The 72089-nt window shown below is 39.6% G+C and overlaps 1 protein-coding gene across 1 annotated transcript; it reads right to left on the bottom strand.

The window, feature by feature from the left end:
• Positions 1 to 24977: 24977 nt before the first annotated feature.
• On the bottom strand, positions 24978 to 57894 carry ACSL3 (acyl-CoA synthetase long chain family member 3). Its single transcript, XM_086467725.1, has 14 exons — positions 57544 to 57894; positions 51312 to 51489; positions 43998 to 44107; positions 42552 to 42690; positions 40617 to 40767; positions 39072 to 39195; positions 38721 to 38792; positions 38075 to 38214; positions 37174 to 37346; positions 35995 to 36069; positions 34831 to 35022; positions 33443 to 33557; positions 27741 to 27898; positions 24978 to 25539 (listed from the first exon to the last, which is right to left on the bottom strand). Exons 1-14 carry the CDS (start codon positions 57892 to 57894, stop codon positions 25376 to 25378), a joined length of 2142 nt encoding a protein of 713 aa, XP_086323851.1. The 3' UTR covers positions 24978 to 25375.
• Between the last annotated feature and the right edge of the window lie 14195 nt (positions 57895 to 72089).

Below are 72089 nucleotides of genomic sequence, written 5' to 3'. Positions count from 1 at the left end.
CTTTCCTAACCAGTTCAGCACTGGCCCTTTCAGGTTGTGACTCTGTTACTTTCACTGCCATCCCAATTGCTAAATCTGACCTGTTATCCTGAGAACAGCTATGTAGAATGGAAAACCTGCCAACCATTATTCCATGTTTGTCATAAAATATAGAAAAATATACATTTGAATTTTGTAGTAGACACTATCAAGTTATTTACATGCCTGCTATACATAGTTTTCCCTGAAGAGATGGGGGACGAAACAGGTTATTTTCTTTGCCTGGGACTAGTGACAAATCTTTACAAAGAGCGTACAAAACAAAGTGGTGACTTTCAATTCACACTGTGGCCCCACTTTGCCACAAGGAGCGGGGCTATGGAGAACTGGGCCCTGGCTCTCAAGTGAGTTTTGGATGGAGGGGTGCTGGTGCCACTTAATTTCAGCCATCAAAGCAGCAGCTATGGGATTTTAGTTCCCCACATTACCAGCAGAAGGGTGCAGCCTCCTCCAGAGAGCAACTCTTGAGCTCCTGAAGTTAGCAGCCCCCTTCTCCCTCTGTTTGTAGAAGCAGCCAAGAGCTACATGGTCTGCATGCTGTTTATGCATAAATAGACCAGGACCACTGAGTTAATGCACATTTTAGTATGAAGGGACATTAACAACTTCTGGGCAGAGGGATGCTTTCTGAGTGGCTGCTGTAGACTGTTGCAGCTGGCTGCTGGGCTGAGCAGGACACCTCCCAGACTGCTGGGGAGGGCAGAGTTAGGATGCAGGCTAGGTCACAGGGCCTGCAGAGTTCCCAGTCATCAGCTCAGTGGTACAGGAGGCTCTAAGACCCCTTTTCAACACGTAAACAACATCACAGGCCATGGGAAGACGGAGGCCCAGCTTGCACCTTGGGGATTTCACTTCCTTATCCTCTCCATCCCCGTTCTTCACACACAAAGCCCAATTAGTCAGGCCCCACAAGTGAATGTCACCCCTTCTGCAAAGCTTCAAGGATGTTTATGTAATAGAACACTCCACTTCCAGAAAGTAGTCAACTGGTTCTGGAGTTTCCCAAAGGTAGGTTTGGGGTTTTTTTTCCCCTGCAGTCATTTGTGAATTCTTTGCATAGGTGGGAAATTCTTTTCCAAACTCTGCCCTCACAATCCCTCTGAGGTAAAGGCAGATAGGATTAACCTCACTTCACAGCCAGGAAAAGGCAAAAGAGAGGAGTTAAGCAACTTGAAATGAAGTGAAGAATTCAAGAAGATAGAATTGTATCTATGTTTGGAACCAGCATTTTCCATTGTTGCTCTGAACGACTCCACACAGAAAAGAAAAAAAAATTACATTAGCCCAATTCCCTTCTCTGCTCCTTAAAATAGAGGATCCATCCTTTAGGATGTTGGTTTTATCTCCTTGCACATTCCCATGTGATAGCTCAGGAGCTGTCGATGTTGGAATAATGTCTACTGGGATTTCATCTGACAAAATCTGTCTGCAGCAGCAGCTTGCCAAGTCTGGATTCTTCTTCCCTCTTCCCAACAAATTACTGAGCAGGCAGCAAGAGCACATTAATTGGTAGGCTAAACCACAGCCCAGAGCAAGTCTCTGGATTTTCTAGCTAAATCTGGGGAATTTTTATTTCACATCTTTCTCAGTTCCATGTGATATTTGCTCCCCATTCAGCTCCAGAAATTTGGAATTTGAAAAATTAAAGACCATGTGTCAGTTTTTACCAATGCCCTTTTATAGAGGACTTTCACAGAATGGTGAGAAAACACCCAGCATTGTTGGGTCAATGAAAACTGGCTCAGTACAAGGAGAAACACCTTCTCTGTGCCCATGACACCCTATGAAACCAGCTCTAAAGCTGCTTGGTCCTGGGAACAAGACCACCTAAAGCCTGTCCTGCTGCCTTCTGTCATCAGTGTTACATACAGGTCCTCACTCCCCTCAACATGAGGAGCACTTTCAGACACCTCAAAGTACTGACACCCTACAGCTCCCACCAGTGAGCCAGCAGAGCAGAAGCAGACTGGTGCTCACAGGTGCAAATGGGGCCTCTTATTTGCTCCAAAGCCTCATATTCTTCATGTAGGTGAAGCTCTGTACAAAGTCACCAAGGTGAACTGCAGCACCCAATAGGAGCACAAGACCACTGGTAAGGTACATCCGTAGATTTATGCAATACCCCAAAGTTCAACTGATAGATGAACAAATCGCATAATTACACATAGTTAGTGCCGAAAACCCTTTGCAACTATGTTTACTTTGGCTAGCTGATGACAACTCTTCTCCATCTGTTAGCCCATGATTATGAAAAACAGTTTATTTTTTAAAAGACCTGGAAGGAATCCCTGAACCTTCTATAGACATGAAGAGGAGGGATGGGAAGACACTGGGGAATAACCACCTGAAAAACATATGCCACTTGCTTACTTGTGCTTTCTCAAGCTGTACCCTGTAGAAACTGTATTTTTTTATCTAAAACAAGACTGAGAAAAGTGAAAATTGGAGCCTTTTAGTTTTGTGTTTCAAAATCACTTCTGTTGCTAACTATATTGTAAAACAGTTGATCATGGCAAAAAAATCTTGCTCTATTTGAAGTAATTTATTTTTTGGAGTTAAAGTAACTAGCTATTTCTTTTTTTGAAGTTTCTTTCTTCCTTTCAGATAATTTTTTTCCCCAAAACTTCTCAGAATCTTCCCTGAAATTTCACTTACAGATCTCTTACACTTTCAGCAATTGCCTCTCACGCATTCCTCTTCACCTTCTTTGCATCAATCCCAACCTAGGCTATTAAGAATAATCCTCATGCTGTTGCTCTCATCTTCCATAGTTCCCCTTTGGAAACCATTCAGACCAATAAAGCAGAGTAATAGCCAGGCACTCCAACAACAAAAAAGGTCACAACACAGTTGCTGATGCCAGATTTTTTTTTTTCTCAAGGTCCCCATCTCCTAGAGGGCCTTTTGTGGCAGCAACATCCGTCACGACGCAAAAGTTGAGGTTTGAGGCATCCCATGGGGCAGGAATTCATCACAACATGACTTAAGGGGTAGTATAATGTGAACCCTTTCTCCAAATAAAAATTTGAGGACAGTCAGAAAACTGAACGAAGACAGAATCCATTATAAAGGCAACATGAAAAGTCCTTAGAGATTCAGATGACTTTCTGCAGGCTGCCATGGAAAATAGACGCCTAAACCTTCATTACAGGCATAATCCATGGTCTGATGCTGCATTTATCTTTCTTGTTCCACTTAGTGCGTTAATAAGACTAAAGATACAAACCACAACTGTTAAAGGGCTAGCTCCTACGGGAAGCTGACCCTGTTTGATAAGTGTATGCTAACAGTCTTATGCAAAAGAGTATCTGAGCATGTGCATTTTGGAGTAATCATCTGAAAATCTAAAAAAAATTGAAAGAAAAGAGAAATAGGAAGGACAGAGAGGTTGGGTTTCTTTCTTCCTGCATTTGGACTTTTAATGGTTGGAAATTTACCACTAGGGAGAAAAAAGAGAGAGAGTTTTGCCATCCAAATATTGACTTAGTCAGGATTTAGACCTTCTAGACACTGCAGTTGGGACAGGACAGAAAAGATGATCAATATTTTTCACTCACATATGTGATTTCAATTAAAGTAAAATTAGAGATCAAGAGCTGGGTTTGACACCACAAAGGAAGACACAATGAAAGGGATGTTTGTGCCCTTGCTTTAATCTTGCGTTTAAAGACCTGCCACACTGAGATGTATGTACTGACTTTTGGTCCCGCTGCAAAACACACGCCTCACTGAGGACCTGATCCAAAGCTCGTTGAAGTCAGAGCCCCTTAAAGGTAATGGCAGTGCCTCCCCTAAAGAGAATGTCGGATCAGTAACGGCACCTGCTCCTTTCAAGTTCTGTGCAACTCCAAGTCAATTTTCAGTGAAGCCTGTGAATGTGTCGGAAAAAAAGAGCTAGTTCAAAAGCAGCAAGCAAGTCAAACACTCATTCCTAGAGCAGGGAATGAGTAGCAGCCTGACACATGCCACGTGCCTCCTTGCTAACAAGCCTATTTACACTATGAAATCTATGAGCTTTACTATATATTCTTAAAACTTTTATGCCTCAGTTCACCCACTTATGAAATGATTCTGTGATCTAAGGTCAGGCTGGATGGGGCTCTGAGCAGCCTGATCTAGTTGAAGATGTCCCTGCTTATTGCAGGGGGGTTGGACTAGGTGACCTTTAAAGGTCCCTTCCAACCCAAACTATTCCATGATTCTGTGAATCTAATAATACCTACAAATTACATGTGCTGTGAGGGTACAGCATGGTAATGGACTTGCAGATGACTACCTGAAAAGGTTGTAACTGTTCTGTTCATAAAGGCAGCAGCATTACCACATGGCTGGGCTGGCGTCTGAGCAATTCTCACACAGCTCTATGTTCAGTGTCATTTTCCATCAGTCTTCCTTATTTTTCATACTGCAGAAATAGATGACATTTTTTTATATAATTCACATGAACAATTTCTAGAGGAAATTGTGGCAATTTTCTCAGTGTTATCCACAATATACCATGTTACCATCTGGATACCTAACGGAAATAAGGTTCTGCTTAGTTACTAAATGTGAAAAGCGTATTAAAATGTTACAGCTCTGCCTTGCTACCTTATGGTCTTCACTGGTGAAAACATGCAGATACAAGTCTAGAATATGCATGGATCAGCCTTTTCTCCAACTTCAGGGTTCAGTTTGCTTTAATTAAATTTTTATTTAATCTTCATAGCAGATCCCCATATCATGAAACTTCAGGTTTCTCAGGTGTTACCTGCACCCAGAGCAGCAAAACCTTTCTATTTTTATCAATAGTAGCAAATATAGGGTTCAGAAGCACCTCACAGCTGAGGGGGCCCTCTGCCCTAGTGCTCTCAACTCTAGCAGTGGCAAGAGATTTCCCAGAAGTCACATCTGGAGTATTGCAATTGCCCTCCAAGCACATAAAGATCTGTAAGGCAAATTGGTTTCTCATCCTGCGAGATAAAAAGCAACAGAAAACCTCAATGATATCTGTAATAACAGTTTACACTAAATTTAGCATGTACTGTAAGGCATGTGTTGTGGGAGTCCTGGAGTTTTAGGATAGGCATTTCTTTTCAACCTTTAAACTAAATTTCAGGAAGTTATGAGTGGCTGGAAACAAAGAGAGTGGAAACAGCTAACTCTCATGATGGCAATAACAAGAAATTACATTTAAAAAATAAGGATTTTTCAGTAGCTCATATGAGAATCTGGGTCCAAAGTCATCACATTATCAACTCTCTTTCCTGTAGCTGAGACATGCTACAAAGTTATTTTATCAATAAAATGAAACTTACACTTCATATTACCTTACCTTTATCCTTTGATGTGGCACAGAGGATGATTTGAAAATGCTTTTTCTTTTCCTTTTTTTTCCCCCCAAATATAATTATCTTTTGGATGCACTACCTTTAAAAACAAAACAAATTAAAAGCTTTCTTTGCTCTCAGTATCATATGCTAGATTCAGTTGCACTGTATGTGATCAACTGTGTTCAACATATCTTCTTCTATTTTGGATCTAAACCAGTTAGAAACATAGTGAATTTTGGGTGCCATTAAAAAAAAAAATAATCAAGAACCTCTAAATTTGATTAGCAGTATTTGGAAGGTCATTAACAAATCCAAACACACATTTCTATTTCTTCAGCGAAGAGACAGTGCTTACTCTTCCAACTATGGAAATCTGCCTTATGTAGAACCATTCATCCTCTCTCTGAACTGCTTCTGACTCTAATCTGCTCAGAATTAGCACTTTGATTTGCATTAGAGAAGCTTATAACATACAAATTGTAGGTGAAGAGGTATGAATGAGTCTTTAGAGGATTTTGAAAAATTTCTCTGCATGCAGGATGAAGACCTCTCCTCAGTTTTCTATATTTTTGTTAATTTTAAGATTCTGGCTGAAAAATCTGCCACCATATGCTAGTAATTGAGAAGCATAAGAAATAAAGAGGACAAAAACCACTCAAAACATTCAAGTACTTGACTTGAACCCTCACCTGACTACAGATCAGAAACCAAAGAAAGATCTTTAGGAAAGTTGAGATGCTTGCACGACGTAAGCCAGAAAGCTTAGAGTGAGATAGATAAACATCTAGCTATCCAGTTAAACATAACTGAAGATCAAATAGGATAGCATGCACTCATTCCCTCGCACTGGGAAACATTTCATTATGTTGCATTCACTTTAATTGGGACTCTGCTGCCTTCTTCACAAGGAGCAGCTACCTATTGACACTCATGCACGTTCATGCCTCTCTCCAGTTAATCTCTTTCTGCTTCTCAGTTCTGCTGGCTACATGAAGCCCATTTCAGTTCAATCATTTTGCTTTGGGCTTTTTTGAAAATAATATTTGGAAACCAAAGAGAACAGGGGAGCAGGATGCTTTCTCATTAAATGAATGGGGCAAGGTTCACCCACCCAGTGACTTCACTTGCACTGGCATGTAGGTGTAACAGTTCTCAAAGTCCACCACACTTGGAAGAATTTGAGAAGAAAAACAGACAAAAATTTAACCACAAGAAAACCACAGACTCTGAAGTCAAGGAGATGTTGTTGCTTAGTCTTACTAAACCACAGTATTGCAGTTTTGATTTTCATACAAGAGATGGTAAAGGCCCCAACATTTAGATAAGCAAGTCCTACCTCAGATACGTGCCCAGATCTCCCACTGAATCCAGCAGGATTCTAGTAAGTGTGAATACAACCGCCAACACAGAGCAAGGTACCAGTCTGGCTTCCTGCACGACTGCGTCTAGTTTTCTGCCTTGAGACTAAAGTACCTGCCAGTATAGAAGGGGTATTTTGTATTAATCTCTAACACTTCTCTTAAGGACAGGGTTGAATACAGAGTGTTCAAAAGAGATTGAAAAAAGTGAGGGAGACCATCATGACATTTAGCACAAAAGCAATTCTACCCCTTTAGGAACTTCTGACAGCATACAACAAAGAATACAACACAAGTGTCACAGCGATCTTCCATCCTCCCAAGGAGAGAAAACACATGCAGAGGTAAGTTCACTCTCCTCTCCCAGAAATAGGTGTAGAGCAGAGATGAAAGGGACAGATCGTGCTTTCTCAGTGGCACAGATCCAGCCCAGATGAAGTGAAAGCACTTGCAAGGCCTTAGAGGAACAAGCTGCATTTCTCTTCATCATTATTTTTTCCAATCCTGGAAAATCTGTTCGCAAAGTAAAAAGTAACCTATGCTGTTTCACAGCCATGTCAGCACAGCATCTGAGGTCACTGTGACCTTCAATGCATACAGGATTTTTCACTTTCACATAGATACCAGATGTTAAGCCCTCTCTCCCTCTGATGTTCAAGGCCCTTGGGTTTTTGTACAACACCAGGCACTCAGCATCACATGCATTTGTGACACTCCCTTCGAGTTTTTATTGTGAAACCTCCGCATTTATGGTAGCTGTTGCAGGAAACATCGCACTCCATTAATTTCTGCTCTCAACCCTGTTGACCTGAATCTTCACAGGATTGCAAATGTAGTTTATACTTCATCACTGCCTCTTTCTACAGCAGTCCACTTTCAAGCTGAAGCAACTAAGACAGCAAGTCAGTTTGATTTATTACATCTTGGCGTCTGTCGACTATACTCACTTTTAGAGCATAAAATACTTGAAACAGATACTTGTGGTTTTATTCCAAAAGTCTGCTTTAGAAAACAACACAAAGCACAAAATAGCAGTTTGGGGTGTAAATAGCATCAGCTGAGCAATCTCGGTGTACAGCAAAGAGGACAGAAAGTGTACAAAAGAGGCAGCAACAGCACATGCATCCTCTCTGAAGGGAGAGATTCTGCATGGCAAAGGAGGGAAAGCACAAAGCTGTGATTTCTGAAAACCAAGGCCGAACTCCCAGTCTCAAATGATAAGCCCATCTGCAGTTTGCCTTTGGTTCCTGTAAGGTCTGGAGCCTGGATACAAGAAGTTACAATGATTCCTGAAAACTAGCTGAGATCTGTTCCTGTATTTCTGTGTTACGGTGTTAGTCCACAGAGCCACAGCTGTGAGTATTCAGAGGATGAGTCCCTAAATGTGTAATGCAGAGAACGGGTTGTACGCAATGCAGGGTCACACCAGCTTTAACAGAACAGGATTTCTTTGTTCTTAACTCCTTTCTTTCAGTTAACACAAGCAGTCATAATCCAGCCTTGTGTAGACAACTGATGGAGCTCCAATGATGTAATCTTCCATTACAAGGAACCTGACTGATGTAACAGCCCCCACACCCTCCCTTACCTTCTGTATGAAAGAAATTTCAAAAGAGCTCCAAGACACCTAGGAAAGCACAAGGAGAAGCCTGGCGGCAGAAGCCCTCCTGACACTTCCCTCATCAGTGCAGTTTGCACCCTGCAGATTAGGTGCACCCCATGGGCGCACATGGCATCGAACTGAACAGACAGAAAGTGCACAGCTCTCTGGGAAACACCGCTGTGTTCTCCATGGGGTCCATGGCCATGCCATCCCATGGAACACTGTCCCTGTGCCATGTGTTGATCAGAATGAGGGGAGAGAGCATGCATTGACAGTGCAATAAGGTTGATCAAAATTAACTTCCCAAATTAATTTTTAAAAAGTGATGCCAAAGAAAAGAAACTTAGTAACACATAAATGCCTACTCTAAGCAGGGGTGGCTTACTTGCGAATGATAAAAGAAACTGGAGAGGATATATTTTGCAAGTGCAGACATTTATATCTCAGTGGGGAGACATCATCCCTTCCTGAATCTACGTTGTTAAAGCAAAGACAACCATTGGTTTGATGGAATTATGCTTTTAGAACTTAGGGGAAAACACTCTCCTCTCTTGGCTGCTCATAACATGTGAATAATTGGCCCAAAGTAAACATGTGGTCTTGTGTGATCTTTTTGCTCTTCATATGAGGCTGGTATTTCACTCGAATCTAGGAAGCGACAGAAAGTGGGGAATTCTGCACAGACACAGGAGATCCTGTGCTTTCCTAACAAGCTCTGGAAATTCAGCATGTTCAGGAACAAAAATTATTGCTGTTCTAGAGGGGAAATACAAAAAATCCCACAACATCTAGACACATAGAGTTAATTCATACTCCTTTGAGTCACATAACTAAAGAATTTTGATGTAGCCATATTCACAACATTTTCCAACTTTTTCATAAGCTTTTGAGTGTTCACATGTCAATGTAGTACTAGTCAATTCTTAAACTGAAGTGTTAAAGGAGTTTCTGAAAGGAACATAACTGCTGTATAATTTGTAAATACAGTTCATGGTGTGCAGTGGTTGCTCACACAAATCATCCACTTAGGGAAGAGAAATAGTGCTCCAGCAGATGAAAGGGCTCAGCACAGTAGGGTCGGTGCCCCCTTTGCTGTTGCACTACAGGCAAGGAATCCATTTGCTGCTTTCTTCAGCTAAGATCCTGAAGAACGACGACTGCTTAACACACTGCTACCCACTTTCAAATTAATATGGGATGCGGAAAGTTTGTGTTGGTTTTCTTGACTGTCATTTGCTCACTTGACCCCAGCGCACCCTGCCTGCACCCATCATGGTAGGGGACGCACACAAACCATCTACTTGGTGTGTTTTTCAACTGCCTGCTCCCTTATCGTACCACACAACTTCTCTTGCACATGACCCATGCATGTCTCCCATCTCTCTGCCCCTTCCTCTGCATGGTCTTGACCTCCACCCCACCAAGCCATTCAGTCCAGCCCAGCCAAAACCCAGGAGAGGTTTGCTACCTCCAGCTACCTCCATGCGATTTAGCTGGCTGCCTCTGCCCCATGGGCTCAGCTTCACGCTCTGTGTACTGCAAAGGCAAGAGGACACAGGCTACTCTCATATATCAAATCCTCCAACTGTGAACTGAAAATACAAACTGGAAGCTGCTGCTTTGAAAACTGGAACTCATGTAGTCCTTATCTACATTTCAGGGCTTATCTCCTTCTGAGTTAAATCTCCCGCCACCTTCTCCATCCGTGACTCTTGTCCCACTCCTTTGATTTCTCCCATGTTATCCCATTTTCACTATCAATGTCCTTCACAAACCAGGTTGCCAAAGCATCTTCTTGAAACCCCTCTAAAATCCACCTGCTTGCCTATAGGGGTAGGGAGGGAAGGGAGATAGGAAAGAGATTCTAAGAGTCTAAGTAACACTAAAAGAGACTGAAAAATGTGCACATATGTTACTAAGCACCATACATCCATGTAACTTGTCCTTGTCCCCTATGGCTTTTCTCAGACACTTCTGGTTATAAACATAAAATGTCATATCAAATCACATTGCTGAGTTTTTGCTGGGGCAGGACTGTGTCTGTAGCGAGATACCTCATATTGTTCTGAGCCCTGAAATAGCAATCACACCTCATACCTTTGTGAAGTGCACACAGCTGGGACAGCTCTGCAAAGCTCCAAGTGTTTTCTGATTACCTCCCTCAAGGAAAGAGCTGCCAGAATCAGTTCCTTGCTTCTCCAAAATGATAAGTCTCTTTGCTGCATCTCAGCTCAGCCCCTTGCCCTCCACTGACAGTGGTGCTGGGGCTGGTGCAAGGCGCATTCCAGGAGTGCTTCCAGCCAGAGTGCCCTGTGCTTCTAACTCTCCTCCTTTTCCCAAACATTCAGTTTAGTCAGATTTTTTTTTTTTTTTTTTTTTTTTAAATAGTTACTCATTCTCAAGTAGAGACAGAAGCATCTACTCTGGAAGGTTCCCTGCCCAAGTCCTCATCGCCTGATATATCTTACTTGGATCGGAAAATGTTCATCCAAATTAATTTGTGTTTTTAAATAACATATTTACATGGAAAAGTAGATGCAGATTTAATAGCTGTGGGTATAATAATCTCAGATTTAGGATTAACTAGCAGCATAAGACAAAAAAAAAAAAAAAAAAAAACAGTTATCTGGGATTAAGGAGTCTTGACGATTAAGCTTTATGATTTGCTGCTGAACCAACCTATACATCTAAATACGTCTTTATTTTTTCCTAAAACAAGAACTAACAAGATAAAATAAAACAAATTCCCATCAATGTTTTGGTCTATTACAAATAAAGTCTTCTTTTAAATATCAAACTGACACTTTGAACACTACTGGAGAAGATAACTAAAGACTAGGTAGCTCAAAATCACCATGAAACTGGGTGATGAACTGTGCCAGGCTGCAAGTTTGAGGCAGCAAGGGCAGAAGAATCTCATTCCAGTCTCTCGCGTGATGTGGGAGCAAACAAAACAAAATTAACCTCTTCCAGTTATGAGAAGGACAAAAAGCAGCTGCAAAATTATTCAGAACAGGGCACAGATCAGAAACCCCTGAGGATGCTACACCACTATTTTTGAATCGCAGTTTCTAGAAATTCTGCAGGAGTCAGACTTCTGTCGTTGCTGACTGTTAAGCTTGAAAAGCATGCCACTGAATCAGGAGCTCAGTAGCCAGAGAAGCAGCAGATTTAATGGTTGACACAGAGGATGATTACTGTTGGCGTTGGCAGGGCTCTACCCTGCCTCTGCTGCAGCCCATGCTGGCTCCCACAAAGGTAGGGCTGGGCTGAGGGACCTTACTGGACCCTGAAAGCTCCCAGTAGAAAGCTCACAGCCCCCATGCAGCCCAAGAAGTGCTTTCTCACAGACACTCACTACACTTGATTTTAAGGAAAGAAAGTCTCTGTTCTATTGCAGCCAGTCAACAAGCACAGGCTCAGCCTGTGAACTGCTCAATTCCGTCAGACATAGCAAAGCCTCACAGGTGTCATTTCCCACTGAAGTCACTGGGCTGGTTTGTTTTTCTTTAAGGTGAATCATATTCTGCTCTTTGGCCTTAATACCTAAATCCCTTTCTAGATAAGATTCCCACTAACTCAGCTCTGTAAGTTGCCAGCCTCATAACCTCATAGCCCATCGATGTCAATAGCAATAAGGATTGGTCACCGCTTCATAGTGACCCAAAACACCGTATTAGTTACTACAAACCTGTCCCCTTTGCAGAATTGCTGTAGCACCTCCAGGTCTCATGGTTTAATGTTTGCTAGTCTCTGGTATAACCCTGCCATCACCTCGCTCTCAAACACAACTCATCCGGACCCTCTTGTTGGTCCCCAGCCAACCACAGACTTCAATGCTTCGTACAGAGGGAAGTTGTGAACGGTCCTATCTCATCGTTGGAAAGCTCAGTGGGAGGAAGCCTAGGTCCTTGCCAAAACATTGAATTGTCCTGTAAGGTTTTTTGGTGTTCGGTTTTGTTTTTTTTTTTTTTTCCTTCTCCCTCATGACTGGTTTCAGGGTCTGATGAATCTCAAAAAGGAAAAAAAAAAAAAAAAGATGTAGACATGTAGACATTGATTCAGGTATCCAGTACTCGGACACTTCAAATAAATTGCTCAGCTCCTCTCTGTAATTTAGCTCAGGAAAGTGGACAATCTGCTAAATTAAAGATTTTAGAAGTCTTATGAGTCAAGTGAGCCTAGGCTTTGCCCCCTAATTTATTAGTACTTCCATTTCATTTCTCTTATCTTACTCAACCCTTCATTTCAGAACTGGTCAAGTTTCAACCAAGTAGATTCATTATCCCATGGAAAAACTCACGTGCCAGACTAGTGCTAGAGACTGCAGTAGTGCCCTTAAAAATAACAACTACAGCAGGAGTGAGCTGCCACATCCCTAAGGCAGGACAGCTCAGACTTCCCTGTCACCCCACCTTGCCATGGCTATGAGCCATGCTCAGAAACCAATGCTGCCAATGGAGATGAGATTGCCATGACACCGAGGCAAGTGGAAGGCTGCACTGGGCAGGTAACACACTCCCAATACTGGATGTCATCATTCTAATTAATAAGGAAATATAACGTAGCCACTTGCAGGTAGGTAATGCGGAACTTTAGTAGCGTTTCTGTTGAATTGAACTTAGGAGAGGTTTTAATCTAGCTTTAAAAACAAATGGCAAAAGTGCAAGATCTTGTTAACCAAACAAATAACAGACAAAATATATTGGATTTCTATTGTCATAACAACAAAGTGGAAACAATTAATATGCACTAAACATAAGTAAAAACCAAATGAAGATCCCTTACATCTACATTAACTACATATTACTGCCTTTCTAAAGATGAAGGGTCAAGGCTTCCCAGGAGTCAATTTCAGTGCAAGAGAAACCAAGCAAGAAGCAAACTCCTCTGCACCAGGATTTTTAATACTGGAAATTTGTCCATGACTGGGTGTGTACAGGACTCAGCCTGTGTGATCCACAGGCACCCTTAAGCAGGACCCATGTTATCACCTCCCTCCGTTTAACTAGGTACCTTGCAATGCTGAGATACTCATGCTACTCAGATGTTGCCAAGACACCATTCACACTTCTGATTCCTCATTAGCATCAGCTAATAATCTTCTGCTGGTTGGTTTTCAAAGAGCTCCAGAAGGATTCAAGGTTGCTATAAGAACAGAACAAGGCAAGAGAGAAAAGGTGCTTGCGCTTGCAGTCAAAGGAAGAAGTTCAGCCCATGGCTTTTGCATGCCTCAGATAACCAGAAAATAAAACTCCAAATCCATTACTTTAAAACTAATCATTTGGGGATTTGAGTTGTGATTTTTGAATCACAAGTTGCTTTGAGTTAGCAAGAGCAACAAAACTTAAAAACTGCAGACATGACCACAAGTTCCCCTGTCTGCACCCTCTTCTAGCTCAATTGTTACGCAAGATTTCTCTCTGCTTGCATCCACAGCTGCGTCCCTCCTGCTTTCCTGGAAGCCCTCAACACAGCCCCTATGTTTCTCAGCTGCTTTCACATGTTCAAATCATAGACATTTTGAGCAGAGGTTCAGACAAGGGCACAGAAATTGTTCCTCCTGGGCAAAGCTTCAGGGATCTGTGTTCCAGTGCTGGGGCTGGGGGAAGTCCAGCCGCAGAGGCCAGCCAGCACTGCTGCAGCATGCAGATTGGTGGGGTTGGCACGAGCGAGCTCAGAGACACTGAAAAATTCCAGCCAGCCTCACCCCATTATTTTGCCCTGACTGAAAAAGAAATGCTGTTATCTTTGACCCTACTCTCCTTCGAGGATGCAATCAAAGCACTTCTGAAATGCTGCTGCTTCTACAACAGTAAACCCCCAGTGGGGAAATCAGTCTCATAGATCTCAGAGCCTAAGCAAAAGCTAAACGCATTTAGTAATCACCATGTTTGTAGGGCTGTACATTCTAGGCTTTGCATTGCTGTAACACTCGATACATGTGTTTACCACTCAGCAAGGAAGGTGATGGTAGCAGAGAGAGATTAACACCAGGAAGCCAATGACACAATACATGTCCAACTGCCCAACCTCTGCTGTAGCAACAAGACTATCCTTACCCTCAGGTAGAGATATGTTTCAGATCTTATTTCAGCTTAAATTGGTATTAGCCTTCAAAAGAGTTAAAAAAAAAATCCTTACATCTATCAAAACAATATTGCAGACAAATGAAAGACGGACGAGAACCCCAAGCCAATACATTTGGTTCCAAGGGTGGTGTGAAGATACCTGGGCTTGAGAAGTGGAGATTTCTGATTTGCGCCCTTCATTCTGTCTCTGGGCAAGTCACTTGCTCCAGGATTGAGAGGCAGAGCATGACTGGGTCACTGCCCGAGAGGGAGATGGCCTTCAGGGAGGTCAGAAGTTCCTCCTTAGAGCAGGAAAAGTACAAAGGAGGAATTAAAAAGAGAGAAAGATTTTTTTTTACTTTGTTTTGCTATGTGAAAACAACTCAAAATATTTTCAAAATAAATAAAGTAGGACTGGGGAGATAATTCTTTACAATACTTAGAGGTATTGCTTTTTTCTAGGTCCAAAACACGAGGGAATCAGGACAGAACCACGGGTCTTTGCTTTTGTATGATCTTCTCAAATTCAGAGGAAAACAAACGTCACTGCTACTTAGCAAGTCATCTGTTGCACACAAGTGTGACTGTAACTGAGTCAATGCCAAATTACAAACATCACCACAATTTATTAGTCCTGTAAGGTTGGTGCTTTTTTCTCTAGTGGCTGAAAAGAAAAATACCGAGTCAGCTCTGGCACAAAAAACTACTCCTCAAACCCTACTGAATGGGATAATACCTGTAGGGTTTTTCTATTTACCCTGAGAAAGTAGGTCTAGAGCTCTGCAGAGGCAGGCACTGAGGACCATGATCCCTTTGCAGCAGGTCAGCAGGGTGCAGCTTCGCAGTGGCAACACAGTGCACAAATTTGGCTGGAGAGAAAAGGGAGCTGCCTGCACCCATCCACACAGCCAGGAGGAGTTTGCTTTACTTCTCTCTGCTCACCTAAACCACCAAGGATTAGGTTCCACAGACTGGGCTGCAGCAGCACAAACCATCCTTCGTCTACAGGAGAGTCACTCACTCGGCTGCCCTCCTAAGCAGACCCATGTAAGTGGGGCCTACGAAGTCTGGAGGAGAAGACCCATGTTGCTTGTACCCAAGTCTCCCCTTTCTTACAACAGGATCACATCAGTGGGACAGCCCCACTGCCTACTTCCACCAGCAGTGGCGAGAGAATCACACTCCACAGATGCAAATCTCTTTTCTCCCTTGATACATTCCCCTTGCTTTGATGGCAATTCTTAAAGCAAATTTTTCTAGAAGTGATTAAGTTGTTGCCTGTGTAGTTAGCAGCCTTTCTTGCTCAGCCATCTCCCTATGAGACTCAGAATCATCCAGAACTTGTCAAGATGTTTTACTTTTTCTGGGTGTTGATGTACACTTAATATTCAGATACATTCCTCCACTCCCAAGAGGACACTTCGTGGGATTGCAGGAAGATGGCTGATTTGAAGGGGTTAGGCACTTGGGAGTGTTTTTTATGCCAGAGGAGCACTAGCTCACCAGCCTTGCCCACTTCTGCATCACTTACAACTCATACTCCCGTATGGATTCTCCTGCACTCTCAGGCATTGCCAGTTAAAAATAACTCCCACATTCTAATTTATACAACTCCACTAGCCAGTTCCCTGAGCACTCGGTGTGGCTAACACACGTGTTTTCCTTTGCCCCCCAGAAAATATGCCCTTTGCAATGCTTGTGCCACCCAAGCTCCCTTCCCCCAGCGAGATGTCTCAGCTACAGAAGTGCTAGTTATGCTCCACATTTGGGTCTTCCTGGAGGTGCTCTGGGGACAACCGCCAAGTCCTGAGAGCTCTGTCTCAGGGGCAACTTGCCACTATCAGAGTAGTTAGTTTATAGGCATTTTAAACTAAAGTTGAACACAAAACCAACTTATTCTTATTTACTATGCCTAAGCCCCCCTCAGCCTTGAAACACAAAGTTGCTTACGATCCTAAACAGCATGTGTGTGTGAACATAATAAATAAATATGTAATTTGCAAAGATCCTATGCTAAAGTGACATTAGCAAAGAAACAGAGATCTTACCCAGAAGAAAAGCAAAAATATTGTTTGAATAGGTCAACAAGAAAAGTAGGAATCGTTGTACGCAGCAGCAGTGCTGTAGAGGTGGGTGGGACACAGCAGGGCAGCAGAGCTCCTGGCTGCAAGGGTCGGGGTGGATGGCAGGACCTGCAGCAGGGCTGCGGCATGCACTGGGGCCAGGGCACGCACCCTGCTCTGCCCCACAGCCGCCACACTCCCCTGGGCAGCGCTGCAAGGTGAAAGCAGGACTGACATCATCCTTAGAAGTAAAACAAACCAGAACAAACAAAGCAGGAGATAAACGCTGAGCCCTGTGCTGTGCATGGGAGTAGAGTGAAGCCAGCCACTGCTTTCCAGGCCCACAGCGAGCAGTTCCCTGGGCTGCCAGTCCTTGGCACGGGGACACCGCTACGTCCTGCTGCCTACTGCATGCACGCCTCCGCTCACACAGCCGAGGCCAAAATCAAGACAAAGCTGTGAAGAAAGCAGCATGAAAATTACGCCCTCAAATAACATTTTAAATATCACTTAAATTATACTTAAATCATATAAATATCTATTGCCATCCTTCGTACCTATTGTCAGACATTTTCTTACACTGCAGTTTGAAGGTATGAACACACTCAGATTGTGCCCTAAGATACTGATTTAAGACCATCACGCGGACCAGCAGAGAAAAATCAGTAGACATTTTTGCTTTGAAACTACCAACACTTCAGTTTAGTAGCCTGGGAAACAAACAAACAAACAAAATTCAGGTTAATTATCCCAATCTCAGATGGGCTGAGTTACTGATTCCCACCAGTGCTACAGGATTACCCACTCCTAGAGGAGCTGCACTGACAACGGGCTCCATGAGGCTTATTTGCTGATCTCTCCAGCATCACATGCTTGTTGAGGACCCTGACAAGTAAGGCTCCAGCCCATAGCTCCTGCACCTGCAGCCACCTCCAGAAGCGATACGCAGCCCTGTCACCAAACTCCCAGAGATAGCCTGAGGTATCAGCTCCAGAATAAAACACGCCAGCAGATGAAGAAATGGGGCAATAAAGACAATTAATGTTTCACTATACTTACAAAAAAAAAAACATTGACAGAAGTTCTGTCTACTCAGTTAATACAGAAAGTCTTTTCCTGCAGTCCACATACCCTCCCTAATTTGGAAAGATTTATAAATTGTGGGTAAAATAATAGATATGGAGAAGCTACAAGTGTTTGAGATGTATCAATCTTTAAAGCTATTTGTCTCTGAAAACTATGAGAAAAGTCTTGGCAACAAAATCAAAAAAACATAGTAAGAAAAAAAATAGGGCAAACAAGATACTAATGGGTTTCCTAAGTGGAGCTGTGATGAAAACCAAAGCTGGACTATTTAACAGTGGAAGCTGCGTGTAATTTTCTGGAGCCTCTGCTAAACGTTACCACAGCCGTGTCCTTCGCTGTATAAAGTCACTGTTTACAACTAAGGAGCCCTTACAGAACTTAATCCAAAGGCTCCTGCTGTCAGGAGGAAAAGCTCCCTTTGTCTTGCTGGGCTTTGGCACAAGTCCTGACTCAGCAGCCGGCTGCATGTGGGGACATGGATCGTGGCACTTTAGGTGGGAAAGCACCCACAGCTCCGCTCTCCCCACCAGACAGCCGGCGTCAGGGCACACAGCTGCTGTCGGCGGTGATGGAGGGCAGACGCATGGGCAAACTCTCTGAAAAGAGAGGATTAGGAGTCCATCCACTGCTGGTGTTCCCTGTGACACTGTCAATGCAGGTGGCTCTGGTTGGACCTGGAAGGCAAAGGGGATACCATAGGAAACCTGGAGGTACAGCCAGATGCAAGGAGAAAAATAAGAGCACGGAAGAGAAACAACAAAACACTTTTAAAAATATGTCTCAAAGTTGAAAAAAGCCAGGGAGCGCACTGTAGTCTCAGCCCCAAGTGGGAAAGGAACCATGAAAGGGTGTCAGCCTGTGGTCCCGAATAGACTTTCTATGGCTTTCCTGCACTGAATCAGCACACAAATCTGCGAATCACAGTGGGCTAGAAATTTCTAGCACACTAAATCAGTTCCAAGTACTACCGGAGCTTTCTTGAAAAAGTAAATAAACAAAGACAGACAGATGGAAATAATTATAATCTGAATGCTTGAAATTGTTGGCATGCAGTTTTCAGTTGTCCCAGACTGGCCTGGGCCCTCAGAATTGATCCAAAAATCAAATTTTGTTCATAAAGTTGTCTCTCAATTATCTGGAAATAATAAAACACCCCACCCTAACCTGTCAGTAACAGAAAGCATTACAGTTTTAGAGAAAAAAAACCAAACACAACACACACTGCAATAAATTGGGAAAGAGCATACATAGATTTTCAGGGGGCAGGGATTAATACATGGCATGGGGCTTTTTTCCTGCTGTTGCTCATGGCAGTGCTGCACAACCCTGAAGTCTGAAATAAAGCATCTTTTTGATGTTACATGCATAGAATACTTCATGATCAACAGCTGCGCCACTCTTTCAGGTACATGTGTTCACAGCAAACATAACCCACCTAGCCCAACAGGGAACCGGCATTTGCTTTTCCAGCAGCCGTCTCATACTGGGAACAGGCAGCAATTTGGGGATGCCTGTCCAGGACCATGCACCGACACAAGTGGGCCACTGCCCAGCTACATACAAAGGCTGCAAGGTCTTCACGTTGGGCAGACGGGCAGTTAAAGCTAAGCAGTGGTTGCCATGTAAAGTGAGAATGAAATGCTTGGTTTAAACCAATATATAATGAAATTTGGGATTTAAATCCTACAGACACTGCTCACCAAAAGTTACAGGTGTCCGTTTTCATACTTAGTAGCTTCATGTGCAAAAGCTCTCTCCCCTGGGAACATTCAGTAATTTCTCAATTTTCACTGGCACCTCAGAATGCAGGTGAAAACCACTCGACCCTTCTATCCCAAAAAAGTATTTCTCCCAGTGGCTCCCCAGGAAAAAGAAGAGGCTGGCCTTTTGTCTGTTCCCCTTGCCATGTGTAGAGAAATCCAACATATTCATATGATTTCTAGGAAAGACAGCGGTAGTTTTCCACACCATTCACCTTTCAACTGCTCTCGCCTACAGAACTTCCCCAACTGGAGGGTGGGGAGGGTGGGCAGGCTCCGGCAGCCCCCCAGCCATCGCTGAGCCATCACAGGTACAGCTGTAGCCGTGGAGCAAAGGCGTTGTTCTTCCTTTAACTTACTGCCAAGATAGAAATTGTATATACACAGAAATACTTTTTTTTTTTTTTTTTTACAAATGACTTTTTCAGCTATTTGGGTACTCCCTTTCCTGCTGTCTCCCCTAGATTTTTCTGGTGTGGACAATACCAGCAACTCAGGACTTCAATGTTTTTATTTGTAGTTTTATTGCATCTATTATTTTGGATCCTACGCCTCTCTAATGGCTTCCTTAACATGGTATTTTCTGAAAACGAAGGCTCCTAAAATGGTTACATGTTTACCCTTTCTGAAATTATTTGCTGTAATAAGTTACCTACTATAACTGTTCAGAATTTGTTTAATTCTTGTTATTTTATTAGAGCCCCCTAAAGGCATTTTAGCAGCTGTGGATGCCTAAGGGGGAGGGAGGGGGGCACAAAAGAAAAAAGCAAAACAAAACCATCAATTAAAGTGTGTCACATTATCCTAAATGTATTTGAAGTAAAAAGTTCTCATTCTTAAAAAAAACAGTAGTTTTGAAGGAAAGAAACCAACCAACTACTTTGAATATAACTAACTGAAAGACAGGAGGAAGTTGGAGCCTTCTCACAGCTGATTAAAGGAATAAAGATCAGCTTTGCAGCAGGGAAGGCCTGACATTTAGCCGGAACTATGACCCCAGGCATCTGGGGAACCTGTAAATAAACACCCAAAACAAGGAAGAAAAAGAGGCATCTGTTAAGTTGAGATGCCTCCAGGTTGGATGGTTACCAGCAATGGTTTGTGAACTTGTAATCAAACCCTTAAAATTAAGTGCTCAAGATCTCTTAAGAAGTCCAACTGCAAGCACCTAACATCTCTTTGGGATCTGACCCTTCAGCCCACAAACTTATGGAAAACTAGACACCAAACCTAGGGCCCAGTACTCCTGGATAGAAAAAGAACATCAGAATTGTACAGCTTTACATATGGTATTACCACAGCCAGTGCTCTTAAAGGGTAACTGGCAGATCATATGCACATAAAACAGACAAAGCAGGACAGTAACTTCCCTGAAGTGGAAAACCAGACTTACAGAACAACTACCACCCCTGCATTCATCTTGAAACAGTCACATTTATTTTGTGTATTTGACAAGATTTGAAATTATAGTTTCAAAGACACAAGTTGGCTAGATCCCCGCTACCATCAGGTATCACTTTTACTCCTGAACTGGCCACGCTTGCACTCAAGGGTGATTATTACCCATTCCAGATACATAAACTCACTACCAACAATATTAACATACAGAAAAATGCATCCACAATATCTGTACAGCGCAAAGAGCCAAGCAGTCAACCAGAACACTCACTACCTGCAAACCACAAGCATATGACTATTAACACAGAAAACTGTCGAGATACCAAACATGAACAACACAGGGCTGGAGCCTTTTGGAAAAGGCTGCACACCAGCAATGTGAGGCAGGGAGCAAAGTAGAAGGACATACCACCACCAAATGGGTCTCCCTGGTAAAAAAAAAAACAAACATTTGAACTATCCTAGTCCACTACCCTTCTTCAACAGCCATGTACTGAACTAACGTGATTTAAATTCACTAATTTACAACCGTAAATTATCTGGGCTCAGATAGACAAAAACGAAATTTCACTTAAAGAAACTGGATGTACAGGGCCCGATTTGTGAAATTAATTTTATTTCTGAAACATGATATCCAATTACAAATAAATAATTCATACAATACAACTCAATTAGGAGATAGACAATGTTCAGGCAGTTCATAGTAACAACCAAGATCACATTGAAAATGAGTTTACATTAAATAACCAATTACAATAATACACAACTGGTCATTCAACTAACATTTCAGCCTGCTCCAAGGTGTATGCAAGTTGAAGATTGTTCCCCTTACCAGTAAAGAAACAGACATACACAATTTTATACTGAGTCCAAAGTAGTTAATACATCACATTAATAAAAATTAAAAACGCTGCACTGCATCGCCTAAATGTAGTTTTAGGACAGAATAAAAGCTTGTGAATTTTAGCAGGACAAAGGTTATTGCAAAGGAGTCAAATGTCCCATAGCAATTTCTGTATCAACTTACAAGCTTTACAGGACATTGTTAATGTATGGTTTCCACCCTATACCCTTCTTTGCATCCTATCTATAAAACCAATAGGACGTAGGTATGCATTATGTTTTCAGTTTCACATTGGTTTTTGCTTTCATTTCAGCAAAATATTTTACTGCTAAGATACAGCTTCCCATTGAGGTATGGTCCTGCTTGTCTGTACACTGCATCAGTAAACTTGCAAGGTCTTTTCTGACATGTCATTTTTTAATTTCCTAACCTACTCCAGAAACACTATGCTCTGCAAAGAGAACACTTATGGCATCTAGATTGAATTTAACCTAAAGTCTTTAAATATTTTTAAATAATTGTAGGAATTTAAAGGAGAGTCACAGCATCCTTGGAATTTCTTGGTCAGTCATTTTTTTATAATGAAATATGTAAGTTTTCACAACAGAAAAAGTGGTTACAATTTCCAATGATTCAGAGTCCTGGGAAGCTTATATTTATAAAAGCTTTGTTAAAAATCCCACACCCCACCTTTTGGGGCCCCTCAGGTGAGGTATATATCCCTTGTTCTTAGTTTGAACTCAGAAAGACCATTTAAATGTTACGGTTCTTTCTGTTACAAAATTCCTCACATGATGGAGACCATTACTTCCAACCATGCACTTTTCCTAATTTACTCTACAGCAGGCTGCAGCCTTTGGGACATGTGCAATACAGCCCAGCAGGTACTTTTGTTCTTCTTGTCACACTGGGCATGGGAAGACACAAAACCAAACAAACAAAAAAAAAAAAAAAGGAGAGAGACCAGTGCGCTTACGCAGGGTTTCAAACTCCCCTAAAGTTGTCTTTCTGCTCCGCAACACGAGCGCACAGGGTGAGAACATGGTGGCAGCAAAAGCATCTGACAGGTGCAGCAGTCTGCAGGACTAAGAGCGCTGGAGCAAGGACGCCCTATGTCTGAACAGCAACGGTGACCTACTGCCCCAGAGGAGCCCTGGTCAAGTAACGAGAAGCATGGGCACCCATGGGACAGGTGGCCTCAATGGGACATGGAAGTACTCAGGATCTACCAGCATTAAAGCCTGTTTTTTGTTACAAATCAAAAGAAAGCACATACTCATCACAAATATTTTAAGCCGATACAAATATTTTAAAGTGTTTCTATCTCCAACGCTGAGACTAAAATTAATGAACTGTTTTATTTTCATGTTCTGTAGAAGAAATAAATGTCCACAACGAATCTGATGTCTAAAGAAGGAGGAAGGAGGAACTATATACAGACATGCATCTTAAATATAAAAAGACCTGAACTGTAAGAATCAAATGCACAGTTAGACTGCAAACCAATCTTGTGACTGGATTAGAAGAAAAATTAAAACTACTATTTTCAAACCATTTTAATAAGTTTCATTTATGCAATTTATCCAAAAGTGGATTCAAACCCTTAGCAGAATAAAATACTAACTTCAGATTTCTTCTTAATTAACCAAAAGCAGATTTATTTTCTTAAATCTGCTGCACAATGCACCAAGTGATACACATAGTACTTCAGCAATTTATTAATTTTCACTAAAAATCACAAAAATATTTGAGCAATGTACATCCTGTACTGAGGGTGAACTATTTAAGAACCTGTTGCTGGAGCACAGATACATACTTAAATATCAGTTCTGTCTAATATATGGTGTGACACTTCCCTACAGACTTCGCAATTTCCACATTCAGATTCTTCAGTCATTTTCCAACATTAGTCTTATCTCGATTTGCCAGAAGGTCTTAATTTATGATCTAGATACCTGAAGGCATTAGTCTCATAAATGCCATTCTGATTTCTTTTTTGTTGCTTATGTTTCCATTTGAATAGTTACACCATAATTCACCAAACGGTATCAGTTTTTCATAGACAGCAGCAGGGGAAATCCATAAACAGTGGGAGATATGGTAACATAACATAAAATACAGCACAAACCTTCTTATCGTTTCATCAAAACTGAAGTACAGGGAACCTACTTGAGAACACTCCTTTGAAACTGCTTTCTATGATCAACAAAAAGCGTTAGTTAAATACTACTTCAGATTAATTTTTTTTAAATGCGAATTTGTGTATCAAACACCTCCCAAAACTCCCATGTCACAAACGCTAACAGCAGGATCTCCCTCCCCCCAAAAAAGCTTCTCCCTTTCAGAATAGCTATATGCTGCCACAGTAGGGTACTATGTGAGCATCAAGACCTTGAGTTTTAGTACTATAAGTAAATGATACACACGAGCGAATGAACTCTGAATTAAAGCCATTTTAATATTTGCTCCATCACAAAGTTGACTGATGTGTGCCTTTTCACATTCTCAGGTAATGCTGATTAAAATATTCTTTCTAGAAATATTTTGAAAATAAAATCCACATCTGAAACAAATCTAAACACTCTCACTGAAGAAAAGATCCTCCATAGTTCTTCAAGCAGTATTCACATATCTGCAGTAAAACAGAAACTAAGACTCTTTCCCAAAGTAAGAAGTGGGTGTAACAAAGCAAGCAACATAAATAACTCTGGATAACAAACTCTTTGAATATCTGTTTTTAAAGAAAAAAAAAAAGCTAAACAGAAGAACACAGAATTAAAGGGAGATTTTTAATGGCACAAAGGGCAGCTAGGCACTGTGTGAGCTGAGAACATAACTGTCATTATGACTTTAAAAATCCCCCTCAGTAAGATTTGGGTTGCAGCTAGGACAGAACAGGGGTCTTGCCAGACTTTCACAAACAACAAATGAGCAAACCCACTATGAAGTCCAAACCTGATGAGGAAAGACAGAAGTTGTTACCGGCCCTCTGCTAAAAGGGCGCTGTCAAACTTCGGAAGTGTTAAGCGAAATTAACGCTGAGAGTTCTTATCCGCTCTACATAATTCAACTGCTGGATGAAATGGTCATGAGCTATTTAAAAACAGAGTTTCTGTGTTCGAGAGATTATGCTTAAGTTTAATTTCGGCTGTGTTAGCAGCATCTTTTCTATTAAACAAGCTTTAACTAACACCTGCAAGAGTACCTGCCTTTATGCAGTGCTGTGCCATGACCATCTTTTCATTTTCAGATAAAAATAAAAGTAACCATTAGGCACATATTGAAGGTGTATTACATCATGTCAAACAGGTTCTCTCTCAGATTTACACAGAAAAATAGCACAGCAGCAAGTAACCTGGTCCTCTGTTTAACAATGATCTCATTACAAGCATTTTCAATGTACATAACGTCACAACACCAATACCCTCTTATCTTTAAATAATTAGGTAAAAAAAGGCCCCCAGTATAACCATTTCTTATATAGCCAAGTCCTCTCTATATACATCCAAATTTTAAAGATACAAATAAAACATTATACAGGATTTATAAATGTTTAAAAACTTGAGGCTTCAGAATCATGGTTTCCCAAAAAGACTCGGGAAAATCCACAGACTGACAAGGTAGCAGAGAAAACTGGAAAAAAAGGAGACAGACACAAGTTTGCTGCCGTGACATTTTACTCAACTTGCCAGTCATCACGGTGATGTTATCAGAAGTAACAGTTCAAGCTGCAGATGAGGAATGGTGGTTTTGTGTGTTGATCTCAAGTGTTGAGACAAGCAATTCAAGTATTTCCTATTTGATCCAAGCTCATTGTAGCAAAGTGGTGCAGAAAAAATAATTATTTTACATTTTTTCCATACATTCGATCAATGTCCAATTGATAGTATGCCGTAAGCTCTTTGCGTTTTAGTTTGAACGCATCTGTCACTAGACCAGTCTCAGGGGTCCAAGGATCAGGGCTCAAACGAATTTTTACTGGTATTTCAAACTTCTCCAGATTAGCTGTAAAAGTAAACATTTTTTAATACAAAACATAAATGTAACCTCTTTTCTACAATTAAGCACAAAAGAAGGAACCATATTCTCACACAGAAAAGCATGTGACAAATGAAGTGCTCCTCAAACCCCACCTGGGTAGCTTTGGAAAGCCACGTGGTCACAGGTAGAAGTGATAGGATCCACCAGTAACTGTTCTCCAGTTTTCACAGAAATACTGAAATAAACCCCAGCTGTTTGGTATCTGTGCTGCTCCCTAACTTCAGAAAAGCCTCAGTGCATGGAAGTGACATCCTCAAAATATATGCTGCCATATCAGTGTTGCGTTACTCATCTTCTGGAGATGATGTCTTAAAATCCATGCTACTTAAGCTTGAAAAAAAAGGGGGGGGGGGAAAGGTATTTGTGGTTTGTTTGTTTTTATTTTTTCCTGATAGTCCTAAATTGTTCAAGGAAAGGAAATTCATATGGTAGATGTTCCCCTTTCCGAAACAGAACAGTGCTCTGCCTGTTATACCTTTAGCACAAAATACTAACATTTGCAAAAGCTTCTCCTGTGGTTTCACACTAAGAAAAGAAAATAGAGTAACTCTAAGAAAAGTAATCAAAACAGATAGGCAATATTAAAAAAAAAAATTCAGGTTAAAAAAGATCTACAAATACATAATTACCCTGTGCAACCTGTCATTTTTAGATTTTTCTGCACCTTTTACTCCCATTGACACTAAATCACTGGGTTTGAGGTTTTTTGCAATTTAGCACTAAAAAAAAAATCATATTATTACTTTAAAGGTAAAGCCTATGATACTGAAGTGAAAAACAACCCCAAATATAAAATAACATCAAAATGTGTAAGAACACATCAGGATTAAATCAAATATTGTTTCATGAATTTTAAGAACACATTTAATTCTCTTTAGAGTAGTTAGTGCTGCACAAAAAAGGAAAGTGACTGTGTACATGCTCCAAGCTCTCCATCCCAGCAGCTTTTTAGAATGACTTTGCCCATATGCTCCATGCAGTGAAGAAAAATGGACTAGTCATGGGGCAAAAAAAAAAAGTCTGCTGCAATACTGAGACTGCACTCATTGTAAGAGTGTGTGCCTCTAACAGAAGCCTCCAAATATACTAGTCATAGAGTTTAATATATTGACAAGTAATATGGAGAAGAGACAAAGATTACAAGACAAAGATTGTTGGAGTATAAAGACATGCAGGGTAGAAAAGATGAGGACAAATTGCAAAGAGGTGCAGAAGGACACTATGATACTGAGCAACTGCAAAACAGAGAGCAGAAAACAATCATCGCAGAAAAGTGTAAAAGAGCATGAATATGAAAAACAAACATCTACAATGACCATTTAAAAAACATTGTGTGGTTGTAACTGACAGCTTTCTTGAAAAAGCTCAGTGCTTACTAATGGTCAAAAGCAAAAACAAGGCAGAAATTATTATGAAAGAACAATCAAAATATCACTGTGCCACTGTTTCATTCTGCACCAGAACAGCTAAACTATGACCTATTGGCACAAAAAAGATACAGCTGAAGGGGGAAGTATAATAGACATTGAAAAAAAATCACAACTGCCATTGTGACTGTTCACTGCCTCTTTCCATATAAGAGCTCAGCAGAACCAAACTGGAACAGCGGATGGCAACCAAGAGGCATTTCTTCACATGAACTCTGCCACAAGATAGTATGGATACTGATAGAGAATATTTACATAACTTTAAAAGGTGACTAGAAGAGTTAATCGAAGCAAAGTCTACTGAAAATTAACTACAAAGACACTGCTTTCCGTTCAGGAAATCACTCAGGTGCAAGTGACTGGAAGCTAGAAGACCCTCTGTCACCATGGGCTTGACTCTGCAAAGGTATGGGGTACATGAGACTGTGACACTCAACACGTGTATCATGGATCTACAGATGACCCACATTCTTTTGGAGACACACACTCACGCATACATCTGGTCTCTCTCTCAACTTAAGTTTGCCCTGTCTTTATATTCTTTCCATGGTAAAAACCAAAAGTTACATGAACCAAAAGGACTGACCCAACTTACGTTTTGTTGATAGGTTTTTTTTGTATGAAAATTTCACTTCATATATGCTCTATGAAATAGACACAGTCAGGGAAATATTTAGGGGCTACGTTTCACAGACACTACGGTCCACAAGGTTAATATTATCTAACCCAGCTACTCACCTGCCATGGCAGCCTCAGCTAGCACCTTCAGTACCTCTTTCTCCATCTCAGGACTGTTACAGATCTCTTCCCAGGTTCCTTTAAATCCTTTCTTTCGAGCTAGTTCTGCAAGCTCCTTTTGATTTGGCACAACAAATCCAATGACATAAGAATGGAAACTGAGAAATATAATGTACTTTAGTATGAATTTTGCAAGCCTAACAAGTCTTCAAAAATACAACATTTCAAGTTGGGAAATTTGTACTTCAGACAGAGATATTGCTCTTAACAGTTGGCTTTTGTTTACCTGATAGTTTTTCTGAAACAATACACAAACTACCTTTGCCTGCTTAAAAATAAGTAGAAAGAGAAGCTACTTACCTTACAGCAACGGGATTGCTTCAAGGTGTGCTGTTCATATGCATATTCCACTGTATCTCATGCTCAAAGCTTTGGAGAAGCAGTACCCACACGATGTCAATGCGCCCTGCCTCTCCTCATGTTTTGCATCCTGGTATGAAGACTGTTGTGCGGCCTCCCTACCTCAGTTTCCTCTCAACTGCAGAATCCAGATACTGTAGAGGAGTAGAGGACTGCAGTGAAGAGGGGTTGGAGAGCAGGTTGTGGAATGAGCATATGCACAACACATCTCAAAGAACACCTGCTTCTGTAAGGGAAGTGACTTCTCTTTCTTTCAAGGGATTGTCCATACACTCAATCTACTGTTGGCAATCTTTGTCTGCTCCTGATAGGCCCAGAACATACGAAGCTGTGATCTCAAAGCTTTTGGAAAACATGGAAGCACAATTCACCCTGAAATAGGTATTCCAAGATTTTTTTAGATGGTGTAAACTTTAGGGAAAACATGAACAGAACCTCACATAGCAACTCTACACCTTCTACCAAAGCCGATCACAGAACTGGAGCACTGAAAGCGATCTCAGAAGATCATCTAATTCATTCACCTGCCTTGAAGCAAGGTCAGCTAAATCCAACAGTTGCTTGTCTAACCCATTCTTAAACATCAGGCAAATGCTAGTGCCAATGTTTGATTATTCTTAGCCCTGGTGAGCTGTTCCTGATGGCTCTTCCTAACTCTTCCCCTCTGCAGTTTACATCAGTTGTATTTTCATACAGCCAATAGTCAGATGTTCCTCTCCCTTCCACAGAAGCCATTTATTCACTCACAGACTGTTACTGGTTTGGGTTGGGTTTTTTTCCCCCTTCTCACCTTTCTAGTCTTCCTTCCTTTCTTAAGTTTCTTTAGGAATTTAAGCAGTGTGCTTTCCTTTTAAGTCATACATCACAGATCTCTGCCCAGATGTTCCCATTTTTCTCCTGGACTCTTTTCAAGAGGTCCACCTTTTCTGAAGCATTACATGTGGAAACCAGACCCTTTAATGCTCAGTAGAACAAAAAGATCATCATGCATCTTGTAGGCTATACATCTGATTATGCCATATTTTTTACCTTCTTGTAACACCATGACACTTGTTGATTCACGTCAGCTCCTACAGAACTACGAGCTGGTGGTCCTCAGCCTGTATTTTTGCAGTTTATTTAGGTGTAAGTATAATTTACATTTCCCCTCTTCCAAGCGAGTCTCCATCTAGTCAAGCTTGCTCTGAATTCTAATCCTGTCTTCCACCATACCTTTGGTCCTGTCCCACCTTAACCATTTACATATTTATTAAATCTTTTCAACTCTATCCTTCACCAGAGAGGGCATTAATGCAAAATACAGAACCTTAACCCCTGCAGGGAGATTACTTTAGCTTATCCTTTAACATCTCCAAGATAATTTAAAAATATTAACTCTAAATAGCCTTTTGGTTACTGTACATTGCAATTTTCTCCTTTGTTACTGGTATGAATTGTAATGAGCATCTGACTACTGGCAGCTGTGAAGAGTATGCGAAAGTCCCTTACAAATATAGACTTCCCCAGCATCGTCTGTCAACAAGATTTGCCTGTTGGTTGACTCAAAACCATTCTCATTTTTCTCTTACTAAGAATGTACTTACACATATACTTCATATTAGCTTGCATTTTACTTTCTGTCTGCCTCTCATGGATTCCCCTCCCCCCCCGCCCATGCTATACTCTGTACTGAACCCCTATAACTTTGTCTAGGGTCTACTCTGTAACGTGAACATACTTTGTATGAAGGCATCCAGAACACAGAGGATTCTGGCACTTTCACCCCTGGTGCCTGTAGTCTTTTGACATGCTTAAAGTTATGTCCAGCAATATCACCAGTGTCTCCAGGGATTAATGGCATATAGAAGTCATCAGTTGGCTGGGTAAGCCTCAAACTTTCAGTTCATCTAAAATTCAGCCTCTTGAGTAGAAGCATACTTTCTCTGCAAAAATGGGTTCATCCAGCTATTCTTCTTCCTGGAAAGGAGCTCACAGCTCCTAGAATGCGTAGCTTTTCATTCTGTACCACTAAGATAAATCTTCACTTGTGGTTCAAATGCTAAAGCACTGTTTGTCCCGAGAAGTATCATGAAGATTACGTCTTCTCTCTGGAGCAGCTACTTGCCTCTCCACTACTGTTCCTTACAATCATAGAACCATTAGGTTGGAACAGATCTCTGCGATCAAGTCCAACCGTTCACCTAATACCACCATGCCCACTAAATCATGTCCCAATGTGCCACACCTACACGTTTTTTGAACACCTCCAGGAATGGTGACTCCACCACTTCCCTGAGCAGCCTGTTCCAGTGTTTGACCACTCTTTTGGTAAAGAAATTTTTCCTAATGTCCAATCTAAACCTCCCCTGGTGCATCTTGAGGCCATTTCCTCTTGTCCTGTCATTTGTTACTTGGGAAGAGAGACCAACACCCATCTCACTACAACCTCCTTTCAGGTAGCTGCAGACAGCAATAAGGTCTCCCCCCTCAGCCTCCTTCTCCAGACTAAACCCCAGTTCCCTCAGCCGCTCCTCACAAGACCTGTTCTCCAGACACTTCACCACCTTCGTTGCCCTTCTCTGGACATGCTCCAGCACCTCAATGTCTGTCTTGCAGTGAGGGGCCCAAAACTGCACACAGTATTTGAGGAGCAGTCTCACCAGTGCCAAGTACAGGGGCACAATCACCTCCCTACTCCTGCTGGCCATGCTGTTTCTGATACAGGCCAGGATGCTGTTTGGCCTTCTTGCCCACCTGGGCACACGGCTGGCTCATGTTCAGCCAGCTGTCGACCAGCACCCCCAGGGCCTTTTCTGCTGGGCAGCTCTCCAGCCACTCATCCCCAAGCCTGTAGCGCTGCCTGAGGTTGTTGTGACCCAAGTGCAGGACCCAGCACTTGGCCTTGTTGAACGTTACAGCATCAGCCTCAGCCCATCGATCCAGCCTGTCCAGGTCCCTCTGCAGAGCCTTCCTACCCTTAAGCAGATCAACATTACCACCCAATTTAGTGTTCTCTGCATTCCTTGTGCAGATCTTTTGAATTTGCTAGTTTCTTCAGAGCTTCTTCAGTCTTGGAGGTCATAACAAAGAAGAAATTTTCAGAATTTGATTCTCATGACCTCTTTAGTCATCTCCTCCACACTAAATGTTGCCAAAAATGTGTCTCCTACACTGGGCATCCTCATTTCCTTCCTGTGCTTGAGATCCTATCCAAGCACATCCCTCAGACCTATGGTAAGAGACACATACAGTGGCACTATATGTCAGTATCACCATTGCTATTCTGTGAAGTCTGGTCCTTAGCAGCTCTCTTTGAGCTTCCTGCTGAGAACTCCCTTGGGTTTTTTGCATATTTGCTCCTTTCTCAGATAAGTGAACTACTCATTTTTCTGACATGATGCTTGAGACTCACTGAATACAATTTGGATGGATGAAGTACTGATAAAGCAGTAGGAGTCTCCTGTGAAGTAGCTCTCATCATGATTCCTTTCAGCAAACGTTTTATCCCTTATCTCACTGTGTATTTTGATTGAATAGTCAATTAATACAGCTTTTGAAGCAGTGATATCATACAAACATTTTCAATTCCCTACTACCATATTCAGAGCAGCTTTGCATCCAAGATCTAAGGTCAAACCACAGATTTAATCCATTTGTAAAAGTCTGCCCTCCTTGTCCTTTTGTATGTGGGAGACAGAACAGCTACAAATGAAGGATTCCTCTTGCATATAAGATCACCCAGGCAACATACAAGGAGAGATAGGATATAAGAGAGGTCATAGGCACTACTAACAAAAAAGTCTCCAAGCTCACACTGCTGAGGTGAGTATATACCCACAATGAAATGCACATATGGACAATCATTCAGAGAATCTGTATTACATGGCTACTTATGCCAAACTGCACACATGAAAGTATTAAGAAATACAGCAGCAGCAAAACCAATCTGGAATGTACTTGGGCTCTGTTTGTAAATTACCTTTAAAAATTGCCAATAGGTTTTCCTATTTTCAAGTATTAGACAAGACACAGACTATCAGAGTCAAGTGCCTATCTGACAATGACATTTTAGCCTCCAATGTTATGTTGACCTGGCAAAGCTAACACAGAATTTGATGGTACAATTCCAATAGTGAACTTCAATACTAGAAGAGCAGAAATCACCATCTCTAGGAAGCACTTTCTCCACAGACTACAGAGGGTGCTCAGAACAGGCACATAACCTCAGGCAGCCAAAGCAAGCAAACATGAGACTCATCCAATGGGTCAAAACCACAAATAAAGCTTAAGATAACGGAAGTTCTCTCAGCAGTGGCATGCCCAATGTGCGTTAGCCTACTGATACAAAAACTGACAAAACTGAAGTTACAGGATGACTACCATTAATTAACACACACACACACACACAAAATAACACAGAGAACCAGGTGAACAAACCAGAAGTTAATTTTCTATTTATTACCACTGAGCAATTCTCTGGTATGCTTCTCCTGGCCTCTTTCAAAGCTATCAAGTGGGGGTTTTTTGGACATACTGGAAATCAGAGTATTTCTGATCATTCAGAAGCTCCAAAATGTCTTTCCAAACATCAAAATGACAACAGGAAACAAAGACCACCTGAACTATATTTATACATGTATGTCTATTATGCACAGGTATGAAATTCTAGAAATAGGAACTTAAGACATGTTTGAGCCCTTAAATGCCTAATTCAGTAGTACATGTAGAAAGCAAGTGGAAAGGACATTTGACTATAATTTATTAATTGTTTGCATAGTATTTACAGAGTGTTTTCTCTCAAGCTTCAAGGCTTCTGCCTGTGTACTGCAGGGGTTAAAAAAAAGTATTCTTAATGCGCAAGCCAGCTTCTGGGCTGTTGGTGGCTCTTTTTCCCCACCTTTCTCTGAAGTACAACAATACTTCCTCTGAAGAACAGATCACAGCTAAATACATCAAGGAACAAGGTGTCCTAGGGCTTCTACAGGCAATAATCTCTGAAGTGCTTCAGTGATGTCTGTTAGGAATGCAGTCAGAGCTCAGCTGCTTTTCAGATTGAGGAAAGGGGAATGAAAGTGACCCATTCTTGGCATTTCCAACAAATGATGAAAAAAATGGGAAAGGAGAAAACCACATACATTTCAGACGTTTTGTTTTGATAGAGAAAGTTATTCCATTGTATTACACGCAAAATCCTTTTTCAACTGGTTTAAAAAATTCCACACCGAGTGGCAAAAAGTTTTGCTTACGGCTTCAGTAGGACAGACAAAGAATACAGCAATAACAAAGTACCAGCTGCCTCTTACCTGCTTGCATACACACAAATATTATCTACCAGTGGAAGATTCTTTAGAGCTGCTTCTACTTTGCCAAGAGAAACATATTCTCCTGCCTGGAGTTTTACAAGATCTTTTTTACGATCTATTAAGGAAAAAAAGGAATTGGACGTTAATTACAGAACACAAAACTTTTAGACAGTGATTTTATATTTTTCTGAAATGTACGTATAAATGCCAAAAGGTAAGCTGACTCATGTTTGGTGAATGTACCAGAAACATTTAACATCAGGCTTCCAGACTTTGTATTTTATCAATCTGTCCCTCACTTAAACATGAGACACATTTCAGTCCCATGCATTTTCTGCCTTTAGAACAGTGTCTCCTATATGACTGTACTGGCATGTAAGTGGAAGACAACTAGGATTACGCAAAAGCCTGTGTTTGGCTAGAAGCACACATTTTGTGCTGTCTGGTCCAGATGCTTAAGGCAGGAAATGCAGCATTCGGTGACATTTTGTTATTTATTCCCAGGCTAAATCCATATTTAAAGAGCAACTGTCCGTCTGTTATCTGAAACACAACAGGAACCAAAAATTAAGGCCAAATTACTTGAGTTTACTGTATGCAACCCGAAGAAAGCAAAGGCATCTACAGGGCCTTACCCACCTAGCTGTGACAGCAGAGCCAGGAGTACCTCTCCTTTGCTATATACCTTCACGCTGCTTTGTGCAACCAGGCAAGGTAGTTCTGTAGCTGTCTGACCTGTTTGATCAATGCAAGGCAGCTGCAGTGGGACCTAAGATTTTTCTCATAGAATAAACCAAACAAGCTTAGTTTTCAGGAATAAAGAGCACCCTGTATCACCCACTGACTTCAAGAGACACATCTGGTAGTTTATAGGGCACCTATTTTTGTGCCTACAGGCATCAAAGAATCATGAGCCTATCACGGGATTATGTATAATGCCTTTACCTTAGTTATGTTTTTTCCCCAATTCTTTTATGGTAAGGGGATATTCTTATTATAAAGAATAGCAAGGTCAAAAAAAGGGCTTATTTAACTCCTGAGCACGTATTACCAAGAGAGCCTTTTCACTGAATCAAATTCCACACTTACAAAATCTAAGGCAGCTTATCTAGCTTGATTAGCCTATATTTAACTCTCTAATTACTACCCAGTCTCACAAACACAGTAGAGTCAATGCTAAGACAGTTTTAAAAGGAAGGAATTGTTTTAAAAATCAGCTTGTAAAACACACAATTAAGTTTACGTTAACATATCAGAATTTCCCTGGGACACATGGTAGGGCTTTAGACTGCATGCCAAGATACAGAGATTGTCTTGTTGCTGTTAATTACAGTATTTGGCAGCCCTGAAAAGTGTGTATGTGTGTTCACCTGAGTTTAACAACTCACCAATAATTTTTAGACATCCATCTTGATGAAACTCTCCAATGTCTCCAGTATGGAGCCACCTCTGCCCATTCTCATCAACAGTGAAATCTTTTTTGGTTCGTAGTTCATTTTTGTAGTAGCCCACGGTCACATTTTGCCCTCCAATAAGAATCTCACCTCTAGGATATGGTTTATCGGTGTTGTAATATCCACCTAAAAGTATGGTTTTTATTAAGTTAACAAGAATTAAAATATATTCCAAAGCAAGAATTCCTATTATTTTTACTACTTAAATATAGAACTAAACACCTTACTAAGTCTTTAGCCAAAGTTACCACTTGCATAAATAGTTCAGTAAGAGAAGAGGCAGTTCCAATTCTTTCTAGCATATACACATCTATTTAACATGTGTTTTTACAAACAGTGAAATTCACACACATGCAGAGGGCAAATGCTACCTCTATGCAATCCTTCTGCCAGGACTGACATGCGTTATCAGCTTCACACAGGCTCAAATAAAAAATTTGCCTCATTTTAGGAAAGAAAAAACACCTGTAAGGTCCCAAAACACCCTGAAGTATTACATATTTCTACTCTACCACACATAAAAGCCTACAGTGAAAGGAAATTACCTAAATACATTTCAAACTTCATTAATATATTTTACGTAGCATCCAGCAGGCTTCCACTCCATATGTCAATTTTTTAATGATTTTATTAATAAAAATATTCAAAATAATTTCTTAATGGCAACAGAAGCTATCATGCATGCATTTCAGTTGAAGTTTCCTGAATCCAGCACCTCTAAGACACAACATACAAGACCCGCACCCTGTCGTGCAAGAATACTGATCCAAATCAGAAAGAGGTATAACACTGTACACATTTACACAGTTATAGTGACTGGATAAAAGAAACAGTATAGCTAAAGAGAGTCATAATACAACCCAGTCAAAATGCCACTTGCATTGATAGCTTCTAGCTAGATATCTGTAAGTATAAAAACCACTAAGGAATTTATTTCACCTTCTTTCTCCCCCAAGATAAAACTTTTATAGGTAATAGTAGTATTTAAAATTTAGAAAGCCAAGAAATAGTCTTCTGATTACTACTACTGAGCAAAGCCCAATAGAAAAAGCTACATAAAGTTCTTACAAACACACTATCACATACAGAAATTCTCACCTTCTTCCCAGTTCATTAACTTGATTTCACAACAGACCAAAGGTGCTCCCACTCTCCCTGTAGTGTAGTCCCAAACTAGAATTTTAAAAAGAGCATTTTTCAGAAAAAAAAAATTAGCAAAACCAATCAGAAAAATCTTTGTTGTCACGCATCTTATTTAGTGAAAATTAACTATTTCTGAACTTTAATTCACAGAACAGCGCTTCTAAGAAAAGCAATGGATCTATCAAGGTAATGTAGATAAAATCCTTAGCCTGCAAAAAGAATAGACATCTGTATTTACAGGTACCTCCAGTCATAACACCACAGCTTTGATAGTAAGCCACCCACATGGATCACGCTTCAGAAGCGGCACAACTTTAAATAGTGTTTGCTGGACTCTGAAATAAGTAGCAACATTTCATAACAATTCTGGGATTCTATATTTTGATCCACTTTCCTGAAATCTCAATCTCAAATACTTCTGCATCTGGGCACCTTCCCAGAAGAGCATCACTGAAGACTACATCATTTGTAGTACAGTTTCACTATGGGTTTTTTTTTCCAAGCTACTCAAGAAGCCTTTTCCAAAGACCTCTTGGAATAAAAACCACACTACAGCAGTTTGTGGATCACCAAGGAACATAATACATGTTCTACAATCTGGCATAATCTAGTAATAAGCTAAGGCTACTCCTCATACGATTCCTAGGTAGGTCACATCATTGCCAAAAAACAGCAGCTCTGACTGTTTCTGCCACCACTGAGTACGAGTGAAATTTTAGGACTAAAAGGCAACCAAAACCACAAAGTTCTGTTATATGAAATGAAAATCTGGTGCAGTTTCAGAACTTTTGAGTTCCATTTTTTTATTTTCCTAATGTCTCAGTATACTCACCAAAATTAGAAATAATTTATTCAGTTCAACCGGTAAGTGCAATAATGCCAAAATCCCATTCACACTATTACAGGTTTCTCTATCACAAAGGAGAACATTTATTTTGTATGTAGGTCACCAGCTCTAGCACACTGTGTCAAAACTAGTACTCCTACTGTTGTATGCATTTATGATTACAAGTAATTCCCAGGATTCACCCATTAAGTTTGGTGGCATACACCAAATTAATACAGACTGCCAACGATGATACAAGCAGAGTATCTGCTCAGCACAGATCACAGAACTCTGTGGGATGCACCAACCTTCTGTGATTGTTCCAGCTCCTGCTGATTCAGTGAGTCCATACCCCTGTCCTACAGGGCAACAGAAACAAATGTTCATAAACCGCTGAGTTGCTGCAGAGAGTGGAGCTCCTCCACAAAGCAGGATGCGAATTTTTCCACCTAGCAGCATTCGTACTTTCCGGAAAATAAGGCTAAAATGCAAAGAAAAGAGTATATATTTGTTGCTTAAAAACAAAAAAAGAGAGTATCTAATTTTGTATTTGAACTGAAAGTTTCCACCATCTTCAAATAAACTTCTACGGCATTCAAGGAAAACTTTGAAGGAGCACATTTCAGTTTTCAAAAACACACTTGAGATTTCTAAGCTTGTTTCCACATTCTAATTTGAAGATGGGTTAAATGTTTTGAGAACATAGATTTCTGTGATTTTCTCTTCAATTATAATTTAAATAAGCTGTATAAATTTTGCTATCATATTATCCTTTAGTCTCACTGAAGTTGGGAGTTGCACTTGATGATCCTTAGGGGTTCCTTCCAACTTGAGATACTCTGTGATTCACTTCTGTGAAAATGTGAAGTCTACAGTTATCTATAGGAATGGACTTCCCTTCATATCCAAAAATTGTATAAAACCATTATTAAAATCCTGATGAAAATAATGCAATCAATATAAATCTCCAATCAGTTTCAAGTTAAATAACACTCACTTAAATTGTATCAGTAAGTATTTAAAAACATCGCACAAACTACTGATTTGTTGTTTCAATTTACACTTAATTACAGACTTGTTCATGTTCGAAGTGTCAACATTACAACAAAGAAAAGCACACACACACACAAAAAAAAATCAGATACTGTTCCTGTGGTAAGACTTTGATAAGCATTTTTTTGGTGCCACTAAAAATAAAATTAAAATTACCTATCGCAGAGCGGGGTAGTGTAACCTTTGGAAATCTGTTCCATCTTGTAGTTGTAGGCCAATATAAATAGATTCCGCTGGAAACTAGTCATTTCATTCACTTTATTCATGACATTTTTGTAGATCCGATCCATAATTTCCTAGTTACATAAAAAGATTAACTTTAACTCAAAGAAACAGAAATCCTAAATTCGGTACAACAAAAAAGAAACATGATCTAGAAATTCTAGTGGGTTTCAGATGACAACCTACTGCCAGGTTGCGTCCTCTTCCATTGCTAAGAGATAGCAATATGTTCACAGAAAGGAGAACACCTGAACAGGAGCACTAGTTAACTCCAAGCTGCCTGCTGCCAGCTATCTTTACTCCATTCATTTATTATGATGAACAATAGATGACTCATTAAAATGGCAATCTAATCCCCATGGCTATTTAAACTTTGAAAAAAATTGACACTTGTATTATGAATGTTTATCCCCAACACACAAGTAAATATCCAAAATACTATTTTAAGCCAGCTTAACATCAAAGGTTCTATCTTTTTTTATTTAAATGATCATTGCATTAATTTTGTTGTTCAACATTTTGAATTATTAATTATATTTTTAAAATATTTTTTAAAATTATTTATCCTTCAGTTACTTACCGGTACAGCTGCCATTAGGGTTGGCTTAAGCGTAGTAACATCACCTTTGCTTCCTTTCTTTATTTTGGAGGACTAAAGTGAAAAATAAGTTACTAGCAGACACATTCAAGATTTTTAGCATGAGCAACAAAACGACATAGCACATCTCTCAAATAATCTTCTTCATTTAAATTCTATTCTAGCAATTAAAACTAGTCCAGAGTACCAGACATAACCACGATACTGTTTCATGAATTGTAGAAAAGAAAATGTGTTGTAATATTTTTTAAGAAGTATTACAAAGATCTGGTGTAATTTTTTTTTTTTTTTTTTTTTTTTTTTTTACTGTAAGGGCTTACATCTACAACATACCTGGTCAGCTAAAGTCTGAGGGGAAGAGTAACCAATGGGGCACCCATGAGACAGACACACAAGTTCAGCACTCAGCTCCAGAACATGGGCTAGAGGCAAATAGCCAATATAGATGTCTTTTTCCCTGTGAAGAATTTTTAAAAGATAGGTTTATTACCTGTACCATTAGAGACCTCAGATAAGCCATTAAGCTAAATCTACACAGAGCTTACTGCAGAACTAGAGAAAGTGGAAAAATGCCTTTAAGCTTAAGAACACATTTCAAGTAGCATGGATTTTGTTTCAGAAGTTGTGTATTGTATACCGTAGGTTTAAGGCATGAACAAAGTGTGATGCTTACTCATCCCAAGACCATTAACCATGTGCTATGGCTGCAAAGGCAACTCTGTGGACAAGATTAAAAGCTGCTCCGAACAGAAAGAAACCACAGAATTTAACACTAACCAAAGGAAGTACTGCTTAGGGAAGCTTTCAACCATTCTAGTGCAAGGCAGCCTCACAGGCTTTTGTGTCCCAGTCTTGCCCACATACAGGAGACGAGGCAACAACAGCACATGAAGCAGTCGTGTCGCTTAATGCAGTACTGGAGGATGGTCAGACATCAGAGCACTGTATGATGTGTGTCCTGGTTTGGACTAAATCAGAACTAATTCCGGTTTAGTGCTTTAACTTTTCAGTTAAGTCTCCTCTATCTAACAGCATTTTCTGAAACAGCAGCATGTTTTTCCAGACAGTGACTGCTTCTAGCAGTGATAAGGCCTGATGTTTATAGTTTGTACCAAGGAATGGGATGCAGAGAGGCCCTCACTTATACTTGTTCTTGTAGTGACCAAGGTCACTGCTAAATCTTGTACTCCATGTTGGGGTGCCAGGAGTGAAAAGCATCGCACCTACAGGGAGAAGCGAACTGGACAGGTGACCCAAACCTGACCAACAGAGTATTCCATCCCATACACGTCATATTCAGTACAAAACAGAGATCACGAGGCTCTCACTCTCTTCTTCGATGGCCAACATCTGAGGAGGACTCTGTCTGTTCTTCTGTCGTCGATCCCGATCCGTGCATCCCTGAACCCAGTGTCCGAGTCCAGCTCCTGCCTCCTGTCCCTGTCTGCTGCAGAGTCCAGCCTGGGACTGCCCCAGTGCCAGCCCTGCAGTGTGGTGGTGACGTATTGTCATCAGGTTGGGGGAGTTGGGTTCGGTATTGGTTTTGTGTGTATTTGTACATATTGTATATGTTTCATTATTTCCTTATTCTTATTATTATCTTTTCTTTTATTGTTATTGTTCCATTAAAGCTGTTTTAGTTTTCTTTTCTAAAGCATAAAGCCTCTCTCCCTTGTTCTCTTTCCTTTTCCCTTTTGGAAGGGGAGAGGGGTTAGTAGAGAGCGCCTGTTATTTGTTAGTGGCCAGCCCAGCCTCAAACCATGACAACGTGTCATAGACAACGCAACATAAAACAGTTAATATTTTACACAGTAATTAATCTAAAATATGAAACTACATGACTTCTTTATTTGCTGGTACGTAACTGTTGGTACATACCCCAGATTTGGAATTCTCTCTGCCATTCCAGTTATCCCAGCAATTATGTTGCAATGGGAAATCATAACTCCTTTGGGAACTCCTGTGGATCCACTTGTGTACATAATCACCGCAATATCCGAAGGCACAGGCCTGGCTTGCTGTTTGTTTCCTGTAATTTGTGTTGAAAAATGAGAACATATAACGTGTGGTGAGCCTGTCAGACTGGGAGATCTGATATACTAACATATATCAGCAGCCATTCCAATGTAACACTACAGGACTATTGCTATTACATTTTGCTTTTGGTTAAAAAGATTGTTGTCAAGCTTAAGTGCCTTCAGAAAGAGTAGGAACTTCTCTGTACTAGCTGAGCAATACTTTGAGTGATTGTCCTCATCTACTATGACAATACTTTTTCTATTATGTTTCTCATATTCCTGCAGAGGAGAGAAAAAATGGGCAGAGCTTTGGCTCCTCCAAAATGCCACTGAGTTTGACATCCTTAGGAAGGTATGCTGCACTGGTTCCGTGCTACCACAGGGTCAATCCCTGTTTGCAAAGCTACTTTCTCAGGTGCTCCCCAGCAGGGGAAAAACATGCTGCCTCATTTGCAACACTTGCAGCAAGGCACTGCTGAGCCAGCATGAGGTCAAATTTCTCTGAATATTTAAAGGAAGTTCAATAGATTTAATAGGATTAAAGTGTTTTTTAAATACTTGCACTGAGAGCAAGAAAATGGGAAAACTGTGTTTATTGAAAGGAAAAAAACTGCATAATACGCAATATGTGCTGCACAATGCACACGCTGAATGAGAAGAGTGAAAGCATATTTAACAGCTTCCTACTCACTGAATCCTGTCCATCCCACAAGACAAACAGGAAAAACACATAAGCAGCAGCTCATGTACTTAATGTAATATTAATTGAACATACTTAACCATAAACAACTCATTGTAGTATTCCACAACTTATGAATGGTTAACGTGACAAAGAATGTTCTTTACTATAATGTATAGTATGTGATAGATTAACAAATCTCAAGGAATTAATCAATTATAGCCATATTTTTTTCTGTTTGTGTCTGAAACAGTTTTAATAGTACATAAAACTAGTACATCAAAAAGGAAAAGCCATCCTTTAAAGAAATTGAGAGGTCATGATGTTGGGAGCAAACCTGCCATTCCCCTGAACATCAGCAGCAGATGGATTAACTGCCCACCCTACTCCTAAAACAAAATTCAATCCAATATCCATGTGCCTTCAGTGGTTAAAAGATTCTGAAAACACAAAGAATAAGAACAGAAAAAAGCAACTACTGAATATAATGAAATGCTAAGATACTAGGTTTAGTAGCTCTTCAGAGCCAAGAATAAAAATTTATGATAAGTTAAAACCCCTTCTGAAATTCTGAATTCCAATTCTAAAATTGTTACATAAATTGGAAATAGATTTCAAGAAACTTACATAGTAGATTGATACTTTCAGAAATGCAATAAAAGCAACCAAGTTTTAAATGGCTATTTTACATTTCGTTATTTGTGAATTTAACAAAAATTAATGGTAGCAAATAACCTGGTTTGTTTATTTTTGCTATAAAATGCACAATAATCTTGTCTGTGTGCTCTAAATAATCTGGCTTTATATGTCTGATGATAAGAATGCTTTCTAAGTTTCTATCCTGGCCTAAATGCTCGTCCTAAGAATTATTCTTCAACATGTGACTCTTGGTTGTGGAGAAGACAGTTTTTATTAAAAGCATTTTACCCTGTTAAAAAACAAAACCACCACACCCCAAAATCCAACCACAACCAAGCCAAAAAACCCCACAGATTTTATTAATGCAGTTAATCACTACATAATTTTTTGAGATCTGCAATTTCCCCAAGTTTACTCAACAGGGTCAAAGTAGGACAACAGATGAGATTATTCAAATGGAAAGAAGAGATAGCCTACCAGTATCTGCCTTGGCCCCCATCGCTTGCACAGAAGCCATAGTGTGAACAATGACACCCTTGGGAAACTCTGACCATGTTGTTGGTTTGCCATCCACGGTAATAATATGTCGCAGTCGTGGAACTTGAGAAACAATTTCCTGTGGACATGAACATGTGTTCAGAAGTCATACGTGAGGTTTGTGCCAAGAAGAAAAAAAACAACCTAAAACACACCCCCTATCTACTGTATACATTAAAAAAGCATTGACATAAAATATCTGAGGATTTAAAATATCAGAGGATAAACGTGTCTAGCTCGTACAGCTGCAAAGCTTGAAACTTTCCACATTTAGGTCTGCAGGAGTGATTGAACTTTCCACTTACAAGTCCAAAAACCTTTCCAACCATTTACTGATCTGGGTCTTATTTCAAGAACAGCCCACAAATAAGACTGCAATGATTTGTAGAGATAATTGATCTTCCACTCTCATAGAACACCCAGAGAAACAGGCAACACTGAGCTCACAATAATTCTTATGCTGCTCCTTGATTACTATGCTATTTAAAGCAAGCAACAGCTATCAAAAATATGGAAAATTATTAGTTAAGCACTATTAAGCATTTCAAGCAAAATGCGAGTTTTAAAACATTTATCAGTGCTCTAGCAGAAGAAGAGATTATCATCATCTCTAGCAGAAGTAGATAATTCTCTTACTGCAAGCTGAAATAAATACACATTGTATATATACTGTCATTCTAATAACTTTTAAAAAAAATAAGGTTTGGGAAATTCTCATTCAAAATTCAGCAACAGTTTCTAATTAAAACAATTTTCTTATACGAAAGGTCTAGTTTCCCCAAAACACATGATGATGTAACACATGCAGATTAGTTGTTCCACTTGTGTATTCGATCTGGGTCAGTAAGTCAAAAAAGTTTTTTTTGACTGTTCTAATGTTTAATAAGCTTTCACCAGCACTGGAAAACAGCTCTAACTCTTTGAGCATCCATCTTTAGATTTAAGAGCCATTCTCTCCTGGGAAAACATCCAACAATAAATCAGGAGGATGATCACATTTAGCTATTCATATACAGCTTATACACTTTTCTGTTCTTCCCATTTGCTTCAACTGTTAAATTTATAGGCACTAAATCCACCCAGAAACCATAGCAGTTTCTTCTAAAGGTGTTGTTCCAGGCAGCACTGCAGCTCTTAAATAGAGCAAATTGCTCATCCTGTTCTCCAAACTTACGGAGAAGCCTAAATCCCACTGAAGGCTAACTTATTGTTTTTTCTGTACATGAAGACAGATACATAAATCTTACTCTAAAAGAAGTGTCTGCCCTATAGAAAGGCAATAAATCATATAGAAAGGCACTAAATCATTTTTCTGTGCAATGTAACCAGGCCTTTTAACAATAACAGATACACTGGAAAGAGACAGACAAAGAACAGTCTTCTGACCTTCAATTTTGTTTGCATCAATTCTTTACTAGTAATGATGGTGGTCACCTCTGTTTCATTTAGGCCATGTACTATTGCTGGGCCTCCCAGAGTAGCATACAGTGTAACAACTGAAACAGAAAATGGGGGAAAAAATGGTGAATCTCCACATTACACTTTCAGGTATAGCTTATAATAAAAGGCTGAAATTAGGCAACACAGTACAAATATTTGTTAACTAATATAAAGGTGGTATGGTTTTGTGCTTTTAAAAATACATAGTACATGGATTTAAACAAAGTATAAGTTTCAGTTACTCCCAGAAGGAATAAAGAACTATTGTCTATGTGACTTTTTACTATTTTTCAGAGTGTACCTAGAGGTACCAAAACCACCTTACCTTATGTAATTCTCTTCTAGATCTACTCTTGTACCCCCATGGCTTTTACAATTTTAGAAGCAGGCACCTGTTCTCAGTTTACTACACTGTTTAACAGTCCTCTTGTACGCAAGAGAAATTGCTTTCATTTACATGACTTCAGAATTCACATGCTTTATTACTAGCCTTTTACAATTGACTGCTAATAAGAAAACACTATAACATTGTAATACATGCCATCAGCAAATTAATTCTCACACTCAGTAATAAATCTGTGACTATCATATACTCCCATCTATTTAAAACAACATAATAAAGACTTATTGAGTTTGCATGGCAAGGTTTGGTAGTAGGGGGCTACAGGGGCAGCTTCTGTCAGAAGCCGCCAGAAGCATCCCACATGTCCGATGGAACCAACGCCAGCCGGCTCCAAGATGGACCTGCCACTGGCCAAGGCCAGCAGCAATGGTGGTAGCCCCTCTGGGATAACAGATTTAAGTGGGGGGGGGGGGGGGGGGGGGGCGGGCAGAGGGGAGGAGCAGCAGAAGATGAAAGCAAGAATATGTAAGAGAAACAACTCTGGCAACACCAAGGTCAGTGAAGGAGGGGGAGGAGGCGCTCCAGGTGCCACAGCAGATTCCCCTGCAGCCTGAGGTGAAGACCATGGTGAGGCAGGCTGTCCCTCTGCAGCCTGTGGGTGGTGGAGCAGGTATCTGCCTACACCCCGTGGAGGACCCCCTGCTAGAGCAGGTGGATGCCTGAAGGACGCTGTTGACCCCATGGGAAGCCCACACTGGAGCAGGCTCCTGGCAGGACCTGTGGCCCCGTGGACAGAGGAGTCCACGCTGGAGCAGGTTTGCTGGCAGGACTTGTGACCCCACGGGGGACCCACGCTGGAGCAGTCTGTTCCTGAAGGACGGCACCCCATGGAAGGGACCCACACTGGAGCAGTTTGTGAAGAACTGCAGCCCGTGAGAAGGGCTCACGTTGGAGAAGTTCATGGAGGACTGTCTCCCCTGGGAGGGACCCCACGCTGGAGCAGGGGAAGAGTGTGAGGAGTCCTCCCCATGAGGAGGAAGGAGCGGCAGAGACAGCATGTGATGAGCTGACTGCAATCCCCATTCCCCGTCCCCCTGCACCTCTAGAGGCCAGGGAGGAGGTAGAGAATTCAGGAGTGAAGTTGAGCCTGGGAAGAATGGAGGGGTGGGGGGAAGGTGCTTTAAGATTTGGTTGTATTTCTCATTTGACTGGTAACAAACGAAATTAGTTTTTCCCCAAACAAGTCTGTTTTGCCCATGATGGTAATTGCCGAGTGATCTCTCCCTGTCCTTATGTTGATGCAGGAGCCTTTTGTTATATTTCCTCTCCCCTGTCCAGCTGAGGAGGGGAGTGATAAAGCAGCATTGGTGGGCACCTGGCATCCAGCCAGGGTCAACCCACCACAAAAGGTTTCATCATCGCAATCACTAGACATTGAACTGACATGAAGAAAACACAGAATAGCAAGGAAAGAAAATATTTAGGAAATTGACTATTAGAAACACTGTTTCCTGTATTTAAGGACAGATTATTAGTGAAGAGTGTTAAACCACAATTATTTCACATTAACAATTTTAAAAATCATATTTCATTTCCTGCCATTTTTATGGGAACTGCATGAGCAAAGACAGGAAGAGATTGGGGAAGAAAAAGGCAGTACAAAAAACAGAGAGAGGTATTGCTCTCAAAAAATAGTAATTTCCTATTTTCCAAGCAGAATGTTAAATAGGAGCATCTCAAAAAAGTTGTAAGGTAAATCAACACATCACTAATAATTACAACATCAATGCTGGAGTTTCTTTTGTGCTTTAGTCTGGATTTAGCTGAATATTTAACATAATTATTAAAACAAGACACGCCATTGTACATTAGAACTGTAACTATACTATGGTCACTGCAGCAAAAATAAAAATAAAAATAAAAACAAACTGTTGCATTCTAAGATTTGAAATACAGGGAGTTACTAATCCAGTGTAGTATACTAAGGAAGAACTCAAAAGCAATTTTCTTACACAGAAAAGTAAATAGTTGACCTCTACTTATTTTTCCCTTGATAAAACAGTCCATCATAGTTCAGAACTGTTGCAGGGCAAATGCACATGCACTGTGTTTTCTTTAATTTGGTGGGAGCAAAGTCCAGAAGAGTGCCTCTACTAGTTCCCACGAGCTCTCTCTACTTACTGCAGTGACCCCTGTTATATAAACATCTAGCAGAAATTCAGTTTCCCCAAGCCGACAAGCACAACTGAGATCATACACCACCCAGAAAGAAAAGTATTATCTCTGAAATAATCATTTATGTAGTTAATTACTAATCTACAAATATGTACATCAAGGATAACCTAGAGCTATAGGACAAAGCCAAAGAGAAAGAGAGATGGTGTACTGCAGATGGATGATAAGAGAAAAAAAAACCTAAGAAAAAAACTAAGCAATGACTCTGATCTGTGAAATTACCACTTCTCCACATTGGTACCTAAAACTTTTTCTGGCAAATCTGAAAGTTTAGGTAATCTTTTTTCTCTCTTTGTTCTCTTGAAAGCTACTGAGATGGGTTTATCTTTTGTGTTAGTCTTTACACATGCAATAGTACCAGCAAGTCTTTGGTATCTGAACTTCTGCTAGGGATACTGCTCTAAAAATCTGACAAAAGGAAGAATCTCAACACCACTAAGTTTTCCAGCTAACACAGAAGAACAAAACCTTGCCCTAAAGAAACAAATAGAACTTGTGCCATTTATTTCAATGTAACTAAAACGATGAACTGAGTATTTTGGTATCCATCATACACCAAAAATAAAAAGCAAAACACACCTTTAAAGGCTTCAGCCAAATTAATTCTGACAAAACCACTTCTGCTCAAGCTTCAGGAAGGCATGACTGAAAAAATGAAATATAACCTTTCCTATTTATTTCATTATTTGATTATACACTCAGGAGTTTTATCTGCCCATACTGGTGAAGAGCTCTTCACACAGATGAAGAGGAGATACATTGGAACAAAACCTGTTTCCATGTCAGTACTTTTTTTCCATTTTTGAACTAGCACTCCCACTTTACCTTCTGCAAATACAAGACTTCAAACAACGTAAAATTTACAATCAAGCATTTCTAATCACAAAACCACTTGTTCATGCAAGTAATCCATAACATAAAAATTACTTTCCCCATTTTAATTCTGTAGTACAAAAGGCATTCATTCCAACACTACGTATAAAGCAGACGAACGTGCTCTCTTGACAACAGTTCTGAGCACATACCATCAGATTTAACACACTTCACATTTAGAAAGAAAGTCATGACACTAGCACAGCAGTTAGCTGTTGTGAAACTTATAAACTGGAAAACGCTAATATAAGTCATTTAGCAATGTCTTGCCACACCACTACTTCAACATCACCTGAACTTCATAATTCATTCAGCAAACCGACCATGAATACTGCACGATAATATCATCATCTGCCAACAAACATCAGTCAATTTCACATAAGATGACATACAGCTTAGATGCTAAATACCACGTCAGACAGTGTGCCGAAGCACGTCTCAATAAAGGAATTTAAAACGTTAATCCAACAAAACCAAAAATACATGCATACCATTCTGCACACAACACCCATCCACTGTCTCGGATACATTTTTTTCCCCTCAAATTATGAAATCTTCCCTAGGATTTGTAAGTGTACTTCCGAAGAAAAAATAATTGATACAAGCCTTTGTATTTTATTCCCAGGACAGTCACTAGGAATCTAACAGACCCCTGTTAGATCAAGTGATAAAAGTTACACAGAGTATTACGAGACATGTAGCTTAAAAGCAACGCAGTCAACTCATCTGAGAACAGTCTGTGCAGATCTCTGCTCTGGTAGGCAAGCCAGCAGCAGTCACTTACTAAAGAAAGGACCAGAAATATCACTGAGTTTAGGCCAGAAGGCACCTGAGAGGATCACCTGCACAAAACAGTTCATTACAGTAGAGTGCTCAGGGCCATGGCCATTCCAGTTTTAAGTATCTCCAAGGATGGAGATTCCACAACCATTGTAGGCTCCTGTTCTGGTATTTAACCACCCTCACAATTAAGAGGTTTGCCCTAATATCTAACCAAATTCTCCTATGTTTCAACTTGTGCTTGTTGCCTCCTACCTTATCAAAATACACCTTTGAGCAGAGTCTGGCTTCATCTTCTCTGTATGCTCCCATCAGATAGTTTTAAACAGCAACAAGATCTCAACTCGCTCATCTTAACACTGAACAGACCCCACTCTATCAGCCTCTCCTCATATGTCACACTCTCCCAACACCCTCAGAATCTTGGCAGCCCTCCACTGGACTCACTCCAGTATGTCAGTGTCTTTTTCCTATTGGAAAGGCCCAAATTGGACACAGCACTCTAGATGTGGTCTCATCAGTGCCCAAAAGGAGGAAAAGGGTCACTTCCCTGGACCTACCTGCTACACTCATGCCACTACCACCAGGGATGCTGTTGGTCTTCACCACAAGAAGGCACTGCGTACTTAGGGTTGACTCATTGTCCACCAGGACCCCCCGAGGTCCTTTCCTGCAAAGCTGCCCTCTAGTTGTCCCCCAGCCTATACTGGTGCATAATGTATTCCAGGCCATGCACAGAAATTTGTCATTGCCTTCATTGATTCGATGAGGTTCTGGACAGCCCACTTTTCCAGCTGACAGGCCCCTCTGTACATCGGCCCTGCCCTCCAGTGTACTGGTTGCTCCCCTCAGCTTGCTACTGGCTGTGACCTCCTGTGTTCGCACTCTGTCCCATCATCCAGGCCTTCAATAAAGACATTAAACAGTATTGGACTCGGTCAGTATCAATCCCTGAGGGCTGGCAGCTAACTTCGTCCTACTGATTACAATCCTTCTGGCCAATGGTCCAATGAATTTTCCATCCGTCTTATCATCTACTTATCCAGTCTTTATGTGAATAGTCTGGTACAGATACTATGGGAGACCACATAAGGCCTTGCTAAACTCACACTATACAACAGCTACTCTCTCCTTGTCTGCAGAGCCAGTAATCACACAAGGGACACAGGCTGATTTTGAAGTGGTATGGGCTAGGGCAGTACCTCTTATAACCTGCTCCACCCTTAAAACTGAGGGAATACAGCATAAGGGCATACACCAAAGACCTGCAGTAAAGACTTATTTAAATGAAAACTGCTACATACTCATGAACATATGGCTTCTCAAATGAAAGACTCGTGCTTAGAGCAGAGAGGGATCATTTAACATAATTTTCTTGTCAGGCTTGCTTCCAAAATCTGAAAAAAGTCTGATATACATCTTTAGTGTAGGTAGGTAGCAAAGCAGGAATTTCTGCACATCTGGCTTTTACAGCCCATCTCTTATTGAAGGAGGGTAAATGTGGCAAGGGAGAGAAGAGGCCAAAGCCTGTGACAAACAGCAGCTTCCAGAGTGCCCTGTGGGAAAATGAGAAATGTCCCCCTGAGAGCACCACAGAACCAGCCAGGCTGGGCTTACAGTTAGATGAATGACACATTACGGAGTGATGACGAAACAGACATTTGAGAACAATTCCTGTACCAAGTTAAAATCAGCAATCAGTAGATTTCCCAGCAAAAAACAGGCCTACAGCTCCTATGCATATCCTTGTGCCTAGGCCTAGACTAGGTTAGCGTATACAGCAAGTTTTCCACCGTAGCAGAGATACACCTTGGACACAGCTGTGGCCCTCTACATGACTCAAGTGAATAGGAAGTAGATGTGGCCTTGCATCTGTCACTGTCCTGCACAGTGAAGCTGTGCAAGGACACCTCCAGCCAGCCTGTCCTGTTCTGCCACTCCTCAAAGGCACCTCCAACACAGCCTGCAATTGCCCAGCATACACATCCTGCCAAGAAAGTACCTTCTCCTCCTTCAGCAGACTCGGCTCTACCCCAACAGAGTTGGGGTCTCCACACCAGAACAGCAGAAGACTAAAGGATAAGTAACTAGAAGTTACAGAACAGGACTAAGACTCATCAGACAGAATGGCCCAGAAGACATTTCTTTTACAGTCACTCCATAAGAAAATGAGGAACATCATCCAGGTCAGAGAACATAGTCTCAGTCCACTACCAGGTTTAAGGAGCCAGTTAGTGTATCACTGAAACATATTATGAATGAGACTGACTTTAAATAGCTCACCAAACTAAACACAGCCTTAAGGCTTCTGAACTAATAAATAGGACTCAAGCTTGTCCTACTCTCAAATCAGCATTCAGGTTAAATTAGGATGTATTAAATGACATGCAATGGTCTATGAGAAAGTCAAGAGGCAGAGAGAAGAAAAGAAAATATAAAAATATTTAAAAAAAAAATCAGTTAAAGTTAAGGAAGGACTTACAGTTTGGTAAAGGAGTTACTAAGCAACTTTTTAACTCAGAAGAGCTCTCCAAAAGAAAGTCAGGACTTACTCATTCCTTTCCACTTTGTAGAGATAACAATACAATAAACTCTAAACGAAATCAAAATTGAAGAACTGACAAAATATCCAGTTAAAACAAAGGCACAGGTGAAGGTTTGACGTTGACTCCTGAAACAGAGTCAATGAACTCATGTGTGATTTTCGTTTGTTTGTAAAAACTTGGGAGTCTGTACTGATTTGAGATTAAAAGAAAATAAACCTCCCACAAATTCATTGAGCCAGCTATACTTACTGAAACCATACTCCATCTGCAAACAGATACAGGTTTGTCTACTCAGTAAAGCAAAACACTACAAAGTACACAGTCTCTACTTTATGCAGTATTTCTTTATCTATAATTTTAAATGTTGTCTATAAACTCTATATAAAGTTTTCTTAGTATGTAAAGTGAAGTAAGAAAAAGGTTTATTTTCAGATTGTGTTGTAAGATCAAAATACAAAAATTTTAGGAGACATGCATACTTACGCTGGTAGTTGCACATAAAGCAGGCCTGTGCTGCAATCATCCACTCCGCTCTAGTCTCACAAAAGATAGCAATGTTAGTCTTTGGTTGCTGACCCAAAACTGCTAAGCCATTTCCAAAATTAACAGCTTTAATGTATACATCTTCATATGAAAGCCAGGTGTACTTGCCAAGGATGACCTAATAAGAATAATAAATTCAATTTAGAAAATGAAAATCCTTAACACATGTCCTACTACATCTTCATCCACAGGAAGAAACGACAGATGTCTGAAGCAACACTTGCTTGAATTACAACAGCAGTTTCCTGAAGATACTGAATGATACTTTTGCCAAAAACTACAGGGATTGTGGAAGTTCCAACACAAATACTGCAACATCTCCATGCATGTTATCACCTCAGTTTCTATTTTCACATTAGGAAAGCACACGATTCCCACCATATTTTGTAGCTGCAGAAGCCATCTGAAAGGCTGTGGTTATCTGACCCATATGCCTTTAGTTTGCCAAAGGTTTGGTTTATTTTAAGTAAATATTGGATATTTGGGTTACAATTCTCCTACACAAATACAGTAGTTAAGTGTTCATTCTTATTAGAAAAAACACAAAACAAAAAAAAAGTAGGGAAACCGGAGTCCAGAAAGCAGTATGGGTCCTCAGTCAGAAATTGTGACATCCCTTTCCCTTTGTTCACAAACAAATATCAGGGGAAGAGAGCTAACCTTTTTGCCCTTTTTTACTGTTAAATAAAAGTGGGACAGAAGACTAGACTGGAAATTATTGGAAAATTTCAGTACTTGAAAAGTCACGTTTCAAACATTAAGCAATCTTACTTTGCTTTTATATGGGAAAGCTGGTAGAGTAAAATTGGATTTGAATTTATGTGTCACTATCTATCATAGATTTCTCTGTGTGCATTTGTACCTTGCAGTACTATTTTCTAACTGAGTGACAGAACATTTCTTTGAGAATATCCCAGATATCTGCATGTACAGATGTAGTACAAAGATGTTTTACATTGAAAATCCAGAGTCTAAATTATCATACCTTACTCATCTAGTTATACAAGTGCCCCGATAATTTTGAATATAATTTTTATTACTTATTTCAGACATTTCCTTTGACCACACAGCACTAGTAGTAAATGCAAGCAAACACTAAAAAAAAAAAAAAAAAAAAAGCAGCTAGAAAAGCAAACATCTCCCTCCTCCCCCATTCTGTTTTCCATATTTCATTTATCAACTTTTAACTATATTTCAAACTTGTAGGCTGTAAAATCTACCAACTTTTTGGCATGTAACTACATTTCTAACAAGCTTGTATTTCCACATCCACTTCCTTAATAAAATGAATTTGAAAATCTCTCTCAACCTCTAACAGAAAAATAAAATCCAATAGATTTATTTTATCAAAACAGTTTTCCAAACTGCTGAGGTTTACTGTTGGGTGACTGAGTTGTACCTACTACAGCCTTGCTGCACATTGCTCAATTACCTACTTGTTTAGCAGGACAAAACTTTCTTAACTCAGGACAGGTACACATGCAGCTGCTTTGAAATTTTAGAAATGTTTCTATAGGAAAATATCATTTAACACAACTGAAAAACAACACTTGCCAACAACAGCAACACTTAGCAATTTCACCAGAAAACAAACATTTCTCACACAAATACCTGCTCAGGGTTTCCCATTTTATTTACGGAAACTCAGCTTCATTGACAAATAGGCTGTTTCAGAGCCAAAAGCCTTACTGAAGAAGAAAGACCATGCTGAATTTCTCTGTGGTAACTGGCAAGAGGATCACAGCAGAATTGCTGCCTGACTGTATCTGCAGCACCTCAAGTAGAGGGCTCACACCACTCACAGCTACAGCCCCCCAAGGAGAAGGACCTGGGAGTTCCTTTCAGTTTCGACACACCAAGATATTTCTTATGTGGAAAACTTTTACTGCTTCCAAAGAAAATATTGCACCTCTTCCTGTCCATCCAGATTTCAGCAATTCAAAATTTTAATTCCACTTTTGGACATTTTTCCCCCAAATGCACGCTTGGAAATTCTTCACAAGCTCATCAGTTGAAAACAATTTATAGCAGTGAATCGGGAACACACTTTTCACCATTATACTCTACCTACAGCATGGCCTCAGGGATACTGGTCTCCAATAATTAGGCCAAGAAATACAAGTCGGTTCTTGTTACTGTTTCTGGTAAGCTTACCAATCCATAAATGAACAGGTTTTGGTATTTTCCACCATTCACTACATAACTCACTAAAGTTGGAACAGTAAATCATTAAAGGGTCAAAACCAGATCTTTCTGAATTACACCTATGATTCTGCTTTTTTCCCTTTTTTTTTTTTAAATTCTCTTAAATATTTTAACCTCATTGCTTAAATAAGTTTGATATAAAGCAGTGAAAGAAGACGTTATTGATGCTATCCTTTCCTAAAACGTTACAAAATCCACAGAAAGGAAGTATAGCACTGCCACAGTTATCTTTCTATATACAGAAATAGTTATATTTCTGAAGAACACCAACATATGAAAACCGACAAGAAGACTTTTTTCAATGCAGTTGTATTGAGATTTACCTCTCCTACTGCCTTCTATATATGTAAATTCTCATGTTCCCTTCCTCACTATGCCCAGCATTTCCTCTCTATTTCCTGGCTATGACATATTAATATACTGCCTCTGTCCATACTTCCCTTTCTTTTGCATCTCCCTATATGCTTCTTTTGCAAGACACAGAGCAGGTTATGGTTTCTCTCATCCATCCTGTTTGAGTATGACACCAAATCCATCTCCCTTCTTGATCCCTCCTTCAGCAGCTTCCACTAATATTTTCCAACTTACTGTAGACAGCTGTTAAGACTGATGTTAAGTGCCATAATCTTTTAAATGTTGGCACACATCTAATTTTACAACTTTCAGAACTTATTTCTGCTAGATAACTACTTCCACATGTAAAGAAAGTAACTGTCCAAGAGTTTGCAAGAGAAGGGCCCAAGAAGTCAAGGTTATTGAGAGCTGATTAAACAGACACACAAACCCAAACACTAAATCCGAAGAGACAGCATCTCTGAATGGTTACTTCAAAAATATATTAAATAGAAAAACACTGCCCTCTAGTGCACCAGCTCTTAAACATACTTAAACTGCAAGTTATTTAAAATATTTACCTATTTAATGCACTGGAAAATATTATTAAATAGCAGTACTATATTAATATTTGGAAATCCAGCAAAGCATAAAGACTAAATACCTGCTGCACAGTGAACATTTCTTTAATCTGGATTTTAGGGCAACCATATTCACATTTTTAGTGTGAACTTGTAATAAAAGTGTTCTCAAAAAACCTGCAAGCACATGTAGAGTCATTAAACTACCTGACCTCAGTTACCTTTCAATGTCTTCCTAAAAGTAGCTTATAAGGCTTGAAGAACCTTGACTACAATTTGGAAACCAGTGACCACAAGTTATATATTTCCTTGTAGAAAGTATATTAAAAATAACACAAGGGAGGTTATTTGAAATGTCCATTTTTGGCCTTTTCCACATGAAAACATGAATTGCAGCTGAACACTTCTGAAAAAACCCACCCTAAAAAGTTTTATTTACATAGCAGCCTGTGTTTTTCAGCATCTCATTCACTGCTCAACAACTGGGCATGGCAAGAACCTTCCCGTAGCCTCACAATAAATTTCACTATCAGCTCTAATAAGTAACATTCCAAATTCCTAAGTGCTTGCCCATGTGCTTAGTGTTTCACATAAGTCTCACAGGCTCTACATGCATCACCTTCCTCTAACAAAATTGTGCTTACTTTTCCCCCATTATGTCTTATTTATTATGTTTCTATTAATTGCATTCTTAATTACAAACCCTTTCTAAAACAGAACAAAGCAAACAACCCCCTTCCCCCTCAAAAAGAAACAACAAAGAACACACACAAAAAGCAAAATCCACATACCTACATATATAAAAGCAAGCTTATTACATTATAACCCATAACAAAGACATAAAATAATCAACCAGCAAAATAAAGTTCGTCATCTGAGCATCATAAAATTTAAGCTTTGCTTAAACTAATTATTCTTTCAATTAATTACATCTTAATTTCCAAAGTATTTTCAACATTATTTTATCCTTAAATACATATTTTATGAAATTAATATTGGGTATGCTCTCCAATCCATGTATTAAAGGTCACTACAGAAGGAAACAGAAAAACTAACTACATACGAAATGTTATAAAATGCAACAAAGCAAGCAGAAGCAAGTACTTGTATTTTATTAATATCCATGAATTTCTGCTACTTCGGCAACTACGCAAGAGTATAGCATATCATCATAAAAATTCAAGAAATTACAGATTACCTGGAACATCATTGCTCTAAAATTAATGTAGTATCTGATCTTCAAGACATTAAATATCTAGCTTTAAATAATTTCAGCTAGAAGTGTGATGACTCTCAGCTCTCCAAAGAATCAGAAGCTTAATATTTTACTTTGAGATATATATTTACCCCATTAATTAATGAATCATTAATTAGGCTAATCTGCAATTTGCAGAGAAACATCTTCTAATAGGTAACGCAATTCAGTACACAGACCCATCATTTACATTCAGATCTGCCCCTGACTTGCAGATGATTTCAGAAAAACACATAAATCATTCCCACCATTGTGTTCAATTTCTGGAAGTGAAAAGTAATTAACAAGTTTGGCAGCTCCTGTAAGGTATAGAAATTCTATGCATTATACCTAAGAATTAAAATTGTCAGGCACCTTTTCAAAAAGCTGATCCAAATAAACCTCAACAAGTTGCCTTTACTAAAAGGAACCAGGCAATAAAGAGATGAAAGACAAAAATCAGAGGAAAAGAACCCTGACATTTAAAATCAACAAAGGTATCTTGCGAAATTTTCTGATTTTCCACACTTGCTAAAACATGTTATGAGGTATTAAGAAACATCACACTCCCTAATGGAGAAAAAAAAAAAAAAAAAAAAAAAAGATACTTACACAATAATGCCACAACTTGGAATAAAATAATTTGAGGGCAAGTATAGCAATGGTCCATAATGAACTGTTGTGTCAAGCTTAGACAAAATTACTTAACTTAGGTAATTTCTAAGCCTAAGTACTTAGAAACAAGTAATTTAAGTAGGTCAACACCAACATTCTTCAGCTTTCCAATATTCAGAACACTTTGCTTGCATAATAGAAAATGCTAAAACTCCTAAGTTCTTAAGCCTTACATTACTAATTATGTTTGAAAAACAGAGCACAGATCACAGGCAGCCAAAATTCTGATCTATGCTCAGAAACCCACTTCGTACAACATGAACTTTCGGTTTCTTTATAGGGCAATGAGGCATCAAAATGTGCAACAAAAAGATTATATGTACCCACTTCGCCCAGCATTTCCTTCATACTGAAAAATGAACTCCCTAGCTAGGAGGAAGGTTCACTAACAATTAAACCTGCTATAAAGATTTTAACAGAAATAAACTTTGCCATGTATTGTGATATTAACCAAATTCTACTTTAAATTTTATACTCCTATATCAGAACTAAAACTAGCAGTATTTAAAGAATCCTTTATTATATGAAGAGATAAAGTTTTCTTCTGCAGGACAACTAATCTTAACTAAAAATTTTCTTTATAGCGTATAGTTAACATCTAATACAGAATAATACAAAAAATACAATTACAGTCTGTGCAATTCTTTTCCAAATAAAAATTTCATTTAAGCCCTGAATTCACAGGACAAAACAGTAAATCCTTAATTTACAGTTAAATTTACTGGAATGGCACATGTGAGTATAGGCATCAGATGATTTTTTCTATATTAATCTGATTATAGTTCAGAATAACACAAAGGGAGACACTTTTATTTAATTCACCTAAAAGGAAAACTTTAACATCAGTTACATCATCAGCTAAATATTAAAAACAAATACCTAAAACATATTTGTGGTTTTTCTTTGGCCGAAACCATAAAAAAAAAGAGTATCTACTCAAGAATGCAAAAAGGTTTAGATTTGTTTCAAATGCGGAGTAATGGAAGATTAGCAATCAGCTAATTTAACTCCTTTCATAACTACTCAATCTAAATAGAGAAAACCATTCACCCCCGCCCTGATTTGCTTTACTGGATTAGAAGTATCACAAAAGAAAGTAAACACACTGAAAAAATTCTTGAAAGCAGACTGCAAAAAGACGTACCTTTTTAAAAACTTTTCCTGATGGCTGGATTTCATCTTCCTCTTTTAGGATTTCACGTGTTCCCAAGAGTTTTTTGTCCTTAAATTTAGTTTTAGCATATTTAAAAACTTTGTCGAGTGTATCACACCCAGGATATAAAACTGAAGCTAAGCAGTGTAGACTGTTAACAGATCTGTATGCACCCCCAGGCTTGTTATTCACAGGTTTAGCTTTAACCTGCTTGGCTTTTGCTATAGCTTGCCTTGATCCTGAAAATATGTACCACGGAATGTACGTTACAAAGGAGTACACCAAGATTATAAAGTTTATAAACTGTAGAAGAACAGGGTTGATGTTATGCTTCAACTTCATTTTGGCTGCTCGTGAAGGTTACAAGGGAGAGTTCGGAAACATGGATCAATTAGACAGGGATGCAGAAAGATCTGAAAAGAGGAAAGAACATTTTAGTGGTAAACTCTATAGCTGTTGGCAAGAGGCTTATTTTCAAACATACTATTACAAACCACATCAAACTAGGTCTTTTTACGCAGAAAGTAGGCTAAAAGTCTCAACCCCTAACACAAATGAAACAAGAACAGATAAATGGGAAGACTTTTTCCTCATATAACAGATTGCAGCACTTACTAATATTTTTATTTCTTTGGACACTACACAATACAAACACAGAACCTAAGGAACTCAGGACCTGGGTTTTTAATTAAATGACATGTGAATGGCATGTTTATATCCAAAAATGTTATGTGGTTATACAATTTATAACCCTCTAATCACATATCTTCACTCACGATCTTTATGACCTTTGACTATAAATCATAATCCTCCATGCAAGCCCCCTAAGAACACAAGTAATGCCACCACTCTGTATGCGGGAATCCCAATCACTAAGTATGTTGAAACACTTTCCAAACATTATACAGACGAGAAGGAACTGTAACCTTCCTCAAACTTTGCTGCTGCTTCTATTCCTAGGGACTTGCCATCAGTCCTATGATTTCAGACTTAGTACCAGTATGCAGTGGGCATACTTGTTATTTAAATAACTACAACAGTAAGTTAACTAATATTTGGTAAATACTGGAAAATGGCTTAGAAATATCCCCAAAATCCTAGCAACAGCTCCATGAAGAGATGTGTAACTTTTTTCAGGGTCCTTACTGATGCTGCGATGTTCTCTTTGACTGTTTTTGAAGCATCATTTATCATAGCTAAAGAACACGATGATGCAACTTCCTAATGTATTCTACTGGAGAGACAAGAAATTATGCCATTTATCTAAAAGATCCAAAAAAAAAAAATCAACAAAATAATTAAAATCATTATGGAAAACAGGGACACTTGTCACAATGGTTGAGGATGAATGTCTGCAACAGTGAATGAGCTACCAGTTGTAAAAATCAGTGTTTTGCACATAAAAGCAAAACTAACTTTAAACACTTCACTCAGTTAACTTTCAAATGTATTGATACAACCGTATTAAAAGGAAGACCATAAATCAAGCAACTAATAACAATGTGTACATAAGATGCACAACTTTGATAATTCTTTCTAAATCAAGTAAATTTTAGCTTGTAAGATACAGTGTCAATACTGTATTATTCTTTGCTGAAATCTTACATTCATCGACTCTTCAAAAACCCTAATGAAAAGAAATTTTAGTTGAAAAAGTAATGTTTAAATCATGTAAGATCCTTCAGCAGTAATGGAAAAACCTTGCTTCTTGAATCTTACATTTGTAGGTCCTTTTGGGAATGGATCAATCCAATATCCTCCATTTGTAGGATGAGATTAATTCCATCTTTCTCTAAACCATGCAATTTCTTAAAACTTCAGGCAAACATATTTCACCATCAACTTCTTCCCTAACAAGCTGCAGTAACTTCATCATTAATGCTGCATTGTTACAGGCAGTCTGAAGGAATCAAGCAACACCAAGGTCTATTCTGCAAAGCACCCAGAGATGCATATTCAAATAAAGCACAGGAGGTCTTCACAGTAGGGACTTACTGGATCAAGCAGCAGAGGGGGAAAGGGATTTAAAACCTAAACAAAAAAAAAATAAATGGATGTGTCTGTATTTTAATTTTCAGATCAAAGGCAAAAAGTGATGACAAACAAAAAACCAAACCTTAAATAGGCTGAAGGGCAAATTCAGTAATCATTTGAAGAGACTTATGTTCTTAGGCTGTCACTGAAGGATACTTAATGGAAATAATCATGTGCCAGCCAATAAGCTACTGCAGTCCAGAAAAATCATGCTGCTGTTGATGGCAGAACACAAGGTTTTAAAGCTGAATCCAGAGTTCACACAACAAAAGTTTACCCATTTTTCAAAAAGTTATGTTGTACTATAATTCTGTCTTGCCCTGTTCGGGGGTGGGGGGGCTCTTTTTTTCTCCTTACAAAGCTGTTGAACTTCTCTGTGCCTACAAAGTAGAAACAGAATTTAACCAAACACCGTTACAATCAAAAATGAAAGCAACTGATTTAATACCTTTTGGAAAATAGTTCTCCGAAGAAATTCCCTGTCTGATAAACAATTGAACCTGTCCAAAAATATTCTCTGGGTTTCATAACACTCCTTGGTTAGAGAGACACTGAGCCCTTCTAGAAGAGCAGCTTCCCATTTGATTTTGCAGTTATCCCAACAGCTGTACTCCTACCTCAGGGGGAGAGGGGAACCTTTTTCACCCTTTCTAAAATAACTTGCACATAACCCCCCAAATCTGGAAATGCTTGCTTTGAGTTGCAATCACAAATTGTGCCACCATTTCATAAAAGCTGCATCACAATAAAGGGTCTAAGGAACACTCCAACAGGACAGACTAAGGGGAATATTTTGGAATGTCACTATGGTTCAGAAAAGTAAGTGTCCAGAACTCTGTTCTGATGTACATCTATCACCCTGAGTAAATTGCTAATTATTTCAGTTTCTCCTTCAGTAAGGTGAGACTGTTACAAGTCACCTATTTCAAACAGTTTCTTTTACAAATTAACACCTACAAAAAAATTTTTTTCACTTAAAATGCAATTTTTTAAGGATAAAAAGGTATCTTTTGCAAATGCAGTTTCTTGCCTTAAAGGCCAAATAAAACTCCATTTTCCTTTCTTTAAAATCTTCTAATTAGGAGACAGCAAACTTCAGCAAGAGATAGTGCTTCTGTGCCAGTCTCTTAACAATTTGGCAATTAATTTCAGACTGTGATATTTAGAGAGCATCTATACTTGTAAGTAATTGTAATCGTAATTACCACTACAACTGACAGTGGGAAAAGTGCAGTGCTTTTTTTAACATGCAAGAAAAATATATTCTAGTATTCTCATTAGAAGGGTAAGTTCCGATATCTTGTAGGGTGGTCATTCTAAGAGAGCTGAGCCACGGCACAAAGGAAGTTTCTTGGTGACAATGTAAAGGCTCCAGCTCTTTCCTTGGACAACTGAAGAACGCAAGATGCATTTTAACTCATCATTTCATTTATTTGTTTGCTATGTTGCTGAAGAGAAAAATTCCAGGTAAGTATCAAAAGAGAGGCATTGCTTCAGTTTAAAATGCCTTCAGCCAACAGGTTTACCATTGCCATTCCCAGCAGAAAAACACTGAAGTCAGCTAAATGGATCAATAGCATCCAATAAAAATAACATTTCAATGACAATGTAGAAGCAAAACTTAACCCTAACTTGATACTGGAATGCTATCAGTAAAACAATTATCTTTTACTGCAAGGAAAACCAATGCAGCTGAATATGACACAGTTTGCTCGATTTTAGTTCTGTGGGGTTTGGATTTTTTTGGTTTGGGTTGGGTTTTTTTGGTTTTGGATTTAGGTTTGTGGGTTTTTTGTTTTTTTTTTTTTTTACATAAAAGGTCATTTAACCTCCCAAAAAAGTTTTAAATAACATTGTAAAAGAAAAAGATTGTTTCCATTAAGATACAATATTTGCACCTGAATTTTTCTTTATAACAATTGCTATTTTTAACCTTTAATGTACATTATTTTAAGAACTCAAAATGAAAATAACTAATTTGCAGAACTAATCTGAAAATAAGAAGTTTTACTGAAGTTTTCAAGGTTATACCAAGTTTGAAAGGGATGCACTTTGCTGGTTTATATTCTGCCTTTGAAAAGTACCAAAGAAAAATTTAAAAACCCTGTGAAAGACTCAGTGAAATACTATACTGGGGGCTTTAAAATTTCATTGAAACAGTTTGTGGTCACCTCGTTAATTTTGGAAGTATAAGGCTGCTTTTGACTGTAAAAAGAGTGTAAGTAAACCCAACCTTTTGGGACTGGGAATGGAAAGCAGAGGACAAGGGGATTTAAGCAGTTTTAGTAAGCATTAGTTAGACCATCACAGTGAGAGAAAGTCCACCACCTTTACCATAACGGAATTTCCTTCCTAGGTAATTCCTGCTTAATCACTGACAAATAAAAACATACAACACATCAAAATATCTTTAACTTAGTGGTTCAGTCTGCAGATTAACTGTAAACACTCGTGTTCTTAAAGAACCTGCATCCATTCTGGTTTCACATAATCCCATTGGGGTTTTTGAGGAATCACTGTTCAAACCCTAGTCAAACTATTGATGCAGGAAAGGTTGGCAGATTAAATCCTGAAGAAACTATAATTTGTGCAAGAACACAATTTACAGAAAAACCTGTGCAAGTAAATGTTTTTGCATACACATAATAGGTGTTCAGTTCATATGTAATTGTTTCATGAAGTAGTCAAAGTATAAGACCACAAGTAAAATGCTATACACTTTTCCCAACAGGGATGAGAGGAAGCAACCAGCACACTCATTCAAGAGTCTGCAGAAGTAAACCGGCAGTTCAGGGACTTAATACATAATCAGTGATTTGGCCTGATACACTAATACTTACACTAATACTGTTATAGCCTTTAGTTTTAGAAGAAAACTTTTGTTAAACGAGAAAAAAAAATCCTTAAAGGAATGTGTTTACTAATTGACCTGTTTGAAATAATTACACTACAATAAAAGCATGAATTAACAAGAAAAAGAAACCTTATGCAACTTCTCATCTTGGCAGGTACAGGTACAACAGTCGATACAAGATGTTCCCGTCTCAGTTTACTCAACAGGAGCTGCCACAGGCAACTGAGCGAAACCTAAAAGTGGAAAATCCCCATTAAACATGGCAATTATAAAACACATCCTCTGTTCTTTCACTTGTCTTTTGTAATAAATAAATAAAACCATTTGCTCGTCTAACACTGCAATGTATGACCTCGGATAGTCTAAGCTCACTACACCTAAGTTAAATAAAGCCTAGTGTAAGACACAATGAAGTAGTCACGGTTTGCACTCAAATATAGTGTTAAAAGGTGGCTGGAACAGCATTAGTTAAATTCAGTAGCTCATGCCACTTGGCTCCCTAACAAACTCCCCCATGTCTTCCAGCTAACACTGGTTCTACCCTTTGGGGTGGGAAAAAAAATCTACCTATCTTTGTATATCTGTCTACACTGAGAATACTTTTCAGTCTGAGTAATAAACATTCCCGGACACTTTTTAAAAAGAGTAAACAAAATAGTAATCATTACATATATTGACTTTGCTCTACTACACATCAAGGTTTTATTTATTGCCCTTTGTGGAAATAAGTCTCACTTAAAAACCTGTGCCAGTAATTCACATTTAAAATATGCAGCAAATGTAAACATTTTGTATCTCTGGCTGCAAGCATTATTATTTACACAGCTATTCAGCTCTTCGGCAGATAATTTTTCTAGAAAACAGTTTCAGTGGATTGACTATTTGCTGCTTGAGGTAAGTACCCACAGCGCACACTGCCCCATTTCTTGACTTCCATGATGTCACACGTACTACTTAAAATTAAACTCAAACCCAGAGATTTCAAGATATCCACACACACACAAAAAAAAAAAAAATCAATCAACAGTTTATAGTCATAGGACCACACACTAGATTTCTCTTATCAGTGAATCTTGCAAAAAGAAACTGATTTGTTAACATTCACAGAAAGGATAAAAACATATCTTCGTGTATTGCTTGGCATCTTCATTACAAAACTAACAATCCAAGTATCAGAACAATGTAACAAAGCCTGTAATACAGAATTTTAATTGTATTAGGAATTAGCCTCTACAGATTTACATCTGGACTTAAAAAACAGTAATAACTGTCCTAGGTTACAGCGTAAAATGTGCCAAAAGGAAAAAAAAAAAAAAGTATTCTATTACCATCTTCAGGAGCTGTTGAGACCAGGTGGGGCGGTGCTCCCTGCCTCCCCCCTCTGGACTATCTTCTGTTAATGGGCACAACAATGCCTTATCGCCTGACCCATCGATAACTCGCTCCTGGACTATCTCCTGTTAATGGCCCATCAAGGAACTGCCTCACGACTCCCCATCCCATTGTGAGATGCTCCGCCCGGGGGGGGGGGGAAGGAGCCAAGCAGTCCATGCCAAATAAAAACTGAGATTTCAAACACCCTAGCAGCCTTCTTCCACTGGATTCCCGGAGGAGCTTTTCCCCCCACTGGAGTTCCAGAGGACAAGAGCTACCTACCTACCACTGGACCTTCGGAGGAAGACCAGACTCTTTTACCTGATTGCTGCTTCCACAGAACTACATCCATCACTTCAGGAGGACTGCAGCCACCATCTTACCGGACTGCTACTGCCACCCTAACAGGGTGTCAGGTTGTATTCCTGACTCTGTCAGTGTAAACCAGTGGGTTGTTTGTTTTTTCCCTGCCTTGTGTTTTATATATATATATATATATATATATATATATATATATATATATATATATATATATATATTAGTAAAGAACTGTTATTCCTATTCCCCATATCTTTGCCTGAAGGCCCGTTAATTTCAAAATTATAATAATTTGGAGGGAAGGGGGTTGCACTTTCCATTTCAAGGGAGGCTCCTGCCTTCCTCCGTAGACACCTGTCTTTCAAACCAAGACATAACCCTAAGAAGCAGGTTTTTTACTACATCTGGAATTCACTATTAGAGCTGCCAGTGAAAACATTTCTTTGCTAGCATCCAGCGAGTGAGCTTTTATTTTACAAAGAGAGATCTAAAAAAAAAAACAACAAAATTACTATTATTAATTTATAAATATTCAGGTACTCACTTATATAAAAATAGAAAAGAAAACCAAACGTACACAGAATCAACAGTCTATGCTTCTCAAGGGAACTCCCTTAACTACGAAGCAAGGCAGAGCCTGATGTGATGAACTGTGTTGAGGAAAAAAATCCTAAATGTATAGCCATCTAAGCATAAGATCTGTTTTGCAATATGGATTTAAGACACTTATATTTGAAAACAGATGTTCCTCACAGCTACAGCAGAAGTATTTTCACATATTTGTTGAAACAGAGAGGACGGAAAACCCAACAAGTCCGAAAGAACGGTGGAAATGATGCTTCAGCCACCAGAGAAGAGCTGGCACTCAGCACATTTACCCAAATTTGAAGCCACTGCAGAGTCAGTGCAGAGACCCACCGCAGCAAGCCTCTCCTCCAGACTCCCTCCACATTCCCAGAGAGCTGCTGCCCCAAGACCACTCACATGACCTGTGTTGCCCCTCAGGGCCCAGCTCCCTCCAGGACACCCTGGTGGTGCCCTCCCCCCTAAGCCGAGTGGTTTCCACACAAGTGCAAACGCTGTCCTTGTCCCCTGCTTGCTTGTTTTCCAGCCTCCCAGTCTCTCCATGCCACCCTTCCCCAGGCTGGTGCCTGGGTCTCAGCATCACTTCTAGAGCAAGGGAGACCTTCCCCATGCCTCTTAAACATCCACAAAACCCTTCACCAGGTAGACCTGAAACCCTGTTCCAAAATGAACTGCCAAGTCAAGCTGGGAAAAGATCTGCAGCTCTGTCCAAAAGGACATCTGCTTGCAACAAGGTGGCAAAAAAAAAAAAAAAAAAAAATTGCTCGATGCACCAACCCTTCAGTTACCACCAACCACTGGAAACAAAGACAGCAGCACTACCTTCCTCAACAGCCCTACCCGACCATGCAGGGCTTGTTATGGTTATTAAAATACCTTTGCTAAAGAAAGATCTAGGAGAACAGGATTGCATGGCTGTAAGTTGGACCTACTTGGCTAAAGGTTTTCAAGAAACTTTTTCAAGCAGGCAGACCCAGAATGAGCTTAATTCCCACATCATCGCCAGTCCTTGATTTCTTACTCCAAGTCCTAAACAAGAGGTATCTGTGTCTCCCTGGTCTTTGCCCTCCTCACCACTACACACTGTGAACTGCTATTAGCTTGCACAGGTATAGTGGGAGACCAAAATTACTACTGATTACAGCTGTTCTCTCAAAAGGATGCAAGTTTTCTGGATGTGGGGAGAATAACTACTCTCTGCAAGCACATCTAGGCTAATTTCGATCTTGCTCAGATCGCCCTGGAGCCTCCAGCTGTGACCCACCTCTCACACAACCCTAGGTGAACACTCAAGCTTTTCAAACACTTCCAGTTGCTCTGCTGGGGATCACACCGGATTGCCGGAGCCACCTCAACACCCGCGCTCCTGCTCACACAACCCACCCCCGGCAGGCTTCAGCACAAGCAAATCCACAACTGAACTCCAGCCCTGACAGCAACTCAGGTGCTTCTGTGCATGAGTGTGTTTCTGAAAAGTGTATGAGGGCACGTACAGACCATCAGGAAACACAGACCCATCATGACCTGGAACAAACCAGTTTCCAAGGTAAGTGTTTAACAGAAGGCTGGGGCAGCCGAGGTTGCTCATGAAGTGCATGGCCTGAGGCTATGGTTTCAGTTAGGCTCAAGCAGGTTTAACGCTGGGCTGCTAATAAAAACAGACTGTTCATCTCCAAAACGTAATCCAGCTCTTTCCCTCCATTGTACCAACACGCGAGTCCCTGTATGGCTAGGAATGAGTCAGATTAGCTTGCTGATCCAGTTTAAACCCTCTCCTTCTCAGGGCAGAAGGGTGTATTTCCCTTTGTATCAACTTTGGTACTTACTTGAGCCTAGGGTGAGCCACTGCAGGCACCTAAATCAACAGAAAATTAGCACTACAAAAGAAGTTATTCTTTTGCTACCTCAGACTGGGTAACTGCGGATAGACAGGCGCTCATGCCATGGCAAAGAGGGAACCACTCAGCTGGAGGAGGAGAGGGAAGGAGCCTGGCAGTCATGTTGTAAATCAAACCTCTGCTCAGCTGTAGGAAAACAGAGATCAGCACATACAGATATGTAAAGTGCCTTGTGACTTGGTTGTCACCACTACGCTGTGGGATCAGAGAAGAGCTGTGGTCTGGAGGATTAACCTTCTGCTCTCACTACTTACTTTTTTCGGAGCTCACCCTTGGTGGTTTCAAGTGCTACAGCCTAAGTAACTCTAAACGTTGGATGTAGGACATTAAACATTCCTATAAATACCAAAGGGTTTAATTTGTGTCCTTCACATCTCAAGTGCTACATTTGTAAAATGATACTCCTGTTTCCTTAGGAGGCAGCCAGAAAGTATATTACTTAGGATAAATGTATCATTATGTACTTGATAGACAACAAGAGACTGTAACAGTAGAAATTACAGGAACTGAAGAAGTCCTTTAGCCTAAGGAGAGACTTTCTACTATACTAAGGAAACCTTGAGATGAAGGAAGTAACTTTACTATCTAGAAAAGTTTGCAAACCTTTAACATTTTCTTTTCCTCTTAGTAGGCCCATTTACACCAAGGGGAAAATAAATCACACCTAGTGGTGGCAGACAACAGGGAGACAAACGTGGCAGTACAGAACTAAATTAGATAAAAGCAGATGACATTTCCTGAGGGCAAAGACCTGTGCTTTCTCTTAAATTGATCCCTGGTATATCCAGTTATTTCTAAAAAGGTAATGGTAAGTGGGTGTTAAAACCGTTCATTTGCCATCAACTTCCAAGTACCTCCGTGTCCCACTTGTACAAAATATCACTGCATGTTGCAGGAGGCTCGGGTTAGTAAATCCATCCTCTGCTTTCTAACAAAAGACAGGCAGTAATGTTTATGAGGATGCGAAAGCTAAAGTGACAATCACAAAGCAGACAAACAGCTTTATTGTTCCCAAAAAAATATGAGGCTTTCAATGCACATTCTGACTGCACCAGCTGCAAACTGAAGTTTAAACCTTTGTTACAGGTGAAACGCAAAACAAAATCAAAATGAGTTCAGCACCAATTCAGAAGCAACACTTAAACAGGCACTCCTAAAGCTGCTGTTACCTATGACACAAATACCCTTTCAACATAGTAAAATCAGCTGAAAACACAAACCCCATTGCAATTCTGCATCTTAGAAATTTTCCTGTTCAAAACATTTTAAAACTTACTTGCTTTAAATAAGTTAAATTAACTTATACAAAACAGATTAACTGTTTAATGGATTGATGAATATATCTTCTACTAACAGGAGTAACAAAACACAGCTCTAAGGTAACAGTTGTTGTCAGCAAACCTGAAAGCACTTCCCAAGAAGTTAGCATCACCGTTACTAATACAGAGAAGAAAACAGTGTAAGAAAAACATTTATTTAAAGTTATTCAACAAAGTAATGGCTATGCCAAATCCAGTGTGGCTACATCCTTTATCTCCTTTTCTTCCCACTACCTAAAACTACTTCATGGTAAACAAGTGTCTTACTCATTTCAGACACTTAGATTTATCCAATATTGTCAATACATTGCTTCCATTCCTTCTCACAAGCAGTTACTAGATCATTTAAGACATGCATTTAATGCCAAACTGAATTAAATGTTTTCATGTTTGTGTCACAGAAACAAAGAGATTAACGGATAAAGTACCTTACTACTGGCGAAGAGCTGAGAATAACCTTGGTACCTGCAAATTAACTGTCGAAAAGAGACAAAACCACCAATTTCCAAGCATACGGCTAGACTTTCAAACCACACATACGAATCAAACACAGAAGAGCACTTAAACGAGAACACCACTGCACACACTGTATGAAAAAACTGCATAAAAATAAACCAGAAGTTTCATCATTACCCTCAACCTTTGGCTACTGGAGAAGTGGAGTAACAGCCCAGTTATCGTTGCTGCCTATTCATCGCTCTGTGAATTCCTACAATCATTTTCCAGTTGTTTAAGACAATTGTCCTAAGTACTTCCACTGGGAGGCAGACTCTGCTTTCCATTTGAATGGAAGGGAACAACCAGAATGGTATGATATGCCATTTTCTACTACAAAATACAGCCTTAGATCAGTTCTCTAATTTCTAAGAAAAATCTGAAATGCTAAGAAGTTACAGGTCTGGTTTGTTTGTTTCTTAAAAATCAAAACAGAAATAGATGTTCTGTTGCTGTATATTCAATCTGGTTGTGTGCCGTATTCTAGCCATGTATTTGTCAGACCAGAACAAAAACCTAAAACATAACAATACCAGAGATTTTAACAGCAAAGGTGCTTCTGGGTTTTTCCCTAGCAGAAGCTACACTTGTATAAAAATGTTCGCATTTACTTTTAGATGAATTAAGAGTTCATGCAGTGTGACAGTAAAAATTATTACCCATTTATATTATATTCATTTTTAAAAAATTACCAGGTGGTCAGCTCCAAAATCTGGTAAACCCATGTATTTATATTGTCTTTGCCTTCTTTCTGTAACATTTCTTCCTTATTTGATGGGCTTTTGTTAGGGATAACCTTAAGCCAGAACCTCTTTAAAGAACAAGCAGCAGATAAATACATTCAAGTAACAAAGCAAATCCGAGAGAACAAAATGATGATATGGGCTTCAGAAGAAAAATTAAAGGATTTATTCCAAGTCTTTAGAGAAGTTCCCCACAAGAAAAACACCAGCCAGATGAACCACACTTTCAAGAGGAATTTTAGAACACATTTCAAAGGAATAAGGACATCCACAGCATGATCAAAGCTATCAAAGTGATACAGTGGGATGTTTTACCACTTAATTAGGAAGGCCAAGCTGTTGACATTTTCAATACATTTCCTCTTTTGAAGAATAAATACATTTTCACATTCCAATTGCTTGGGTTTCAGTGTGTTTGTTTTTGTTGGGTTTTTTTTTAACAGCATAATTGTGCCCAGTCATCTACAGGGATATATTACCAAAAAAAAAATTAATGAAGAAGTTCCCACAGGAATATCTGCTGTTCTCCCCCACCACTTCCCCGCTGTGGTGACTGCACCTCCAGAACAGGAGCAATCCCTCTCCCAGTTAGTGATGAAAGTCACAAGTCCCTCAGGGGGGACCACTACCTTTTCAGGGAAAGACTACTGCTCCTAAGACTGTGCGTGCATGCCTCAGACTGTTCTGTAATATTCACTCTCAGTATCATGAAGAGTATCCCGTCAAGCCCCAAAGTGGAAAAGCAACAGGAACATAATTTCTAAAAATCACAGACCCAGCAAGTGTCACCTCAAGCTCACACTTGCAGAAGACTCATTGGGTGTTTCATACCTCATGAAGTGAATCTCTTCGCAAGGACTAAGCAAGCCATCTTGAAAGCAGTACTTCACTCCAGCAACTATCTAACAAATGCCGAAAATAACTTGTGGAGCTTTTCCTGAGCACAAATAGAAAGGGAGAAATAAAATCTGCTCAAAGCTCCAAATACACAATTTTCAAGCACGCTTTTAGTAACCTTACCTCTGCCACAAGTTATAAATCCACTCTCAAAAACACAGTCTCCTGTTTCTTAGACAGTTTACATTAGCATGTGTGAAATCCCACCTCCTAACACATTTACAGATGATTACTCCCGACTCCTAATCTGTTATAATAGAAATACTTTAAAACTAGTTATATTCGAACTTATACCCCAACTGTACTGCAATGCACAGAAATTGCCTTTCTGCTAGTATTTTTCAGAACCTAATGCTAAAAAAAAATTACTTGGCTCTTTTCACTCCAGATTTCAAAGGCTCAAGCTAACCCAAACTGTTATTAATAAGACACTAGTAATGCTGCACACACAGTCAAACAGCAGAAATAGGACTTAAACAAATGCTTCCTATGGATGTAAGCATGACACTATAAATGCCAAGTTGCCAAGAGGAATGTCACCTGGAAGCCACGTACTAAGTAACTTTTTCACCTTTATCAAAGATGCACATTCCTCATTCCTTTCCTCTGCAACACCAAAGCTGGCCAAAATGGTTCCTGAACAAAGCACTTCATGAAGTCCAGAGAAGGCTACTGCAGAAGCAGGTTTCAGCTGTTAGTATTTATGGGCAGACAGCACTCTCTGCACTCAAATAGTGGTGGGTGACCCAGGAGGAATTGCACAAAAGCTTAAGTTACAGAAAGAATGGCAGGCTGGTTTACTGCAAACCACTTTATAAGGTTTTTATTTCTCTTGGCTGCTCTGAAATCGTAGGGACAGTGGGGAAACACAGTATTACAAAAGAAAGAAATAGCAGAGAAAAAAGTACTCCAAATTCAGTGTTTTCCTAAAAAGCTACTTTATCTAGGTTTTATATCTATACTGTTTGGAGAAACGACTCCTTTGTTCAAAATCCAGCACTGGAATTTATTTAAGTATGGCCTAAGGATGCTCACTTGAAATATCATCCTATTTTCTGACCTTAGAAGTAACAGAGTATCAGGACAACCTCTCTTCTCCAACACACTGGAACAAATATCCTTTTCTCTCTTTTTACTATTCCCTCTCTTTTTTTGTAAGCAAAGCAACGCAGGATCAGTTATGAATATATCCAACAATCACATAACATGAAACAAATGCAAAACAAGGACTCATTAAATTAGAAGCCATTTTATCCTATGCGAAGGAGTATTAAAGAAGCATGGTCCTCAGCTCCAAGTCCTTATGTGTCACCCTTAAAAATAAAAAGCATACAAACGCTGGTGTTGAAAGTCACGAGAACATTCAGTGCCCACAGATAATGACTGGAGGGGATGAAGGTCCTCACAGGAGATAATTCAAGTCAGTAGTTCAGAATCAGTCTACAAATACTACGTAGTTAGATGGTGTTTTGGCAGAAGGGAATTTTGTTTTTCTATTCAGGGAAAACAAACACACCCTTAAGACTCTGCTTATGTAAAAATGACCAAATTACTGAAGTATCCAGCTGGGTACGGCCTTCACCACTAAGTTTTTAAAATAAAAACACTGACATTTTTAAAAAGAAAAGGTGCCATAGTACCAATGGCATTCGCAGGAATTTTGCGCATATTCTCAGGCAAAATCATTTTGCCTATGTTATAGAGATGGCCAGATTAGATTAATGCAAGTTGACAAGCTGGAAGTCCAGAATAAACTATTAAACAATTCTAGAAGAAATAAAATATTTCATGTTTTGTGAGCCACTAACATTTCAAAACCCAAAAGAATTACATCTTGCATTTTAAAAAAATCCCTGAAAGAATCATGAAAGATTAAGCTAATGATGTAATTAAAATACATACAATTTCAACCACCGTACACTTAGACTCTGTTATCTTAGATGTATACACATCTATAGATGCATAGGAAAAAAAAAAAATCAGGCTAGGAGACCTCTCCATTCTTTCACACCTTTAACCT

This window comes from Leptosomus discolor, chromosome 7 (assembly GCF_034619465.1).
Source record: "Leptosomus discolor isolate bLepDis1 chromosome 7, bLepDis1.hap2, whole genome shotgun sequence".
Taxonomy (NCBI): Eukaryota; Metazoa; Chordata; class Aves; order Leptosomiformes; family Leptosomidae; genus Leptosomus; species Leptosomus discolor.
This window is presented reverse-complemented; position numbering and strand designations above follow the sequence as displayed.

Bases quoted from the DNA above. Each gene is read 5' to 3' on its own strand.
- ACSL3 (XM_086467725.1), bottom strand. From the start codon at position 57,894: ATGAAGTTGAAGCATAACATCAACCCTGTTCTTCTACAGTTTATAAAC. The intron at 51,490-57,543 runs GTACGTCTTTTT...TATTCTTATTAG, and splicing joins CAGGAAAAGTTTTTAAAAAG to GTCATCCTTGGCAAGTACAC. The intron at 40,768-42,551 runs GTAGGCTATCTC...CACAAATTACAG, and splicing joins GGGGGCCAAGGCAGATACTG to GAAACAAACAGCAAGCCAGG.